The 72,089-nt window shown below is 40.6% G+C and overlaps 2 pseudogenes; both read right to left on the reverse strand.

Annotated features, from left to right (window-relative positions):
- Positions 1-28,939: 28,939 nt before the first annotated feature.
- LOC117708688 (PRAME family member 8-like) lies at positions 28,940-32,704 on the reverse strand (annotated as a pseudogene).
- A 10,647-nt stretch (positions 32,705-43,351) lies between these two features.
- On the reverse strand, positions 43,352-48,027 carry LOC117708261 (PRAME family member 5-like; annotated as a pseudogene).
- Between the last annotated feature and the right edge of the window lie 24,062 nt (positions 48,028-72,089).

A 72,089-nucleotide genomic window follows, 5' to 3' on the forward strand; every position in this document is an offset into this window, starting at 1 on the left:
GATAATGATATAAATTCAGAACCAAGTTAAATCCTCTCTTTGAGGTTGCTGTCAAGGCAGTTATCCTAATGGATCATCTTTGTGAAATATTCTCACCCCAAAGTGAGGTTATCTCTACAAACTTGTGACCCCTTCCCTTATATTGTCTGGGCTTTTATATTTGAATGTCCCAACTCATACTGTATCAAATACAATAAAGCTACCCATGCCTCCACTTTCCATTTAATACATGTATACTGTTTCAGCCCTGAAAGGCTTTCTTTTGGAAACACTATTTAATGTTGTTTCTTTTCACCCTTGCAGTTTTATTTGTGTGAAGCCTGTATTTTTCCCCTCCAGGCCTTAAGCATTTCCATAAGCTCTGGAAAAGCCGATGAGCTTTCAGCTTTAGGAGTGACCTAGAATACATGATGTCTGAGAGTATAGGATTAAAAAAAAAAATCTCTGTTATGTGTACAAGCAACAAGGAGCACCTTTACTGGGTGAAGTGCATGGCCTCTTTGTATCCAGCTATACCTAAGCAATTGCTAGGAAGAATGGGGGAGGGGCTCTTTGGCACTCAGAAACTAATGAGCAGTGGGGACTGTGGGTGACACCAAAACTCTATGAGTGGAGTTGTTACTAATGGTAAGAGTCTGGACCTGTCATTTCTGAGATTTATTCAATAATGAGATAAAGACTTTCACTGATTTGCAAAGTAGTAGGAATACTTTGTTCAAAGCAAAACAGAGCAAAGACATGAAAGGAAGAACACACTACATCCAAAATTTCTGCATAACATGTCTACCTAAATATGTCAATACCAGTTGGCATGCCAATATGGATGCTGATGTCATGTGGTTCCATCCCTAGATGAAGGGCCATAAGCAATTAAGGAATGTTGATTTAAGAAGAATTATAGTCTTCCCCAGGGTTGGGTCCCCTGATTGGTTATCTAATACCAAGTGGCCAGCCCTAAAAGCATATACACATGCAGTGCTAAGTCAACTCAGCAGGTAACATTTAAATATTTCTGATATTTCTCATGTACAATTAGTTCCTAGAGGAACTTCTGACCTCTTCATTCCATAGCTGTTTTCCTATTAAGACAAACTTGATGCTATCTATACTAAGTCCAGTATATATTTCTCATTGTCCTTTTTGGCTTTACACAAAAATTCTGGGTTTCTGCAAAAGTATTTGGTGTGTTTTGAATTCAGAGTGTAGGTCTGAAATCAAAGGCAAGTCTTCTTCATCACAGGTACTAAAAACTTACCAGCCCATGAAACTACATGGAGTGAGGTTTTGCAGATGTGTTTTCCATAGCTAAGTAATGTGGAACATCAGGAGACAGAGGCAGGTAAGTAAAGTAGTGTCATACCAGGTAGTTGTCATTACATGTCTTAGGAGGGTCCACAAGGTTGAGATTTGGCACAGCTATTCACAAAAGCATTCAAGGTGTCGTGCGTGTGTGGCAAATGTGACTAATCCTCAATAATGATAATGATAATGATAATGATAATGATAATAATAATAATAATAATAATAATAATGAAAATGAACATTTCAACTATTACATCTTTCACTGAAAAATGAATCAGGAAAGAAGGTGGGTGTGAACATTCTCTCATGTGCTGATTTATACCTGGCACACATACCTTAGGGGTAAAGAATCTTGTAGAAAATAGAGATTTCTACAATTGACTAGCCAAAGGCTTATATCCATTAGAAATTGAGTTTTAGAAGAAGTGATGAGGTTGTGTAGTTTTAGAAATGAGTGAAGTAGTTTTTACTTGGTGAATATTTAAATAGTAAAAGGGCAAAGTAGTAGAAATAGTGGCCTGGAAACATCTTCAAATATTTCATTGAACTGAAACTGGCTTTGCACACCCTCATAAAAATTGGAAGAGGGGATATGAGATAAAGGGTTGGGGGGGGGGAGAAAGGAAGAGGAGATAACAGTGAAAGGTAAATACGTAAAATATTCGATAAAAAAATAATAACAGATGATGGGTCTGGCAAAAAAAAAAAAAAAGATAGTTTACTTACTTCAAACGATTTTCAAAAGTTTCCAGGAGATGCTTATTGGCTAAGACCTTATTTTAAGCTCTTCACAAAAATAATTTATGTCTCTGTTTAATATTCTTAAGAGAGATGCAAATCTTAATTTCCCTCAACAATTAATTAACAAAAGAGGAGTAATTTTACAAAAAGTAGAAGAAGCTCTCACTAATTGATATATTATATAGATTGATTAATTGTTGGCTGTTTTATAATAGTCCTATGATAAAAGAGATTATTAATAAAGAACTATATTTCTTTAAATAGTGTCTTTATGACTATCTGAGGGTGGAAGGAGTATGTCTTGTTTACTCTTAACTTTCTAAAACTGAGGCTGATTGCCTCTGGCATTGCTGAGACCAATAAAAACTATGCCACAAATATGTGGAAGGACCCTCTTACCCTTAAATGGAATCGCCAGGATATATGGGGCCGAGGATTGATATGACTGTTTGATATCACAGAAGGCACAACTAAATGGCTGCCAAAAAGATTAATGAATTAAATAGATACCTCCACAAACCAGGCCCAATTATAAATAAGATGAATAACAATTGACATCCAGGGAAGAGAAATTCCCCTGAGAATTCCTTTCTTCTTTCTCTTCCAGGTAAAAATTAATCACCCGTAATGTCTGCTATTAGGAGTTCGAATCCTGATGCTGGCCTCCTGACTTATACTACTTAGACATGATGTTTGATGTGCCTTTGACAAGGACATCAAACAGCTATAGATTGACATCACTAATCTGAAGAAATCCCTCATTTCGCTGTCTGATGTGATGCCCCAAAATTGCAAAGGACTTTATTGGACCTGTTTTTCTCTTTTACAATGGAAAAGACTGTGTACAGCTCTAGACTGTGTACAGCCCTTAAAGAAGAATGCTGCTTTTACATAGACAAAACAGGGATGGTTAAAGAGAACATGAAAAGGTCAGAGAAGGTCTTGAGAAAAGACAGAGACAGAAAGAGAAAAAGGAGAGCTTGTACAAGAATTGGTCTTCAACCTCTCCATGATTGTTAACCCTATTTCCTTCCATCTTGGGATTATTGATTGGGTTATTTTTGCTTATTTCCTTTGGTCCCTGGGCCTTAAATAGGCTAACTTTGTGAAACAACAGATAGGTAATCTGATAGCAAAATCTATTCAGATACATTATCATATGTTAACTATGGAGGACCAGGAGACTCTAGATGAGGATGTTACTCTATCCAGGGTGTTCCCAAGTCCCATCTCCACCCAAACTAAAAGAGGGGACTTCTGCCCCTAGACCAAGCAGAGAGGGGCCACCCAGAACCCCCTCTGTCTGGCGATCTGAATTCTTGCATAGGCTGCAAGGCTAAGCACTGCAAGGAAATATAAATAAAAGTTAAAAATATGTTTCTGGGTTTCCTGAGGGACAAGCCTGACTGCATAGGGGTTGATGTCAAAAGTATCCCCTCTCCAGGAAAAAGACATTGAGACGGGTATGGCCCTCATGCCTCACTGAACAACAACAGGAGGACTGGAGCCATTACAAGGTCCCCCTTAATTACTGGAGGTCAGGCCTCTATCCCCGCCTTGGCAAGATTAGAATCGCCATAGCCCTTCTATACTTGGAGAAGGGAGGAGATATCAGGGGCAGCCCTGCTTATACACTGAAGGCCTAAAATCAGCCATAAGCCTAAAATCAGCAATAGGCCTGACTTACATACCTGCTAACACAAAGTCTTGGGTCTCTATGGAAAAAACACTGAAACAGAGGGCTATAAACTATTGTAAACAGGCAGCTTTTGTTGAAATCTACCAGCCTGAGTAGTCATAGACCTTGTAAATAGGCAGCTTTTGGCAGATAGTACCAAATTAGATAAGGACAAGTGAATCATAGGCAGAGTTATAGTGGCCTGACCCTTGAACCTTCACCCGGCTGATACCCTGTTTTGAAAGATATCTGTACTCCCCCTGAACACCTATGCTCCTGTGTCATCCCCTTCCCCACATCTTGCATTTTTGTGTTTATAACCCCCATGTTAAAAAGTAAAAATTATGATTTGATTAAAAACACACACACACACACACACACACACACTGTGTACCCTGGTTCTGCTGACTTAGCTCCTGACAATCTATTTTCTTGTTCTCAGAACTACTTTGAATTATAAAACGTTACTGTGGTTTTTGTTAGTGTGCTGGGTAAAATGATTTTTATGGATCTCATTTTAAACTTCAAAGTTTGCAGTGAGTTAAAATGTCCTTTAACATAATTATAGATCATATTTATTTTCATATTGTAAAATGCTAGTTGATCTGTTGAACATTTTAAAAAACTGGATTCCTTTTTGAGAATTTCATATATGAACACTGTATTTGCATAATTTTCCCCTTTCTCTCCTTCCTCCCACTTTTCCCAACCCCCCCATACTTTTTAAATACATCTTATTATTTAATTATTGTTTGTATATGTATATGTGTATGAGTATATATGTTTATACAAATTTTGATAAATAAAGTGTTTTGAAAAAAACTGGGCCAGGCAGTGGTGGCGCACGCCTTTAATCCCAGCACTTGAGAGGCATAGGCAGGTGGATTTCTGAGTTCAAGGCCAGCCTGGTCTACAGAGTGAGTTCCAGGACAGCCAGGGCTACACAGAGAAACCCTGTCTTGAAAAACCAAAAAAAAAAAAAAAAAAAAACTGGCTTTGCAATTTTTCATACTTTTCATTTTGAAATAGTTCTTCAATGACAAAAGCATAGAAAATAATAAAGTGAAGCCTCAGTACCTAAGAATCTGTTTCAATGGATGTCAATACCTGCCTTAATTTTTCATCTATCCCACCTATTTCTTCCCATCCTCCCATCACTCTTGCAAATGGTTTGTGTAGTAGGCCATATTAAATCAAAGTCAAGAAATAAGAGTGTTTTCTTCCAAGCACCTTCTAGCAGATATAAGGCTGAGAGCTATGGCCTTTGCTTTTCCAACAATGCTGTCATCATACCCAATGGATGCTTTACTCTTAAACACCATAGAACATCCCCAACCTATGTTCAATCTTCCAGGATAACCTAGCTTTTTGTCCATTGCAGCAGCCATCATGGCTCTGGGGATAAGCCTGACCTAGGATAGTGAGGAAATGAAGAAATGACACACACAGAGAACAGATGCACAGAAACAAAAGCTGGGTTCAGGTAGACTGGGGTCTCTGGTGGAGAAATTATAGTACCCTAGAAGGTCAGTATGTTTATTACACATAGTTGACCAGAGACATTACTGAAGGGGAAGTAGGGTTACTACATATAGATAAACAAAGAAAAAAAAAGATTTAGCTAATGCCAATAGAAGTCTTCAGAGATAGCCAGGGTTACACAGAGAAACCCTGTCTCGAAAAACCAAAAAAAAAAAAAAAAAAAAAAAAAAATAATAATAATAATAATAATAATAATAATAATAATAAGAAGAAGAAGAAGAAGAAGACGTCTTCAGAGAAGAAGTCTTCAGGCCATAAGTATCCAGTTGGGTGAAAGCTATGATGAATGTTTTTATACATACTGTCAACACAGAGAAAGCCTTTGACATCCCTCTGATCTTTGCCCCAGGTCAGGGAGAAGAGGCTTTGCCATTTTCCCATGGCACTAAGGCTTTAGAGTCCTTTACATGGCTTTGCCTATGCCAGACAATACACATACACTCAGGACTTCATACACTCAGAGCTTCTCATACTCCCTATACTACATACTGAATTTCTTAATAAAGCCATTAGATATCTTCTTAATATATAGCCATACTTTGTTCTCATATTTTAGGTAGGGGTATATTTTCATACAATTATGTAATATATCATTTATTTTTTTAAATAAAAACAGGTTTATTTTAGGGTTTCTATTTGTCTGATTGCATGTTCATGTAACATTTTATGACTTCCTCTGTGCTCTGCAATCCCTGGTGACTTGAATGTGAATCCAGAGCTGAGGTCACATGCTATACTGTGAGCCAGCCATCCAGTTTCACACATAATACATTTTTGGACCTCAGCCACATTTCTTTACTTATGTATTGTCTAACCCTCTTTTCACAGCACTGTGAGAACAGTTGTGACAGAGACCATATTGCCTAGAAAACACTCACAACCTGGCCCTTTAAGAGTAAGCTTATAAACCCCTCACCCACAAGCTTGAATAGATTCTGTGAGTATAAACATGTTTCATTTCCTCAGTGTGTAGGAGCTATCCAAACTTTTCATAGACCTTTGCTTATTTGTCACATGCCTGGAAAGCACAAAGTGGCCAGGCAGCAGTGCCAGCTTCTGTCTCAGAAAACAGCATGGGGACACCAGGGAGAGGCACTCCCTCTCCTCTAAAAACAAGGATCTCTGACCCAAAAACTTAGGGTTGTAAGGATAGAGACAGATTCCCCAACGGAGTTAGCGACAGTGGTAGATCAGCCCCTCTCTTCTTCTCTTGTTGCATGGAGTCTACAGTTCATGGTTATTTGGTTCCCTGTGTCTGAGCCTATGGTGAGACAGTATACCATGTTAGAATTGTGGCCAGAAAGCAGAAAGAGGTTGGAAAAGAAGAGAAGCATGCCCCAATGACCTGCTTCTGAGCTCCTACCAGGATTCATCCTAGTACCCAATTCAGCAGAAACTGATCAGTGGCTCAACCCATGAATGAAATGCTCGCTTCTAGCCTATTTATCTTCTTAGTTCTATCAGTTGGTAACCAAGCCTCCAACACACGAGCCTTTAGAAGGCAGTGGAAATGGAGGGACTCTTCATAGCCAAATGTCAATGCATAATGAAAGAAAAAGTTGTCAGCAGAATGACCTGGTATCAAATAATGAAATAAGGTAAGATTCAACCAAAACCTTTTTCTGATTTCATGCTACCAAGGACTCATGCTACCTCAAACACCAATAGTCAAGACCATGATATAAATGTAACTCAGGGTCTGATCTAGGAAAAAGAACACTTTAGATTGCTTAAAGAGGGAGTTTTTTTTTTTTTTTTTTCAAGAGACTGGTTATGCATAGCTTTGAAGATTGGAAGAGGAAACCACACCCACTGTAACAATCCAGAGAATAAGCTTCAGCATGGGCATAATGGGACATAGCAGAACTCCAAGAAAGGGGCAGCCAAGTGGAAAAACATGGGGTTTCCAGGACTAAACACCTAAGAATTGGTTTCAGCTAATGTTGGAATTAGAGATCTGAAAGCTGTGATCAGATAACTATGGAAGGACAAGACTCCAGCCAAGGTCTCCATTATCAAGAGACTTCAAGGTCTACCTGGTGATAAATTAAAGCTTCAAAAGCATCCCCTTTCCCCAGTGGTCTTTCTTTCTCTACCTATTCCTTGTGAATCAAGGAGTGAGCTCTCAGCTGGTCCTGCTGCTATGTTTTACTCCACTATCACAAACTCTAACACTTACAATCCTGAAGCACATAAATGATTTTGTTTATAATTTGTCTTGGTCATGGTGTTTTGTCATAGCTTCAGAAAAATAATTATGACTGAGGACAAGACAGTGAGCATGGGTATGCTCAGGGAACATTCAGAAACTACCAGCAAGTAGTTATGGTCTCTCCCTTTTTCATTCCACTCTTGAGGGATTTGGGTTGCCAAATAATCCTCCAACTGCCTGCAAAACTGGGGCATCAATGCTCTTAGAAGACCAATTCTTATTACTAGACAAATAAAAAATGGGAGATCTTATATTAGTAATGAAAGTTCCTGCTTGTAGAGCTTGCTGCTTGCATTTCACAGTAAATTGTGAGCAAACAGAAGATGAAGAGGAAGCAGGCAAACAACTCAAAGAACACAAACCTCAGAGCAAGTACATAAGCACTGTGTTTAAGGGAACCAGGTTTTCAAAGACACTTAGAGACATCATGGGGTCCTCTTGTATATGGGCTGTAGCTGTATGGCCTTTGGTACAATCGTGCTTTACTGAATTTTTACTGTACATGAAATAATTGTAACTATACATGTTCCTCCTTTGTTTTGCTAACAGGTAGTAAAAAATAGTCTTGAATACACTAGCTGAATAGGAAAAAGAAAATTGTGGGACATAAAACCATGCTAGAAAGTTTGATAAAGTCGAGCAGGTTGAGACCAGGAGACTGGGGGGTGGGGGGGGAGGGGTACACATCTGAGACTTAAGAGACTCCAAGCTCCCTGTTAGACTCCTGACTTGGAACACATGTGCCATGTTTCTCACATAAAAGAGACGTGAACCACAAGTCGTGTTGGCCTAAGACAGAAATCTCCAGTCAAATGAGGCACATAGAGTCCAGGAGGGCATAGTCAATAAGCTTTCCTCCCTAGACATTCCTCCCTGAAAAAGGTATCTAATCTCAGGCCCACCTTGAGAAGTAGGGTATGGTTTTATGCATCCACTTTCCACCATGGCAATGAACAAATTCACACCATGTACTGCCCCTTTTTCCTCTGCATCTGCAATAGGGAAGCATGGAGAAGGGCTTCACCTAGAGAGCTGCAGTCTAGTCTCAGTAGAAAGCCTCTCAGCACTCCCAGCCACAACTACTACCAACCCTGTCACCTTCAAGCCAAGGACTCTCTCCCTGAGGGACTATCCAGAGCCCCCTTCCCCCATCCGGCCCCGCCCCAGGCTAGACCCAGCTCTCAAGCCCCCATTCTGGTCTGGTCTCAGCTCTTCCTTGACTCCCAGCTGTGCCAGGATGTTCAAGGGTCTGAGAACCCCAAGGGCCCCACTTCTTTGCTGGCCCGGGGACCCCTGTCTTTTCCATGTATCAGACTGCTCTTTCCTACCCCTGAGCCCTGACTCAGCGCTTCTCTATGGCTCAGCACACACCCATGGAAGAACTCAGTCAAACTCCACCTCATTCAGCCTCCCCAAGGGGCCATGCCTTGTGGTGGAGCTGAAGGGAACCCACAACCCTACAGAAAACTTCAAGGATGATAAACAAGAAAGACTGAGGCAGGCAAGCATAGAGAATAGTTTAGTAACCTGGGACTTTACTTGGTTGGGTTTATATAATCCCCTTGTGATTAGGCAAGTGGAAGCTCAGTTCTTTACATACACATAACACTCCTCTCTGGAACAACACATCCAATGACCTCTGATCCCATTTGCATCATGCTACATATATACCCCTCTCTGAATATTAGGATAAGTTTACCCATTCCCCTCCCCCAATGACAATCATGAGATTTTGATAGATTTTATTTAATCATACTTTCCTTACAGAAGAGAAATGCCTGAACTAGTTTAGGGTACATGAGCAATCCTACACATGTGTGTCTCAAGTAAAATTTCAAGGAGACTGACTCTCCATTGACTATCTTATGCCTATGAGTAATTAGGCATGTATATGATCAAACCCAGATGCATTATGGGAAGAGACCAAAGAATAAAAGCAGAGAACCACCCTCTCTGTATGCCCTTTAGCAATCAAACTCTTCCTTGTCTTGAATCCTGTAAATGAATTATCCATAATATAAATATAAATAATAAATTAATCAGGCTGCTGTATTTCTTTACCTTATGCTTTTCCCCAATAACCACACAGAAAATTAAGATGATCTATCCTTATGTCCTATGCTAATCTGGGTAACTCTGAGCCCCATCCCATGGACCACATGGTAAAAACTATTTGCACAAACTTGAGACAGGAGATCCTTGATATAAGCATTACAATGTGCTGTGTGTCCAGATTGAAACAAGAGATGAGGGCAGAGAATTGAATAACACAAGGGTAAACTTTACACAATGTATAAAAACATTATGCATACAGAGAATCCCCATAAAAGAGAGCTCTACGCAGCAGCCAGGGCCCTTCAGTGTGAGTGTATTCACCCTTGTGGCCCAATGTCAGTGGATTCTGACCTGGTCTATGTCTTTACTACAATGTATAGTTTGAATAAAACTTATTGTTACTTTTGTGAGTCTGTGTGAACTTTGATTTCAGTTCCCTGAATAAGAGGACAAGAACTTGTAAACACCTGTGCCAGACTCCAACCCCCAGAACAGGAACACATTCCAAGGACGGTTGAACAGACAGCTTCTTGCCAGTGTCCTTATGGATGGATTTGGTGTAAGTTTGTAGCAATCTCCAGACTACAGCTCTGCTGATCCTCCATGTTTATTATTAGGAGAAAATTATCACAGCTTTATTCACTTTTGGGGGAGGGTTGAAACCAGAAACTCCATCCTAATTCATTCCTTTTACATTCCTCCTTTCTGAGTATCACTAACCATCACATGTATGTTTGGATTGTTCATGCTTTGATCTGATCTGATCTCAAGTGGAAGTCAAATTGAATGACTAGTGACCACAGATCTCTGAACTCCCTGAAGCCACATTTGAGCAACAAAGATGTTCAAAGAAATATTCATGCTTAGCTTCCTGTATACCACTGCAAAGTTTTAACCTATCTCTTTTGTCTCAAGCCAGCACTGTGTGGTTAGGAGTTGTATTTCTACAAAATCTTTGCAGGCAGTGGGTAAAAAGTTTAAGATCCAAAACTAACAAAAATTAAACAACTCAGTTTTTATAATCAAAATACACTTTGGGGGGGGGGGCAGGTGTGGTGACACACACCTTTGATCCCAGAAGAGGCAAGGAAGGTGCATCTCTGTGAGTTCAAAGCCAGCCTGGTGTAAAAAGCAAGTTTCAGGACAGTCAGGGCTATTATACAGAGAAACCCGGTCTTAAAACACACACACACACTTACTCCAAAGCAAAAGAGAAAAATTATTTATAGTCACATCAATATTTAATGAACAATCAGAAAACAGTTTGAGGGAATTTGTTTCATCCCCTCCATGCACTGGATGATCTGGGTGTAGCTAGTGCTCTAACAATTGACCAAAATTTTTGCCAAAGAGCAGATCCCTGGGAATCTTACACATTAATAATAATGCTAAATTGCATGTGTTTCAAGCTTCCTGGGTCTTCAGTGCATTCTAGATCAAGAAGAAAGAATTTATCGTACACAACAGATGCTTAAGATGCTCAAAACAAAACAACAAACATTTTTGGTTTGGTTTGTTTTTAATTTAAATGTTCAAATCACAGATAGAATAGAATCTTTGTTTTTTAGGTCAGCTACTTAAAGGTGAAGGTAAGCTTCACAATTTACTATTAAAAGCAGGTAAATGATCCAAGAAAATCATCAATTACCAGAGATCAAACACCAGCAAAGCCTTTATCATTTTTTCTATTTTTTGCCAACTTTACCATGATTGTTTTTCAAAGTTCTTTTTGCAGTTCCTCATCCTTTCATTTGTCCAGTCCCTAAGTTTACCTTAAAGTCAGCAGCAATCACATCTTTATATTCTATTATTTCCTCTATTTAAAGGTATGCCATATTCTCTTCCCAATAGTGATCTGAATTGCTTGTGGAAGTTTGACAAATTTTGAAGTTGAGCAAAGTCAACCAGCCATCACTTTAAGTCATTTCCCCACCATTGCCATGTTAAATGGGTGGACAATATTTTGCTCATGGAAAAATACAGCTTTAAAGTCTTGGTGAGGGTGCATACCTTTAATCCCATCACTTGGGAGGCAGAGGCAGGTGGATCTGTGAGTCCAAGGCCAGCCTGGCCTACAGAGAGAGTTTGAGACAATCAAGGTCACACAGAGAAACACTGTCACAAAGGGCTGTGTGATAGACAGAGACAGAGAGAGACAAAGAGACAAATGCAGAGAGAAACAGAGACAGACAGACAAATAGACAGACAGAGGCCGAAATCATCCTGGAAATGATCAAAGACATAATTCAAAAGTAGCCAAGGATCTGGGGAGGGGTTGATAACCCACAGGTACAAACTATGTCTAGACTTGCCACCTCTGTGATTATTAAATTACCAAAACACACTTACCTTTTCTTTAAAGTGTACCAGTCACTGACATGATTTTTTGCAAAAGAGAATTAATTTACCAAGAGGACAAGGAGGAGGTAATAGAAAACTCAACTTTCAAACCTGCCATGCTGACAACTGTGTGAAGGAAGGGGCATGAGAGTCAGTTGAGTAGGAACAGATAAAGTGGATTAAGTTTTGAAAAGCAAGAAACCAAGCAGGTGAGGTGTAGAAGGGCTTGTGGTTTATTCAGGGGTTCAGTAGTCATACTACACAGGAAGTATTCATCTATTTCCTAGATGACCAGCAGATGGCAGCAGTGCCCAATGAATAATTAGAACCTCCTCGGAGCCCTGGGATGGTAACATTAGAGGAACTCAGTTTACCATGTGTCTGTCTGTTAACCATCTTTTACTTTTAACGGTGTGAAAACAATATCATTTAGCAAACTGTGGGTCCCCGTTCCAGAGGGTTTCCCACGAAGATTTCCGGCCTGGCCTGGTGCGGGGGGGGGGGGGGGGGGGGGGTCCGGGCCAAGGGGACAGAGTGCAAGCAGGGAGGAGGAATTGCCTCTGCTGCCTCTGCCAGAGTCTCTGCTGTTGCCAACCCAGATGCTGCACCTGTCTCTCTGCGCTGATCTAGCCTGGGCTGGGCCTGTGAGAAGCTGGCTAGCTAGCGAAGAGGAGAGGGTCCTGAAGGTGCTTTGGGAGAGCAGATCTCTTCCAAAGTGTCACAGCTCTTGTGACAGAAACTCTCAGACAACAGGCTGATTCTTGCACACTTTTACTTCTCCCGAACAGGGCTCTTATATATAGTTTTGGTGTGTGTTATGGTCTGGTAGAAGATAACCCTTATTGGCTTGGTATGAGAGCTTGGGGATAACTCATCTACATGTGGGAGAGCCTGAGGCACTGTTCCCTCATGACAGGTGGCCATAGACCTCTCTGTGGGAGAGACTGTGGAGGGCTGAAGCTAAGTGAAAGGAAATAGGGGCCCAGGAGCAAAGCCAAACACCTACTGTGCCATTAGGGTCCAGGTTTTGAGGCCTGTGCCCGACCAGGCACCCAGGTGCCAGCTGCCTCTCACAGCCCACCGCCCCACAGCAAACTACACTTAAAGTTCTGGATTTCAATCTTCTTCTAAGCTACAGAAATGACATGATATGCTACATGTGATCGCGAGCAAACCTCCGCAGCAGCCTTAATACGAAAGGAAAATAACCCACCTTTACAGTTCAGAATGCTGGGCCTATAGCTTTGGTAATTGCATATTCAGCTTTTTGTATGCCCAACTTCGTAACTTTGGGAGGCATAGCATAACTGACAATGTCATGAGCGTTTTCTAGTTCCCTGGAGATCTGGAGCCATAACCCCTCTGTTCTGTCACTCATTCCCATTTTACAGCCCTAAAGCTCAAGTTGAGAAGCTTTCTGAGAGAACTGTTTGTTTTATAGCCACTTGACACAAACTAGAGTCAACTAAGGGGAAGAAACCTCAACTGAGAAACAGTCACCATCGGATTGGTTTATAGGGCATTGAAAGATATAGAAAACTTATGAAAAATATTGTAAGTTTTTATGACCCTTAGACCTAAACAAAAGAATGCAGGTTCACTAGTTCCAAGAATGCAGAACTAAATATAAGATTTTATGCCTTCAGTGCCTGGGGATGCAGTCTATATTCTGGGAGCGGTACATTATTCCTGAGTCAGAGGACACTTGCTGGATTAACATTCAACAGAGGAAGGGAGGGGCTAATTAACATTCCTCAGACCTCAGGGAAGAGAACACACCTGTGGGTGGGGAAGGCCCAAAGCAGGAAGACACATTCCTGACCACAAAGAAGAAAGATTCAAGTCATCTGGGTGGTTCCAGGAACTAGCTGACTTTTCACTGTTTTATGTTGTTTCTTTGGTTACCCTTTTACCCCCCTCTCCTGTTTGTGGGTTCCCCTATATAAGACTTCCCCTGACCAGGCTGTCTTGTCAATTCCTCTGCCTCTGCATGGGGGGTAGACTGATCCTGAAATGTAACTCTTGCTGTTGCATCAAGAATGGTGTCTTGTGAGTTATTGGGTGGCCGAGAATTCCTGATGCTTGAGGGAGGTCCTCCCTTCGTGGGGATATGTGGGGGGTCTTGCAGCATCACATATGATGGTTAATGTGGGACAGTCTAGTACACTGTGAGTAGTGCTAATGAAGAGCCCCATACTCGGGAGACCCTTCCTCAAGCCTCCGGAATCGCGACCACCCAAAGATCACAAGAAACCATACCTGGATGCAATCAGCAGAGGTTTATTAGGGAAAGAGCTGGCAGCCAGCGGTCTGACCAGGTACTCTCGCTGGAGTCAAGGTCCGACCCCCTCGGCCAGTCCTTGGAGGGTTTTAAAGGGAAAAACCACAAACCAGGGGAGTGGGATGGGGTTGTTAAAGATACAAAACATGAAAACAGTGGAACAATTCAGAGGTATTCACTCTAAATGATTAGTGTCATGTGGAAATCGCCCTGCATTCTTCTCAAAAATGTGGTTTTTACCATGCCATTGTGCCCTATCCGGCCATTTCAGATTGCTATCTTTACTTTTTCCGGCTATAGGGCTAGGGCCCCACCTAGGTGGTAGCATCTTTATCTGTAATCAGGAATGCCTTCCTGCCTTGGGCGAGGCTTGAGGAATGTAATCCAGCAAGTGTCCTTCACCTGGAATGTGAAGGCCTGAAATCTTATTTTCAGTTCTGTAAGGCAAAAAATCTACACATATTTCATAAAATGGCCTTTATAATTTTTCACTCTACACTACCCCCTAAGCTGGTGGCTCTGCATTATTTAAAAATCAAGCTAAGCATCTACAGGGAGCAAGTCAGTAAACAGCAGTCCTCTGTGACTTCTGCTGCTTCATCTTCCCTCCATGGTGGACTGTCATCAGGACATGGAAGTCAAACTCTTTCATCTCTGGTTATTCTCAGTTGTGGTCTTTCCATAGCAATATAAAGCAAAAAGAGGTGACAAGTGAGCATTAGTACTTAAATGTGTTTCAGCCTCTGTCCTCTGGCGCTACTATTTTCCCATTCTGAGTTGTGAGAGAGCTTCTAACCACCATCTCCAGACACAAACATACAAACACACATATATACACATACACACAGGCACACATTTCCCCATTGTGAGGTTTATGACAATTTAGATGAGAGCATACAGTTAATCAGTACAGCACTTGACATGTGGAAAATCAACAAATGTCAATTATCTTGATTGGTCTAAGACAAATGAGGTGGGTAAATAAAATCAGCTCTGACACAGGGTGTAATGACTAATACTTTTATGAAAAGGAGATGGTTCTTAAATTGTAAATTTCCTGTTAACACATTTTAACTACACTGCAGAATGCAAGCAATAACAACAATTCATTGTAGTAGACACTTCCCTCTAATGGATTTTGCTCGTTTTCCTACTTTGTAAGTGGCAGCATCAGACACTGGAGGGACAGATGCCAGTGAGGAACTTGAGCCTCTCTCTGGAAAAGGAAACCAATTCTGAAAAGTAACAGAAGGGACTAAAGACACACAGCTAGACAACCCCTGCTCCCAAGCCCTTAGCACACAGCTCTGTCCTAGTGGAGGCTGGGCTGGGACAAGAAGAACTCTCCCCTGCTACTACTCTGGTCATGGAGCATAGTAAGAAATAGCCTGCCACTCAGAGAGAGGCCATCACGTGAGGACAGAGGCCTCTGTGGTCTGAGTTTGCAGGCAGAGCTGAGAGCTGAATCTGACTTCCAAATAGAAAGCCCCACCCCCACCCCCAGCCCAGCCCTGCATAGTCCAAAGAAGTCCAAGGCAGAGGTTCACAGGACTCAACCTTGTTTATTCTGCTTTTCATAATGAGCTTCATTCTTCCACTCTGAGAAGGCTAGCTCCAATAATTTACACTTTCTAATTTAGTGGATAGTAGTATCCATATAAATGAGTTCCATAAATTCCTAACCCATGTTCCTGTAAGAAGCAAACACACAGCCACAGTACATTTCTAGACAAGTCTCTGTCTTGTTTTTCTGGAGCTCCTGGAAGTATCCTCAAAGCTTTTTACCAAAGCCCTATAAATTATAGCAAATGCAGGGAGAGGAGACTCAGCCTAGCTGCCTGAAAGTAGTGCAGGGAGCCTTGGGCATGGTACTTTCAGGAGTCTTCACCCACACTGGAATGAGCTTCTCAGGGACGCAGCTGCTTTGAGTCATTCTCACTCCAGTAGGTAACCCCAATAAACTCAGCAAAATAGGCTTGAATAAAGATATTTCTTAGGTCTGCCATTGATGTCCTCTCAGGGATAAATAGACTTTTCATATCTCCCCAGGAAAGGGAATTTCTTATGCCTGGTATTAGAGTTTTGTTAGTCAAAAATATGATGAAACAGTAAACCTAATGGCTGGTTCATTGAGAAAATTGACAAACTCCTGGCTCAATTAGCTAAATATAAAGAGATGACTTAAATAGAATCACAATGAACAGAGAAATATTACAATAGGCATGAAAATTCCAAAATATTATAAAAAGAATGTTATAAAAATCTATACTTCATTAAGTTGGTTTTTTTTTGTTGTTGTTGTTTTTTTTTTTGGTTTTTCGAAACAGGGTTCTCTGTGTTGCCCTGGCTGTCCTGGAACTCACTCTGTAGACTAGGCTGGCCTCGAATTTAGAAATCTGCCTGCCTCTGCCTCCCAAGTACTGGGATTAAAGGTGTGTGCCACCAACACCCAGCAAGTTGGAAATTTTTAAAGAAATGGAAAAATTAATAGAAAAAAATGTTTTTTTCTTTTTAATTTTTCAAGACAGAGATGATTTGAAATGAGAGATACACCTGCCTCTGGCTCCTATGTGCTGGGATTAAAAGTGTGTACCACCTCGCCTGTCATGATTTTTTCATACTGTCTTTCTTTTTTTTTTTTTTTTTTTTTTTTTTTTTTTTTGGTTTTTCGAGACAGGATTTCTCTGTATAGCCCTGGCTATCCTGGAACTCACTCTGTAGACCAGGCTGGCCTCAAACTCAGAAATCTGCCTGCCTCTGCCTCCCAAGTGCTGGGATTAAAGGCGTGTGCCACCACCGCCTGGTCATACTGTCTTTCTTAAATTGAAATTTTAGTGTGGTGTCCAATTTATCAAGTTTTCTCTTGTAAATCACGTTTTTGATGCTATATTTAATGTCCTTTGCCAACCCCAACATAGAACAAGTTTGCTTTTATGTGTTTTCTAGTTTCTGGTTTTAGATTTTGCTGTTGGTTTTTAGTCATTTGGGGTTAATTGGGGATTAGAGAGTTGTACAGTCATATATACCAATTTCCAGCATCGGTTTCTGGAACTACCACCATTTCCCCATGTCTTTTAAAAAAAAAAAAAAAAAAAAAAAACTCCCTGTGTGTGTTTGAATTTATTTCAGGCTTTCTGTTTTATTCCACTGATAAGTGGGTCTGTCCTTTGACATGATCATGGTAGTTAGTGTAACCTTAGAATAAGCCTGGAAATCTGCAGTGGATGTCCTTCCTCCACATTCATCTTTCAAAAGTTGTGTTGTTTATTTTAGACCTCTGATATTCTGTATGTATTTCAGAATTAGCGTCTCAAAAGCCATGAGCCAGACTGTGTCTCTGAGTTCAAGACCATCCTCTTCTGCAGACTGGGAAACAGGAGGGCCAGGGCTACTCAGGATTTAAAAAGGCCTGTCTTGAAAAGAAACATAAATAAAGCTATGGGGTGGTGGCACATGCTGTTAATCCCAGTACTTGGGAGGAAGAGGCAGGCAGGAAGGTGTTTTTCTGAGTTCAAGAACAAGCGGCAGTGAGTTCCAGAACTCACTGTGTAAGTGTGTGTGGTGTGTGTGGTGTGGTGCCACATGTAATATAAAGTCCACATCTGTGTTTGGAAAACAGGCCGCAGTGAAGTACATGATAAACATAGCTAAGTGCTACCAGAGATGACTCAGACTCATTATGTATTTCATTTGGAATTAATCTTTGGTTGTTGCATGTTCAGAAACTTCTGGATGCTGTGAACTCTTTTATTTATTTATTTTTTTAGCTCTCACATTCTGTTATGCAGCAACCTGGCACACAGAGGTCAAGAAGTTGACCTCTAAAGTATGGATTTAGGGATTGTTTATTTGCTTATTTTTATTTTCTTTAGAGACAGGGTTCCTTTTCCATAGCCTTGGCTGATCTGGAACTCACTATGTATACAAGGCTAGCCTTGAACTCTGCGATCCACCTGCCTCTGGCTCCCTAGTGCTAGAATTAAAGGTGTGTGCACCACACCTGGCTTAAGGTGTGGATCTTTGAAGGTTATAGTTTCCCATCACCAACAAAACATGGCTCTTTTCAACGAATTTCCTACCTTGCAAAGGACTATTGCTTTGGCCACACTCGTTGGACTGAAGGAGTTAGAGAAAAAACTGAAGGAGCTGAAGGGGTCTGCAACCCCATAGGAAGAACAACAATATCAACCAACCAGACCCCCCAGAGCTCCCAGGGACTAAACTACCTACCAAAAAGTACACATGGAAGGACCCATGGCTCCAGGCTCATATATAGCAGAGGATGGCCTTGTAAAAAAAGCCCTTGGTCCTCTGAAGGCTTGATGCCTCAGAGTAGGGCAGGGAGGCGGGAGTGGGTGGATGGGTGCAGGCCTTGTAAAAAAAGCCCTTGGTCCTCTGAAGGCTTGATGCCTCAGAGTAGGGCAGGGAGGCAGGAGTGGGTGGATGGGTGCAGGAACACCCCCACAGAAGCAGGGAGAGGGGGAATGGGGGAGGGGATTTTCAGGGAGGGGAAAACGGAAAGGGGATAAAATTTGAAATGTAAATAAAGAAAATATTCAATAAAAAAACAAAAAGAAAAAGAAAAGAAATTCTGTGAAGCAAAACTGAACATTGATCTCTTTATCTGAGCTGTGTTTGAGAGACCAGTCTTTTAAATTGAGACTTCATTTAAAAAACTTAAACTCTAGTAAACTAACAGGCCTGTACCCAGCATTAGTTTTTAAGTCAGCCCCCTTTTCCCCAAAACAAAACCAGAACCTAGCTCCAGTTTCTAGGCTAATTCCAAGAGACCAGCATTTCCAGGTTAATTTCCTCCAACAATCCAGTGTTTTCAGGTTAGTTCCCAACAAACCCACCTTCTGCATAACAACTACCAATGTAAATGGAAACAGAAGTTAAGTTTGTGGTTCAACTCCCAGCACCAGACAATTATGCTGAAGGACATAGTAGCTTTCCAATTAGATGCTTGCCAGGCTAGAAATGCTCATCCTCTGTTACCCCCATTCCTACTTGATGCTTTCTATGAAGTCTTTCCTGATAGATGCTGGATACTTCTCTCCACCAAAACTGTCCTGCCTGTCCAGTGATGGGCTGAGGGACCCAAACTAGCTCAAGTAAAGGTCCTGGTGTGATTGCATCAGATAGGCTCCGGTCTGGGTTTTCAGGGTTCACTAACACTTCCCAGTACAACATGTTCACCCTTGCCAGCTCCCTTTTCCACTTATAGCCTTCAAGTTTGTCTTAATAGGAAAATAGCTATGGAATGAAGAGGTCAGGAGTTCCTCCAGGAACTAATTGTACATGAGAAATATCAGAAATATTTAAATGCTACCTGCTGAGTCGACTTAGCACTGCATGTGTATATGCTTTTAGGGTGAACCACTTGGTATTAGATAACCAATCAGGGTACCCAACCCTGGGGAAGACTATAATTCTTCTTAAATCAACATTTCTTAATTGCTTATGGCCCTTCATCTAGGGATGGAACCACATGACATCAGCATCCATATTGGCATGCCAACTGGTATTGACATATTTAGGTAGACATGCAGAAATTTTGGATGTAGCTTACTTTTCATTTCTAGGAGACATGGTATCAAAGCATACTTCCTGATTTCCTCATAATCTTTCTGTCCCTCATTCATGATAGTCCCCTAGGCAAAGGTATAGGAAAAAAATGTGTTACAGATGTATCAACTGGGACTCATCACCCCATGGTCAGATGTTTTCTGACTTTTGACCAGCTGTGGATTTTCTGTAATTGTCTCTATCTCTTGCAAAGAGAAATTTTCTCAAGGGTGAGAGCTATAGTTATCTGTAGGTATAAGGGTAAGTGTGTAGAATGCAGTTAAGAATTAAGCTGTTCTAGTAAAATAGAGGTACTAGGTTCTCTTCTAAGACCCAAGATCTCACTAGCCATGAATAACTAGCTAGGTTCCAGTGCCAGGTATGTCCTTCCTAGTACATAGGCTTTATATCCAATCACTCAGCAATTGATTATCACCAAATGTAAGTGCTACTATTGCACCTTTAGGGATATCTTGCTGTGCTGGTCATTGTCTTGCTTCATCACAGCAGGGGAGAACCATTGGTTGCTTCCCTTCCTTGGATCTTGAAGAGCACATGCCAATACTATGAAAAGAATTCACTGTTGCTTCTGAATGTCTTAATTCTGACAATAGTTTGGAAGAAAGTGATAGCTACTTTATATTTCTTCAGGAAACAGCCCTGAGGCAGAAAGATGAAATACATATACATATATTCCTATATGTGTTTTCCATATTTGTCAATTTTTCAAAATTTCTAGTCACTTATTGACATTAACCTTTTCAGCTCACATTTAAATCTCCAAATTTGGAGAAAGTTTTATATGCAAGATTTTTCCTGCTTATTATTTTAGGTAATTCTTGGAGTTGGGTAGGTATGTTAACTTGATACAAACTAGAGTCATTGGAGGGAGAGGAAGGAGCTTCAGTTGAGGAAATGCCTCTATGAGATTGAGCTGTAGGGCATTTTCTTAATCAGTGATCAATGTGGGAAGGCCCAGCCCATTGTGGGTGATGCCATCCCTGGGCTGGTGGTCCTGGGTTCTACAAGAAAGCAGGCTGAGCAAGCTGTATGAAGCAAGCCAGTAAGCAGCACCTCTCCATTACCTTGCATTAACTCCTGCTTTCAGTGTTCAACATTGCTTGAGTTCCTGTCCTGACTTCCTTTGATGATGAACAGCCAGTACTGTGGAAGTGTAAGCCAATTAAACACTTTGCTTTCCACCCTGCTTTTTGGTCATGGTGTTTAATCACAGCAATAGAAACCCTAAGTAAAATGTGGCAGTTTTACTGCCAGCAAAGGAACAAATCAGGAAAGGTAAAAAGGAAACACTAAATTCCATTTAGTAAGAGCAAGTTCTACAGGCTTTTCCAAACTTCTGGAGACTGACCTCTAGTGGTTTATTTTTGACATATTTAAACACAGTACAACTTTTGAAAAAGGTTTCCTCATGACAGTTATCTAATTAAGCTTAGGGTGTGACCACATCAAAACACCTTTAGAAAGTACATCATTTCTGAAAAGCACCTATGGCCTCTTTCATAGGGATGTGCTCTAGTGACTGAGAATCAGTGCTCAGGAGTCTGAGACATTCACATGGAAATCAGGCTCCACAGAATAGCAAAAGCCACCAGGCTATAAACAACATCCTCTTCAGAATTCTGGGTGGAGCAGGAGTAACTCCCTTCTACTGAAGAGACATGCCTGCATATTTAACATTTCTGGCTTATCTAATGCTTACCTGTGAGCATGTGGATCTCCTGTCCTCTATAGCTCCAACTGGATATAAGATTTTTATTTAATCTCTTCAAAATTTCTCTCCCACAAATAAATAGTTAGACTTTCCATTTAGGCTTTCAAAAATCATTAAGTGTCAAAAATTTCCTTTGATGATAAAAGAGAGCCAGGATGGAGTGTCTGGACTCTTTTTCTTTTCATTTCCTGGTAATGGCTGGTTAGCACCCACCTATCTTGCTGTTTCTTAGTAAGTCACATTCCAACACTGACAAGTTGTTCCAGAATCCTAAAGAAAGTCATTCCACACAAAGCTAAATTTCAGCTTTCACCCAACTCCTGTAAATACAATAGAGACAATGGCAACATATTTCAGTGTGTAGAGTCCTCCATATGTCTTTTCTTCTAGATGCTTCTCTTCAACTGGATTTGATTTTCAAACTCTTGGTTGTAATTTATTGGCATTTAAAATATTATATGTTTATATGGTATTTCTCAAAAACTAATCCTGCATCTGTTTTAGAACTGTCGTCTTTCTAGCTTTACATATGAACATTTCTCATGAAATTAGGGTTGTCCTGATTCTCTTGCCTCTGCTGATACTGGAGAAGAACTCTTTTGTCAATACTTGATGTTTTGAATTTTTCTTTCTTCTAGTGTTCTGCTTCCCAAAGCCATCATACCTCAGCTGCTTCCCTTTGTTTCCATCCCTCTTGGCCACTGGATCTGAGTGCACTTCTGAACCAAGCTGTGCTCTCCTCTGAGAGTGGCTTCCTCACAGTCTTTATGAGCAGAGTGTGCAGGCTGAGAGTCTGTTTCCAGAAAACACTGGACACATATTTCAAAAAGAGGAATTTGGGGGGGCTGATGAGATGGCTCAATGGTAAAGAGCACTGACTGCACTTTCGGAGGTCATGATTTCAAATCCCAGCAGCCACATGGTGGCTTAAAACCATCTGTAATGAGATCTGATGCCCTTTTATAGGGTGTCTGAAGACACAGCTACAGTATACTCACATATAATAAATAAGTAAAAACTTTTTTTTAAAAAAGAGGAATTTGGGGAATTGAAGAAGTGAATTTGTCATGAGGACTCTAATGGGTCAATTGTCCTGGAGAACATAATTAGCATTTTTGTCTTCAAGTACCCTTCAGAGTAGATCAGACACCTCCCAGTTCCAAAAGGATAGCCAGCTCTGGAGAAACTCTCATCCACTTCACTAAGACTTCATTTCCTTTTGGCTTTCTGCTCAGTGTCCTCATTTGTTTGGTAAAAATCATCCCTTGTCCGAAGTCTTAAAGTACAAGACATGTGAAAACAGTGTGTAGGTAGAATGAGGGACCTTGGAGAGGCCCAAAATAACTGAGCCCCAGTACCCAGGCTACACTTCTTTCTACTTGTACCCCAAGGAAGAGGTAATAGATAGTTCTTTACAGAGGTTCAGTGATGGCAACATCTGTGTTGTGCCCATGACCGTGGACAAGGTGGGGCCAAAAATTTCAGGATCTGTAAGAGCAATAAACACAATCACGCTACCTCTTTTTAGACACTGGACTGTGGGGCACCAGTGAAGGGCTTGAATCTTTACAGATTCAGACATAAAATTAAAATAGACACAGCTGGTGGGGCAGAGATCCAGAAATCATCCCTTGAGCTCAAGTATCTGAATAGACTTCCAACTCTAAATCTAGTCTAGATCAGAAGTAGATGGCCAGCTGGGTGGGTATTTATTGATAACTTCTGTGAAATGAAGAGAGAAAAAGCTTTGAGCCTAGACCTTTGTCCATAAACTGCACAATGTGATGATTTACAAAAGAATTTAGACACATTTTCCCAAAGGAAGAAATAAAAGACAAAAAATTAACCCTGAGATATTTTACAAAGCCAGAACCTTCTTTCTGTTAAATAGAACCAGAAAAGAAGTCTGTCCCCCTCCTATATCACTGGATAGGTATAAGTGTTATCCTAATAAATCCACTTATAAGAATACAAGACTGCAATTAAAAATTGCTTTTTTAGGGCAACAGGTAAAACTATGCCAAGAAATTAAGGCTCTATATTAGTTTTGCCCCAAACAGCACAGCTTAGAATATAAAAGTCCACCATAAGGGACAAAATATTCAACTCCAATATCTTAGAATTTCTAAAAACTCACTCAAACAGCAAACATGAATTCAAAATCATTTTAAAGAGAGAGCAAGCCCTTATGAATTAGAGTTAGCAAAAGTGATTATAGATATTGATGACCTAGATATTAAAAAAAAAAATATCGACACTATCAGCTATAGAACCTAAAATAGTATTGACATAGTTCACGAAAATTAGGTTTTGGAGCCAGAAAAGGTGGTGATGTACACTTTTAGTCCAGCACTCTGGAGGCAGAGCTCAAGCCCAGCCTGGTCTACAGAGTTAGTTCTAGGACAGCCAGGGCTACACAGAGAAACACTGCCTCAAAAAAGCAAACAAAACAATAGCAAAAAATATTTTGCCATATTTAAAAAACATTCATGGTGCTGGAGATATGATGCAGTGGTTAAAAGCACTGATTGCTCTTCTAGAAATCCTGAATTTAACTCTCAGCAACCACATGATGACTCACAACCATCTGTAATGAGATCTGATGCGTTCTTCTGGTGTGTGTCTGAAGACAGCTACAGTATACTCATATGCATAAAATAAATAAATCTTAAAAAAATAAAAAATAGAAAACACTCACTAGAAATTATATGAATGACAAGGAAAACAGGAAGAAAATTTAAAATTTATTGTTAGAATTCAAGTTAAATAAATATTTTTATGTGGTAAGAAAAGCTGTTGTACATGCTATTAATGAAGGCCATGTTGATGTACATGGACCTTGTTACTGGTGAAGGCCATGTTGATATATTTGGTATGTGCTGCAGCCTGAGGTCATGTTAATGCATGTGGCCTGGGCTGTTACCTGAGGCCATGTTGATGTCTCTGGTTCATGCTGCCACCAGGGTCCATGTTGGTATGTGTGGCACTGTTGTGCCTGGGGATTGTGTTGATGTTCATGGCCCATGTTATCACCAAAGATCACAAGGATATCCATGGTCTGTGTTGCCATCTGAAGCCATGTTGATGTCCATGGCCAATTCTGTGGCCAGAAACCATGTGGGAGCCCACGATCTGTGCTGCTACTGACTACAAAGAGCAAGGAAGCTTCTTTTGTGGTGGTATCAATGACTGCAGACTCACAGTTGAGAATGAGAGACATAGAAGGCTGCTGTGACAACCTGTCTCTCTACCCCTACTCACCAAAAAGAAACAGTCTAAACAGGAAACCATTGAAAAGAACTCTTGATTGAAATACTGAAGTGTAACTCTTCATAGCTGATGCCTTCTGGAGGAGGAGGGGATGAGGAAGGCTCAATTTTCTATATGTGGTTGTCCACTGGTATTTGATCACAGTCTAGGGGGTATATGAGCAACACAAATTGGACTTGGTGTTGTCTTCTTCCTCTTCTTTCTCTTCCTCCTCCTCCTCCTCCTCCTCCTCTTCCTCCTTTTTTCTTCTTCCTTCTCCTCCTGTCTTCTTCTCCCTCCCTTCTCTTTCTTCTTCTCCTTCCCCCCCTCCTCCTATTTCTTTTGTTTTGGGCAGGTTAAAAGGGTGGGGGGAAGACTGGGAAGTACCTGGTGTAAAATTTCCAAATAATCAATAAAATTATTATGTTATATAAAGAAGGAAAGAAGAAAAAGAATGAAGGAAGGAAGCTAAAAATCAAGAAAGGAGGCCAAGCAGTGGTGGCGCAAGCCTTTAGTCCCAGCACTTGGGAGGCAGAGGCAGGCAGATTTCTGAGTTTGAGGCCATGCTGGTCTACAGAGTGAGTTCCAAGACAGCCAGGGCTACAAAGAGAAACTCTGTCTTGTAAAAACCAAAAAAAAAAAAAAAAAAAAAAAAAAAAAAAAAAAAAAAAAAAAGAAAGGAAAGCAGGAAGTGAAGGAAGAAAGGAAGAAAGGAAAAAGGCTTCTCTAACAAAAAGACCCTACAAGAATTAATTCAGTGGCTTGGATGAGACTGAAGTTCATCCTCTCACATGTTAGTCTGAACAAATGTTCCACACCAATATTGAGCTCTATTTTGTTTGGGCTTATCCCTGTAGAATGTTTCCACCAATAATCCTTATTAAAAGGTTTTGGTTGAACGACACTTGAGATGAATTGCTGGGAGTAAGCAGTTTAGTAGAAAAGTTATTAATACCATGGACAGACAGAAAAATGACAGCATAGCCTGAGTTCTGATGAGAATTCAGACCCCAGCACCAAAGCCAGTGGGGTAGCTCAGAAAAGATTCAGCCTATGTGAAAGAATGGAAAGTCTTTTCATAGAGATTTCTGAGGATGTGGGGAGGTTTCAAGGCAAGAGCTTGCAGCAAGTCTCTCTGATTCTCAAGCAGAAGGCAGGAAGTGGTGTGGAAAAACAAAATACCCCCTGTCCTGGTTAGATTTTTGTTCTGTTTTGTTTTGTTTTGTTTTGTTTTTGACAGAAGCCAGAGTCATAGATTGAAGAACTGCCTCTATTAAATGGGCCTGTAGGCAGGCCTATAGGACATTTATTAAATTAATAGGTGATATGTAAGGGCCCAGCACAGTATGGGCAGTGCTGCCCCTGGGCAGGTGGTCCTGGGCAAACCATGGAGAACAAGACAGCAAGCAGCATTCCTTCATACTGTCCTGTCTTGACTTTCCCTCAGTGATGGATGGTGACTTGTAAGCCTCTCATTCCCATGTTGCTTTTGGTTGTGCTCTTTGGCACAGTAATACCAAGGCACCCAGCATACAACTGTACTGAGATTTGATACCTTGACCTATCAAGAGACTTATACACCATCATCTGAGTGCTGTGTTTACTGACTTGCTGCTGTTTAGAACATTCCCCATTTTCTTTTTGATATCTGTTGAAACTGTTGACATAGCTCCACTCTCTGCCCTGATGTGAGAAAATGTGTCATGATCCTTTCCTTCGCCTTGTTTGTTCTCCCTACATTTTACAACCTTATAAGGCAAACTGGCTTTGGTTTCACTGATTTTATTTTCACTCTCATCTTCAGATTATTTTGTTATTGTGGTTAGTGTTTCCTTCATAGGTATTTATATGGCCTATCTCCATCATACACCTCAATTTGTGTGCTCTTCTCTCAGATCCAAATATGGGAGCCAGTCACGTATTTGACCCCTGTCCCCTCTCTGATTCAATGATTTGGTTGCCGTACAGTTCCTGATAAATGATATCTGTATCTCACTAATTGTAGTTCTCTGTGTTTTTATTTCAGTTCATTTAAAAATATTTCTCATGACTGGCACAATATTTTCCACCATTACATATAAACACACAGTACCCACATATCTGAAAAATAAGTCGTTCTATAAAGGTGATTGGATAATTGTTTTTTAGACAAAGACCATACTTTACATGATAGGAATCCTAATCTAAAAGTTAGTTTAGGATTCCAACTATAGCCAGGCGGTGGTGGCACACGCCTTTAATCCCAGCCCTTGGGAGGCAGAGGCAGGCGGATTTCTGAGTTCGAGGCCAGCCTGGTCTACAGAATGAGTTCCAGGACAGGACAGCCAGGCTACACAGAGAAACCCTGTCTGGAAAAACCAAAAAAAAAAAAAAAAAAAAAAAAAAAAAAAAAAAAAAAGGATTCCAACTATACCTACAATTGGCCCATATTTTCTTGGAAAACTGAAAGAATGTATATTCTGTATTTTGAGTTGAGTGCATCATAACTGTTATTTTAAGAAGCAATTTTTAGTTGCTCTTGGTATATACAGTAGATTGATTCTACCAATCATTAAGGTATTATTGTTGAAACTCCCAAATAGAATTGTGGATTCCCTAAGCAAGAAACAATGCTGAACGTGGAGAGAATAATAGCATGTTACCCTGCAATTATAATCTTTTTGTCATCAAAATAATATTATAGTTGACGTAGTCTTGATGTAGTCTAATGACATTGCCATTTTAATTATGTTTAGTTATGTCCCTTGTATCCATAATCTCTCCAAGACGTTTATCATGAAGGAGTGTTATATTTTGTCAATTTTGTCTTTTTCTCCTACTGGGATAACTCATCCAGCCATAATACAGAGGTGCCTAATCTTATTGCAGTTCATAGGCTATTTTTGCTGATATCCCTGGAATGCCTGCCCTTTTCTGAAAGGACTGGAGAAGTGAATGGGGGAAGGATGTGAAGAGAAATTAAGAGGGGCAGCAGAGGGAGGCAGGGGAAACTCTGGGCAGGATGTACTAGATGAGAATAATTTCTAAAGAGAACAAAGAGAAAGAAAGAAGAGGAGAAAGAGGAAGAAGAGAAAGAATGAAAATAAGGAAGCAATCAAGTTTAGTAATACAGGATAAACAAATCAGTTAGCAGCATTTAACCTTAGTCTTTGCTTCAGGTCCTACTTCCTGATGAATGTCATAAATTCCTTCCTTGGCCTTGTCACTTGATGAACAGTAACTTGAATATTAAAGAAATGTTCTCCCCCCAATAGAAGATTCTCTATGGTCATAGTAGGTCCTTAGTCTGTGATAATCATCTCTGTAAGCATTGATGGAGCTGTAAGTTCTAACAATTCCCATTTCATTTTCTAGAATGTCCTCATGATCAGGGTCTTGTGTAGGAATGCCCTGTGCTCACAGTCACATCCTGTCCCTGGAATGGTTCTGTTCAGAGGATGATGTTCAAGAGTCCTTCACAATTAGTAGATTATATAGATTTAACATGTATCACAACATGTGAGAAAAGGGAGGTCTATGTTTTTGAATGAAGAAGAATACAAATAGAGAGTAATTAAAATTTTATTGTTACCTGATACAGTGATGAAGTGTGTAAAATGGCTGGTTTGCCCACTCTCACAGAGCTCACAACAGAATAGTTAATGGATCTCAGTTCAATCTGTTCTCTAGGCAAGAACTTCTGCTTCAGCCATATTCAAAATGATCACAGCACCTTTTATCTGAGTATCATGAACTGAAATCATCTGCCATTCTCTAAAATGGTATTCATAAAACAAAAGATCTGTACTCCTAACAGTTTGATAACTGTGCACACAGCACTCCTAACAGCCAAAGAGTAGGAAATCAAGAAGGGAAGTGAATGTGATTAATGACTTCAGATCATTTTGATGCCAACAGGTCTTAGACTATAATTTCCTTGATTACACTTCATGAGGTCACCAAACACCTTGATGGTAAATAAAAAATTATGGTCAGTGACTTAGTAGCACACCAGAGATGAGCATTTGGGTTCACAAAATGACCATATATTTATAACATAGGGAAGCCACTGGTGATCCTGTCCTGATTGGCCCTCGTAGAAATGCAGAAATATCTTTCAGATACCTCCATTGTTCCTTTGTTGTCCATGTCATCTCCACTCTTCTGAATACTCTGAATGCCGTTTTGATTCCAATACATCGGACAGTATCTAAAGCCATGTGTTCTGAGACCCCATGATGAATGCCCCTACCCATGACTTCAATTTGTCTGAACCCAGAAGTAACCATCTCCTATGTACTGCCAACACTGACAAAGTCTAATCTTCCTGTCATAGACCCAGTGCCTCCAACACTGAGGGCAGGGGACTGTAGCAAAAGCAATTGCCTTGGGCTGCCTTTTGGCCATGAGAATATCAAGAATCTCAGGATATTCCATGAGGACATGATCTCCATGAGGACACCATCAAATTGGCCATAGCACTCTAGTGGGGGTGTGTAAGGCCTCCCCCCATGAAGAGAGGACCTCCCTCAAGCCTCAGGAATTCGTGGACACCCAATAACTCACAAGACACCATTCTTTATGCAACAACAAGAGTTACATTTCAGGATCAGTCGACTGATGGTCAATTCATAACCCATGCAGGGGCAGAGGAATTGACAAGACAGCCTGGTCAGGGGCAGTCTTATATACGGGAACCCACAAACTGGGGAGGAGTGTGACGGGGTAACCAAAGAAACATAACATAAAAACAGTGGAAAGTCAGCTAGTTCCTGGAACCATCCAGATGACTGGTATCTTTTTTTGTGGTCAGGAATGTGTCCCCCTGCTTTGGGCTTTCCCCACCCACAGGTAAGTTCTCTTCCCTGAGGTCTGAGGAATGTTAATTAGCCCCTCCCTTTCTCTGTTGAATGTTATTCCAGCAAGTGTCTTCTGACTCAGGGATAATGTACCCCTCCAGAAATATAGAATGTATCCCCAGACAGTGAAGGCCTAAAATCTTATATCTAGTTCTGCATTCTTGGAACTAGTGAACCTGCAGTCTTTTGCTCAGGTCTAAGGGTCATAAAAACTTTCTATATTTTTCATAAGTTTTCTATATCTTTCAGGGGCAGGGTACAGCTCTACAGTCAACTTGCTGAGATTGGCTGTGCATTGTAGAAGGTCCTTCAGTATAGGACTGGAGAATTCACTGTCATTGAGATTGATCCTGGTGAGTTGGGAGCACTGGCTCAAGGCAGGAAGGAGTACACTGAGATGATAGTCCTTCATCCTTCAGTGTTCCAACTCTAGGGTCTTCAGAGAGTCTGCTACTTTCTCTAGGAAAATTTGGAGATATATGAAACTTGACATGGAAAACACTACACCTTTGATATGCAGGTGTTTCAGTTGATGAAGCCAGTTACACTGTGACAAATATTTCAAATCTGACTCTGAGAAACAGCAAAGAGTAATAGACAAAGAGGCCCTCAGGCATCTAGAGAAAGAACAAGAAATTAAGTCTGGTTCATGGTGCTAGAGGACACTAGTAATATTGACTCTAACACCAAGGAGATGACATATACAAAATCAATCTATGCTTATACTGAATGTCCACACTCGGTTATAGCATGCTGGTGTCTGTTCATAGCATTGTCTACTGAGGCATGTTACTATCAGATGGGATGGTCCCAGATTACATATCTGCAATTCCCCCATCCTCACTCTGTCAGAGAAAATAGAACTTACCCATGATGCCAGGACAACATACCTACAAGGACCAATGTAGCCACCTCCAGCCACAGATCAACTGGGTTCACCTGAAAGGGGGGCTGGGAATAAAGAAAAGGGACTGGGGGTGAGAAAAGATGAAGCCAAGACAAAGTTCTCAGACAAAGGCTTGAAGCTTTAATGTTCAGCTCTTAATTTAAAAGAAAAGGCCCCACCAAAACCCTTTCTGGTTTAAGTCAGAGACCTGTGAAATAATCCATTCTTGGTCACAGCCAGAGATATCTCAAGGCAAGCCAAGGAGCAGTTCTTCTTCTATATTTTGTGCAGCCAAGGCGAGTAACTCCACCTAGATCCTATCACTTGGTCTGTTGTGGTAATCAAGGTCTTTCAGGCCTGCTCAAGGCTGGGAGAAGGGCACCCACCAACATAGAAATATTCTGACAACATCTTGGTCTCTGTCTTGTAAAGTTCATCCTTGTTTTATTAATCTTTATCTCTGATTTCTGTGATCCACCTTGAAACTTATGACCTCCACCCCAGCATCATCCATTTCTCATCTACTGAGTTTCAACCTGTGCTCAAATCATCCTTCCTTCCAGGGATATTAGAGGTGGACAGAGACTTGGAGAGGAACAAAATGGTTCCTCTATACAGGGATCTGTGTACAGCAATGCCCCAGGATCTTCTGCTGGTGTGTAGCATCCCCAGCTCAGGGCCCTCTGCTCTATTCTGTTTCTTCCAATGGCTTCACAAGGATACCAAAGAGGAATATCCAAAGCACACTCAGTGCATCTGAATCACAATGGACATGCTTACACAGCAGCTTTCCACATACTTTCTACCTCAGTTCAGACTATGCTAGAAAAAATGGTCATCAATGCAAGTGAACTCAGGTAAGAAGGAAACAGTCTTCTTTGATATTACATCATTGTAACATCCTGTGTGGCTGGCACACTTAAGGTGCCCACTAATGCTTCAAGTAAAAAGAAAGGTTTGCTGCCATAGCAGAAATAGGTCAGCATCATTCTTTACCTGAATAAATCTTTCATGTTGTCATTGGAAAAGTAGATATCATTCATGTAGAGATGCCAGAGGTGGTTGAGTTTGGAGAACTGAAAGGAACTTGGTACTACCCTTCTTCTTTTTGTCTGCCAATGTATGTGAAATTATGTCACTGTTTGATTTGATGCAAGTTAGTTTCAATTTGCACAGATTCCACATCTTTCCAAAGTAAAGTGCAAAGTGATCCAGGAAGAACACAAAATGGTTTGTGCATACTTCCAATTCACTGATATAGCTTGGCTTGAAAAATCTGTAAGAACTCCCTGATAATCCATACAGGGAGGTGACAAATCTTCATCTTTAGATAGAATAGCCTCAAAGAGCCTTTTCTCAAAGAGCCTTTTCTTTGATGGGCCCACTGCAGCAAGCATGTTTGGTGTTCGTTCAGAAAGGACCAGAGGCTCAGATCAGTGACCACCTCCAAATACTGCCTCAGTGCTTTTCTAGGAATGTGGTCTGCTACTTGTTTCTTGCTCACAGTCTCTGATGAGTGGACACCATCCTCTGTTCCAGCCCATAAATCCCAGAAATCTTGGTGCACATCTCTCAAGTCCAACACTTGATGCTTCCACCTTCTGTGAGGGAAAAGGGTGAATTTTACATATAATCAGCTTGGATCCCACTTGTCTAATGTCAGCTCCAACATAGCACCTCACACCTGCCAGACAAGGACTCTGCATGAGCTGTATCTGGAATCATGCCCTGCTTCCCTTCATTCAGTTGCTCTTGACCTCTGTCTTTTCCATATCTAGTGTCTTTAGGAAAGCCAGGGAAAGGCTCATCCTTTTAGGGCTACTTGTACTCTGACCTGTCCATTATGACTGTCATTTAGATCAGTATTTCCACAAATCCCCATGTCAATGACATCATTAGCCTCTGCCCTCATGGACCCTACTCTTTTTGCCCTCCTGTGTGTCTTTCTTACCACTAACCCTATGATTCACCTAGCTTCCTTGGGCCTGGCTTGCCAGGACGAATATTCTGTGTCAGCAAATTATCTATACCAACCAGCACAGCTTGCAAGATCTCCACATAAGGGATATTCATCAGTGCCCCAACAGGGAGGCAGGGAAAGGGCCAGGCTGCCACTGTTGCCTTCAGTATCTCTGTGTATCTGCCAGTGAAGGCCTCTATGAAGAGTGGTGGGAAGAGCATAGTGGGGAGGTTTTCCAGATCAGAGAAGTCTATGGCATCATTCTTCAGCAGTGCTTCCAGTGCCAGCTTCAGGAGTCTGGGAGGGTTGTAGGTGTTCATCCTGATAGATATTCAATCAGAAGGAACCTAGTGAAAAATTTAGGAGATATAATTTCAGGCTAATTTTTAAGAATTCCTATTTCTCACACACTGTGGAAAGAACTCACTCATTCTGGATTAAAAATGAGCTTCAACATTTATTGCATACAGAAAAAAAAAGCTTCAACCCTTTTATTGCTAAATGAGTTAAACCTAAGTTTGTAAGAAGAAAGCTTTGTTTCTTTTAATAAGTCTAAGCCTGCCTTGTTATTAAGAAAGACTTATTCTGTTCCACAATAAGGAGAAGCCTCCCTACTCCTTCTGTTCTCTCTACACCTCCTTCTTATTTTCTCCTTCCCTCTGTATTCTGCATATTGCTTTCTTAGTTTATGTTACTTCGTAGTTTCTAAGTTATCCTCTGCATTCTCCTTCTAATCTTGCTCTCTCCTCCTGCTCTGATGTCACAATAATAATCTTACTCTTAATGTTTTTTCTCCCAATGCTATGACTTTACTTCTAAGTTCTTCTTGAGTTCACTTATATCTAAAAAGTTCTCTAGTGTCATGACTAAAAAATTATCCTCAGTTCTGTTCAAAAAAGGTCTGTTCAGATCTGACTAAAAAGTTCTCCTCAGCTCTATTCTATCTCTTCTCTTTGTGCTCAGCACTTACATATCTTTCAGAATACATGATCACATGCTAAAAAAAGTTTATCACAAGCTTACACATAAATTTCAATCACAAATCAAATAATAAGTTTAAAACAATGAATGTTTATATGCATATCCATTATATGAAATTATCTGACTAAACATTCACCACCTGTCAAAACTACACAGGTTCATGGAGAGAGTTAAAATTCATAACTAGGTTATTAGTGAAGTTTTGAATAAATACACCCATCAACGTTTTATCTTCTGCCCCAGCACCTATAATAAATCATTGTTTTTATTTTATGACCTTCGGTTAATGGATTTACAACATTTTGGAATATGCTCTTAGTAGTTGAAGCAATTAACTGGTGACAGATTGTGACAGAGTTCCCACTGCAAGATTAACTATCAAGAAGTACCTAATAGCAGTCCCACTATAAAGAAGCTTAATAAATACTGAAATAATTTTAGGAATACTTATAGGATCATTATTAAAATTAAGACTGAAATAAAATGGAAGTCATCTATTTGTCTATATAGCACCACTGCAAGTCAGTGCATCTTAGTTGTTCTGCAGAAATCTGATAAAAAGGGTCAGCTAATACCTAGTGATTGTTATATATTTAGTAATAACAGGAAAGCAAAACAATAGCAGGAATCTTTCTTCAAATGACTTTCTCCTGGGCCCTGATTATGGGAGCAAATATTTCATGGATTATTTATTAATCCAAAGCAGACTCATTTCAGGAAGATCATCTGCTGGTTATTAGTTTGTCCTATGATGGCTACTGACAGAGCACCTGCACACATGAGTTTTAGAGGAGAAGCCAAGTGTACAGAGGCTAAAGGGAGGAGAGTTTCCCAAGTCCAGTTGGGGTCCAGAGAAAGAAAGATCTGAGACAATGTATCTATCAATACTTCTAAGTTTTTGTTCATACTTCAAAATATGGTATTTTGAGGTATTGCCTGAAAAGGAGGCTTCAGTGAAGTTGGATATTCTTCCAATCCTGAATAGAACTCATTTTGTAGTCCAGGATTGTGCCTACTTACCATGCTCCTGACTGTTATTAGGAGTGTTGTGTTGGGTTCTTTTTTTTTTTTCACCATTCTTGCCTAGTGTACTATGCTGTTAGAACTCTACATAGATACCACACATGCCAGAGGGAGTACATAATTGCAGCTTTTTGGAGGAAGAGTTGGAAGGATTCCAAGTCAGTCTAATCTATATAGAATATTTCCAACTAGTCCCTGTTAGAGTAAATCAGGTAAAATAGGATTTTAAATGTCTTCCTTGAAGATGTTCTTGTTGGGGTGGGGGGACTTGTTCTCACTACACAAGTGTTCGACCATTCAGCCATAACCACAGTTCATCTAAATTATTTTGTTTAATTTCATGCAGAGATGAGGTCTCTTTGTGCAGCCAAGTCTAGTCTGGAATGTGATCTTTTGTGCTCAGGACCTTAATTCTAGTTTCCAGGTGTGGCTGTTAAATGCTACCTTGCCATATACAAACATACATACATACATACATACATACATACAATATATAATCGCTCTTAGACAATGTTTTCTAGTCAAGTAGGCAAGGCTGAAGCCACCACATTCCTACAGTCTTGGTTCCTGGATCTGCTGAAGCTTGTGAATTGTGTCCTTGAAGCCTTCCCAGCAGTTTTTAAGTTAAAATTTTAGTTCATACAACTGCCAAACCATAATCTTTGAAATATAATTTAAGAGACTGTAAAGGGATTAAATTACAAATACCCTCACAAAATTCAAGAATAAATCTAGAAAACTGGAGATAACCAGAAGGATGGAGAGTTCAATGCCAGCCTTCCTTATTCAAGGACCTTTTTCTAAAACCTCAACTGAAGGTTGGTCACATAGAGAGATTTTGTTTCAAAACAACAATAACAAAAGAAAAAACAAGCACAAAACAAACAAACAAACAAAGAAACAAATAAAAACTCCACATGAGTATGCTGCAGATATAAAAGGACTGAAGTGGCAAGATCCTGTAGTTGTAGTTACCAAGAAGTTTGTTTGGGATGATTCTCCATCAAAGAGTTTAGAAACATCGTGAGCACAATGAAAAGTTTGTCATAAAGTAGAAAAACAAACAGCAAATCATTATGAGATAAAATTAAGAAAACCAATAAGGCTTCAATAACACATCTGTGTAATAATAGCATGTGATACACACCTTTGAATTCCAGAAGCAAAGGCAGGAGGATCTGTGTAGAGAGAGGTACACAACTTTAATCAAATCATTCAGGAAGCAAAGGAAGATGGATCTCTATGAGTTTCAGGCCAGATTGATCTACACAGTGAGAACAAATTTCTTTGGGTTCATGGTTAGCCTGCTCTCCAGAGAGAGTTCAAGGACAGCCAGGGATTTATAGTGAGATCCTGTCTCAGGGGAAAGACAAGACAAAACAAAACAAGACAAAACAACAAAACAAGACAAAACAAAACAAAACACACTTTAGTAACACCAAATCCAGGCATACAATCCCAGCATGTGCTACATATCTTTTATTTTTGTATTCAAAAAGTAGAGACAAGAGGATCTCTGCAAGTTTCAGCCCAGCCCAATGCACACAATAAGAACCTGTCCAACACTATGAAATTCCAAACAAATTACAGTGAAAGCTATTTCATGAAGAAAACAGTAGAAACCTCAGTTCATCAAAAGGTCTTTTAGAACTCTCATAGTCAGTGACCCCAGTATGACTCAATAGTTGAAGGCACTTGCACCAAGCCTGAAGACCCCAGTTTGATTTCTGAAACCCAGTAGTATAACAAGCACCTGAGAGGTTTCCTCTGACCTCCATATGTAGACCATGGCAAATGAACCACCCACCAGTAATTAAAATTCAAATAATACCTGGAATTTGGGAAATGCCTTTAATCCCAACACTTGGGAGTCAGAGGCAGGGAAATCTCTATGAGTTGGAGTCCAGCCTGGTCTACATAGTGACTTCCAGGACAGCTAGAGCTACTTAGTAAGTAAGACTCTGTCTCAAAACACAAACAAACAACAACAAAATGAAATAATATTTGTGAATGTGATCTCTTCTTCCAAGTATGTGCCCTGGGGATCAAACTCACATCACCATGCTGTGTGTAGGATTGCCTTTGCCTGCTGAGTTACTTGTTGGCCAGTTCAGTTTCTTTTCAAAACAAAACATTTTTGAAAGTTTCATGTGCATTGCTTTTATATCATTGATACCTCGTCTGCTCACTCCTGTAATTACTCTTTTATATCTCACCACTTCCCTCACAACTTCATCATCTCTTCTATAATTACTGTTACACACGCATTTATCAATGTATGCTGATGAGTTCTTAACGTTGCTCATATACACAGGTTTATGAAAAGCCACGTAGGATTGGATAACCTAAAAGTGGGCTGGTCCTTGGAGATGAGTGATTCTCCCTATTTTAGCAGCCATTTAATCCTTGTAGTTACCTATATCTTTCTCAGAGGACGATGCTCACAGCTAACCACTGATCTGATCAAGAGTTTCCCAATGGAGAAGTTAGAGAGAAGACTGAAGGAGCAGAAAGGGTTTGTGACTCCATGAGGAGAGCAACAACACCAACCAAAAAGACCTCCCCAGGGTCTAAACCTCCAGCCTGGAAGCACATAGGGAAGGACCCATGGCTCCAGCTGTATATGTAGGGGAAGATGGCCTTGTTGGGCATAGGTGGGAGAGGAGTTTCTTGGTCCCATGAAGGACAAACACAGAGTGTGGAGGGGAATATGAGGGTGGGGAGGTGGAAATGGTGGGGGAAGTGTGGGCACAGCCTCATAGAAGCATGAGGAGGGGGTGAGATAGGAGGTTTCTGGGTGGTGGGGGGAAGTGGGGTAAGGGGAAAATTATGAAATGTAAATATAATACCCAATTTTAAAAAGGAAACAAATTAATTATGGATTTAGTATCATTCTGTCAGCAAGCATGTCTCCAGGAAATAATCCTCACTGAGACAGTCTGTCTCTAACAGCTCTTGGGAGATAGAAGCCCAGGCATATTTCCTTTTATCAGATCAGCAACCTAACATGATTTCACCATAACTTTCAATCTTGGAGTTGGATGAGCCTTTTGAATTAGAAAAAAATTTCCTGAAAAAACATCCCAGGAAAAAGTCTGTGTATAATCTAGAAATCACTTAAGCCATCAAAAGAGAAAATGATATGCTTTTGACTGATGAGGCATGAGTATTGTGCCCATTCCTAGCACATGGTCTGTTAATGACATCAGAATTCTCTAGTAGAGTTGCTCACACTTTGTAGAAATAAGTCTGAATTTTGAGACCTCTGGTAAAAACTTTGTATTTCACATGTCCCAATTTCAATCTTTTTCTATGCACAGTCATAAGATAATGGAGAATAAAAAGTGTGACTTAAGTGTGTAATCTCCTCCAAGTAGCCTCCAAGTTCTGTTCCAGTAGAACATGCCTTGTATCATATGTTCTTTTATTGTTGTAGATGTGGGAGACAAATGTCAGAGTCTAGTTTGAAATCTATTGTTTCCAAATTAAGTGTGTCTGTCTTCTTTCCATAATACAGACAAAATATATGAGAAAGCCTTCATGAATCTAGTGATGTAGATGGACTATTTTTGAATATATTTTCAAGATAAGCTTATAGGAAGGGTCGCCTGATTCTAGTTTAAAATAAATCCATGAAGTAGAATCTCTCTAAACATCTGAACACTGTGGAAAAAATAAATTTCAACATTACATTGACAGCTGAAAAAAAAAAAAGACTCCAAACTAAAATTTCTGAGACATAGTACTTTCAAGGGTGTATTTGTCTTACCTTGAATTGTCTTGTGTTGTGCAAATTCACATGCGCATATACAAAGCAAAACTGAATAAGTATCCTTGTGTGTTTTGGAAGTAAGTGACATGTTTGTTGTTTGTGCCTCCTGACTGTTATTTGAGGTATAACTCCATTAAATGTTGAATTTAAGTGGGAAATTGAACCCTAGTTTTAAAAATTATGTTTTTGAAGAGGAATAGGTTAAATAATCTTTTTGAAACAAATTCAGATTTTATGACATCAGATGAAAGCAAAACTAGAATGACAGTTTTATCACCAGCACTTTGATTGCAGCATGAACTCTGAAAGTTGGCCAGCTTTAACTCTTCAGTGCACTAAAGTGATGGCTTCCAGACAGATTGACCCCTGTCACTCCTTACCATTCTAGTCATCATCCCTCCCAATCTGTATTGGATGCCATATAAAATAAGGACAGTACTTAGCAGGTGGGTTACATTAACTTGATTACAGCAATAATTGCACAAGTTACATGCTGAACGCTCCCACTATATTATTTCTCCCCTGTTAAGAAGGAGGTGATTAGGTCATTTGCCCAAAGTTCCAGATTTAGTGGTTGATGGAAGCAGAATTCAGATTTAACTCAAATCTTTTTAATGGTTCTGATTAAATCTTAATCTAAAGCTTACACTGCCATTCTTTTTTGTTTTGTTTTGTTTTGTTTTGTTTTGTTTTTTGTTTTTTTGAGACAGGGTTTCTCTGTGTAGTCCTGGCTGTCCTGGAACTCACTCTGTAGACCAGGCTAGCCTAGAACTCAGAAATTCGCCTGCCTCTGCCTCCTGAGTGCTGGGATTAAAGGCGTGCGCCACCACCGCCTGGCTACACTGCCATTCTTAAAAGCAAAACAACTGATGTTATCAAAGAATACCTAATAGGAGGAAACACAATGATAGGCAAACAATTGAGACTTGTTCTTGGATTTGAGAACTAGTGTGTGTGGGGAGCGGAACTCAAGATGGTGCCTGGCTGGGTGCCAGATGCCCCTGGTGTGTGTGTTGGTTCATCATTTCAGGATGCCTGGGTGGCACATAGGTTAGGCTTTACTGTGCATGCATTTTGCTTGTTCATCTTTAAGTAAGATCGGGCCATGTGATATATGCGCTCAGCACCAATGGAGAATGACTTTGTGGCAGGTTCTGATTGGAGAGGACACAGAGATTTAAGGGCTGGGAGCTAGAGCTCGGGGGCTTTTGTGGCACTTCAAGGTTCCTGAATAAACCATGTTGGGAAGAAGATCCCGTGTCTGCTGTCTTCTGACTGCTGGTCAGTTCAGAAGACAACAAGCGTGGTGATGCATTATTCATTTCAGTGTTTGATATGTTGAGGTGATTCAATGACAGCCTAACAAATTAGAAAGTCAAAACCACTTCATACTCAGAAGTTCAATGGCAAGAAGAATTCCTAGAATATCAGAATCATCAGTGTGAGTGCATCAGTGCTTAGAGTGTGCTTTTGGGTTGCCAAGCATCATCAGCATCTTATACTAACCTGACACTGACTTGCTGATTTTACCATTAACTTATGTAAATCCTGCCATGCCCTCTCTTTTCCAATTACAGTTTTATGGATGAGGAGACCTAATGATAATAGAGATCCCTGAACCTAGTTAGATTTGTTTTCAGGATTTGTGTTGATGTTTCAAGTTCCCCCCATCAGCTGACAACCACTTTGTCATGAGATGGCAGAGGGTTGAAAAATGCTAGTTGGTGTACTACTTAAAGATATGAGAATTTTTTTGTTTCTACTGCTTTTCAGTAACAAATTATTGCATGTTTAAATTGACCTATCACATTTAATATTTGCCTATTAGGTAGAGTATTACTTGAAGCTTGTTAATCTCTAAGTATAGGAGAGATAGAAAATGAAATTGCTCCAGTGTGTAATGTGTAATTGGGGATTAACCACTGAGCATGTCCACTGTGACAGCATTGGCTTAGACTTTTGATAAATATGGAATTTTGCATACGTCTTTTAAAGGCCTTAAATTGAAAAGCAAGAAGTTTATTTAAATTAAAATTTTACAGAAAGAGAATCAATAATTTAGCTATAGCTTCAAGTAAAGACAGCCAAAAAATAAATTCTGTGTTAGGGCTGGCAAAGTCTTGTTTTTATATTAAACACATACTCCCAAGAGCCAAGATGAACAAACAAAATTCACTGTGCATCTCTCATGGAGTCCTGTTCCTATGGCAGTCTTATAGTCCACATACAGATGCTCTGCACTTGAAAAGAGATGCCCCTTTCTCCTTACATTGAGTATTGGACACCAGAAGAATTTGGGTCAAGTTCTCAAGCCAGTGGAAGAGACTGGGCTTGGAGTCATGATCCCTACCTTTAGTCTTGACAGTCTTGTAATTTTTTCTATCTTTTTCCAGTAAAACTAATCCCTTTCTTGCAAATATACAAATGTGTTCACATCCTTCAGTTGTGAAGATATTGACTTTAGAATACTGTACAAAAACAAATATTTTACTGGGAGAATTATGAGTTGTGCATCCAAAAATATATTGACAACATACTGACCAATCAAGACCTACTACAATAAAACCCTATTCTACCTACTAGTGGGTGTCCACAAACCTCTAATTTCCAATGATCTTCAGAAGAAATTTAATCTTTCTTCACCAAGACTCACCTTGATTATTATGTTATTGAGCACTCTGGAATAATTCCTGAGAAAACCTATTCTCTAAGATCAAAGCACAAAATTAATATGGCCTATTGTACAGTGATAAAACTGAGGTGGCTTATGAGATGGCCCACACGTGTAGCTACAAAGCAAATTTATTCTTGAGACTCTAGTTTAGAAGAGTAAAGTGCTTCTGCTCACTTTGAGGCAGCACTCCTGGCATTGGGACTAAGCACTGTCACTCTGAATCAACTCTACACTTACTTCCTCTCACTTGCCTTAAAACACAAGAGAAAAAACAGAACTATGGAGAAAGTAAGAAAGAAAATACTGATCAACAGAAGGAACCAGGAAAGAGGTTGGGCCTAGAAGCTCTCATAGGAAAAGACTTGTGATTCAATTTTTATCTAGTTTCTGTGTCATTAGGTCCCATCTCAAACTAGTTAGAATTTATTGTTGTGGGAGCAGCTTCAGTTGAGGAGGAAGACAGAAATTGCATCCTCCACAGTATTCAGATCTTGTCTTGGAGTACTGCATCTGCCAAATTTAAAACCATTCTAAGGGTTACCTCATAGACAGAGCATGTCTTTTATGTAACAAAGATCTTCTTTTCTTTTCTTATTCATTTATTTAAATTAATTAATTTTTTATTGGATATTATATTTACATTTAAGATTTTATCCCATTCCCCCATTCCATCCACCACCCATGAACCCCCTATCCAATTCCCCCTCCTCCTGCCTCCACGAGGGTGTGACCCCACCTACCCGACACTCTCACCTTCCCACCTTCGAATTTCTCCCTGCTTGGGGATCAGCCTTTATGAGACCAAGAATTTCCTTGCCCATTGCTGCCATCCTTCCCTAAATATACAGTAGGAGTCATGGGTCCCTCTCTTTGTGCTCCCAGTCTGGTGGTTTAGACCCTGGGGAGCTCTGGTCAGTTGACACTGTTGCTCTCCTCTTGGGGCCACCAAGTCTTTCAGCTCCTTTAGTCCTCCAACTTCTCCATTGGGAACCCTTGATCAGATCAATGGTTAGCTGCGAGCATCCACCTCTGGATATGTCAGACTCTGGCAAACTTCTCAGGAGACAGCTACATCAGACTCCTGTCAGCATGCACTTCCTGACATCCATATCAGCCTCTATCTTTGGGGACTGCTCATGGGACAGATACCAAGGTAGAATGGTCTCCAGACTGCCCCTCCTTGAGTTTCTGTCCCACACTTTGTCTCCATATTTGCTCCCTTGAGCATTCTATCACTTCTTCCAAGTAAGACCGAGGCATCCACACATGATCTTCATTCTTCATGAGCTTCATGTGGTCTGTTAGATGAATCTTGGCTATTTTATGCTTTTGGTCTAATATCCGCTTATCAGTGAGTAAATACCATGTGAGTTCTTTTGTGATTGGGTTAACTCACTCAGGATGACATTTTCTAATTCCATCCATTTACCTATGAATTTCAAGAATTCATTATTTTTAATAGCTGAGTAAATACTCCATTGTGTAAATGTACCACATTTTTTTTGTATCCATTACTCTGTTGAGGGACATCTGGGTTTTCCAGCTTCTGGCTATTATAAATAATGCTGCTATGTACATAGTGGAGCATGTGTCCTTGTTATAAAAGATTTCTAGCTGAACTAACTACATTGTCTTAAATAACATTGGCATGGCATGGAGATTAGGAATTCCAGATATGCTTGAGGCATGACATGCCTGCTTATCCTGTTCTACATTTCTGCGAATGACCAGATCAGTAGAGGGTTCAGCACCTAGGAGATTGGCAACAGTGTGCAGTCTACTTGTACTGAATAAGGGGTGTTGTGGGATGACACTTTCACTGATAAAACTGTAATATTTTGATGGACCATGATGCCCCATGGTCATATGAATCCTATATTAGCCCATCTCTGTGAGCATTGATGGAACATAAGTCCTAAAAACAACCCCACACCCTGTTTCTAAAATGTGTTCACTTGCAGTCTTGTGTAGGAAAGCTTCTGTGCTCACAATCACATCACATTCCAAGGATGTTGTGGTACAGAGAGTGGTTTTAAGAGCCTTTCACAATTAGTTTGACAGTACTGTACAAATAAAAAAGGAGACAACAGTGTGAAGTAAAGGGTAGAAGATAATGTCATAATTGACTTTAATCCATTTTTCCATCAAAAAGGCTCCAACGATAATTTCCTTGATCATACATCAGGAGGTCATAGAACAGCACAAATGTAAAACTGAGGTCAATGACATGGGTAGCACAAAAGAGACCTGTCAGTTCATAGATTGGCCTTTTATTTAGAAAATGGGGAAGCCAGTGTGGATTCTGTCCTGATGGAGGCATATTTAAGCATGCAAAACAGTCTGATTCCACAAGATACCTGTTCCTACTATCCTATTGTCCTTCATATACAGTCTCCCCAGGTCTCAATCCACTGAACACCATTTTAATTTTGTTACATCTAAAGCCATGAATTCAGGGACTCTGGTGAATGTACTTCCTCAGATTTCATTTCTCAGCATCCAGAATCAATCTCTTATTTACTGCCAACAATGACAAAGGCTGTTCTTCATGTCATAGACACAGCATCCCCAACATCAAGGGCAGGCAGCTGTAGCAAACATGATTGTCTTGGGCTGCCTTTTGGCCATGGGCATTTGTACCAGCTCCGGACACAGCTGTGGAAAACTCTCCACCACAACATAACCCTCGGTACCATAACACTCTTTTGGGGCAGGGTACACCTCTATAGTCAAGTTGCTTAGATTGGCCATGCATTGCAGAAGGTCCTCGAGTACAGGAGTGGAGAAGTAATTACCATCGAAAATAATACTGTTGAGCTGTGAGCACTGGCTCAGGGCTGGCAAGAGGACTTTGAGCTGAGAGTCCTTCATCCTGCAGTGCTCAAACTGAAGACTCTGCAGATTCAGATACATTCTCTAGGAGAATTTGGAGACTCTTGAAACATGACTCAGAAAACACTACAGCATTGAAGTGTAATTGTTTAAGTTGATAGAGGCTCTGACACTTTGACATGTGTTTCAGGTCTGATGTCAAGAGTTGGCAGAAAGACATAGACAAGGACTCCAAGGGGATCTTCAGGCATCTAGAGTGAAAGCAAGAAATTGGTTCTAACTCACTTTGCTGGAGGACACTAGTAAGATTGACAGAGAAGCCACATATGTAGAGTCAATCTATGCTTCTGTTGAATGTCCACCCTGGGGACACAGCATATTGGTGTCTGCACATAGTATTGTCTATTGAGGCATACTACAATCATGGGGGATTGGCTTAGACCACAGGTCTGCAACTCTCCATACTCACTCTGTCAAAGAACTAGAGCTTGCCTCATCATGCCAGAAGAGCATACCTAGAAAGGACTAGTACAGGAAGGTTCTGGCATCATCTTGACCTGTGTCCCACAGAGTTTATCCTTGTTCCGGCTATCTCCAGTTTTCATCCTTGATTTCAGTGTTCTACCCTTGACTCTGATGACCCCCACCCCAGTGTCACAGATTTCTCACCTACTTAGTCCCAACTTGTGTTCAAACCATCCTTCCATTTAGGGAGAATTAGAGGCTGATTGACTCCAATAGAGGAACAAACTAGTTCCTGTACATGTCTATCTTTTTGGGGGGGGGGGCAAGTGTGGAGCCTCTCTAGCTCAGGGCTCTCTGCTCTGTCCGGTTTCCTTCCATTAGCTTTGCCTGGATCCCAAAGAGAAATGTGCAAAGCACACTTACTGCATCTGACCCACACAATGGACCTTCTTGCAAGACTGCTATCTCAATATCCTCTAACCCAGCTCAGACTCAGCTAAAGGAGTAGGAATTGGACCAAGTGAGTTCAGTTAAGAATCAAACAGTCTACACTTTGACACTGTAATGAGTCTGTCATTGTAACAACCTGTGTGACTGGCACACCACAGGTACTCACTCATGTGTTGCGGTAAATCTCTAGCCCATTGAAGCCCAGTTAAGGAAGACACAATTCAATTAAATACAAATGTATGCTGCAAGCCTAGATTGGGCAGATTTAACATTGAACTACTCTATTCCCCAGCTAAGAGAGCTCTTACAACTTGCAGTTTCCTAGGTCATGATCTTCTCCAACTTCTCTCCTTCCACCAACTGCCCACAACCCCAATGGCTCTTCTGACTCTTATCACTCTTCCCCTGCCTCTGGCTCCTCCCACTCCTGTTCTACTGCCCAATCACTGGCTCTAGCCTTTAACAAATTTGGTTGGACAGAAGGTTCACAAGATTCACTCCTACTTCACAGCCCCTCCCAGGAGTGGAATTACCATGACAACAAGAGGCTAGGGCTATCCACAACACTCATGTTCCTAGTAAAAGGAAAGTTTTTCTGCCAGAACAGAAACAGCTCACCATCTTTCCTTACCTGAACAAAATTTTCATGTTGTCATTGGGAATGTAGGAACCATTCAAATAGAGACTCTGGAGATGGTTGAGTTTGGAGAACTGAGAAAAGAATTCTGCAGAACACTTCTTTACATTTGTCACTGTATCCACAACATTATATTGGAAATTAATTTCATTTAGATGGTATTTCACAATTTCTCATCTTGCCAATGTAATGTGGAAAGAAATGTGGGAAAGACAGGATCTCATAGGTGCATAATTATAGTTTGTCAATATAGCTTTTGTGGAAAATGTTTATCACCTCCCTGATAATCTCCAGGTTATATTGGCAGTCAATTTGATGTAGTTTGAATGTGATAATATTTCTCATCTGGCCAAGGAAATGTGGAAATAAACTTAGGAATGGCAGTACCTCATGTGTGCATATTTCCAATTCCTCAATATAGATTGGGTGGAAAATGTTCAAGACCTCCCTGATAATCTCCAGGGAAATGAGAAAACCTTCATCTTCTGACAGATTAGCTGCAAAAGAGTCACTGCTCTTCTAGGCCCACAAGAGGAAGTATTTTTGGTCTTTCTTCTATTTATTTAATTATTTATTTATTGAATATTCTAATTACATTTCAGATTTTATCCCCTTAACACATTCTCCCCACCACCCAGGAACCTCCTATCCCATCCCCCCTCCTCATTCTTCTGTGAAGATGCGCTCCCTCCTATCCCCTATACACCAATATAAACCGGTTATGCAATGGGTCTCTCTGAATGTGCTCCTACGCTGGAGACAGCGTAGACTGTAGGGAGATCTGTTTCGTTGGTATTTGCAGTGTGTATAAAAAAGGTCATCGTCCTCCTGTGCCCCCTGGCGTAACCATTTTCGGTCTTTTATCAAAGAGAGGTAGAGGCCCAGGATAGTGACCTTCTGTACTCCTTCAGGCAATGGATAACGATCAACAAAACTCTCTGGGCCTTGCTTCTTTCTCAAAATATCTGGTGAGCGCGCTCCATCATCTCTTCTAGCCCATGCATCCCAGAAATCCTGATGCACATCTCTCAAGTCCAACACTTGTAGCTTCCTCCTTCTGTGATGAAAATAGGCCAAGTTTCATAATTTAAAAAAAAAAAAGGAACCAATATGAAGTAAGCTTGTATCTCACAGCAGCTCCAACACTGCACTTCATACCAGGCAGGCAAAGACACTGCACTATATGCATATGTGCGGGGAGCCTTCCAGCCCAGAGAGGGTAGTGGCAAAGGCACAGAGTAGGAAACTTCTTCTGAGGGTAGAAAACTGCAGGCCTAGGTGACTGACACCTGTAGCCTAACAGCAGAGGATAAGGCAATGTGGCCTTTGTTCTGTCTCAGAGGGAACTGCTGGTCTCTAACTTATGCCTGCTAGTCTGAGGTCTCAGGAAGAAAAAGACACTTAGAGCTACTACTACTACTACTACTTTTTGTCTTTGTATTCAGAACTTCTACATCTTTCAGAGCACATGATCACATATTACAAAGTTCATCACAAGTTCACACCAAAAACCAAATCAGAAATTGAAATAGAAGTTTACCACATAGAATGTTTACATACATATCCATTTGGAGTAATTATCTGGCTTAACATCCATCACCTGTCTAGCTCCACAGTTTCACTGAAGGTTTAAAACTATAACTAAGAAGTTAGTGAAGTTTTGTATACATAAACCCAGGCAAAATTATATCTTCTGTCCTAGTACCTATAATAAATTGTGAGTTCCCTATTAGTAACCTTTAGTTAATTGTTTTACAGCATCTTGGAATGTGCTCTGAGTAGGAGAAATTCTGGTTAGCATTTAAAAGCAATTAAGTGATGACACATGGGAGACTGGCAGAGTTCTCATTGCAGTTTGACTATCAGAAAGGGCCCTAATACCAGTCCCACTATAAAAGAGCTTAATAATAATCATTGATATAATTTAGAAATTTTTATAGGACCATCAAGAAGGCTTAAGAAGTAATCTATTTGTCTATATAGCATTAACACAAGACAGTACATCTTCGTGGATCTGCAGATATCTGCCCCAAAGGGGTGTGCTATTGCTTACATATGTTTAGTTCTAATAATATAAAAAGCATATTAATAGCAGGAATTCTTTCTGCAAATAAGTCCCTTATAGCCTTGCTGTATAAGGGCTCACTTGTTGCAGATTATATAATAATCCAAGACAAGCCATTCCAGGATGATCACCTGCTAGTTATTAGCTTGTCCCATTATGGCATCTGACACATCTGGAGATAATGACCCACCTCCCTCCATTCAGTTGCTCTTGACTTATGTCTCTTTTCTATTTAGTGTCTGTAGAAAAGCCAGGGCAAATCTCATCCTACTAGGGCTACTAGTACTCTGAGCTATCCACTATGAGTTTCATTTAGATCAGCTTTCACCTTGAATAATATTTCCACAAATACCCATGTCAATGACATCATTATTCTGTCCTGTTTGATCAGTCTTTCTGCCCTCATGTGTCTTACCACTAACCCAATTCCCCTGTAGCTGTTTTGGCTCTTGCTTACCTGGGAGGAACATTTGGGGTCATCAGTAGATCTATGCCATCCAGCACCACATGCGTCATCTCCACATCAGCAGTTTTCAGTAATGGTCCCACAGGGAGGTAGGAAAAGGGCCAGGCTGCCACCGTTGCCTTCAATAACTCTGTGCGTCTCCTATTGAATGCCTCTAGGAAGAGTGGTGGGAAGAGCATAGTGGGCAGGTATTCCACATCAGAGAAGTTTATGGCATCATTCCTCACCATCACCTCCAGTGCCAGCTGTTCCAGTGTGGGAGGGTTGTAGGTGCTCATCCTAATAGATATTCAGTCAGAAGGAACCTGGAGAAAGATTTAGGGGACATAATTTCAGGCTACATTTTGGAAATCCCTATTTCTCACACATTGTATGAATCAGAAGGCCAGAGCCCATGCTCTGGCAATAATGGAGAATCCAGTCTGCAGTTATCCAATCTCTAGGTCTTCAAGCCAAAAGTTCACTATCAGCATGTAGACTCCCTTGTAAACAACCACAGAGGAAAAAAATTAATCATTTTCTCATATGATACCAATCTCTGTTCCTTTTATTGTGTGCCTAGTCAGAAGGGTTATTCAGACGTATACAGTCTGACCAGAGTTTTGTTTCAGGGAAATGATACTGAATAAGTCTGCAGGCCTTTTATGAAAATATTGAGCCAGTGTCATAGGCCCCACGCAGCCTAATTGTCCTTTCAACAGATTGATCTCTCCTGGGAAGAGCTAAGAAGGACCTGTGAGATCCCTGTCTGTGAGTACTACTCAACCATTTAGAGACAAGAGTAAGCAAGCTGGGCTTATGCTAATTTGGTTAAGGAGATAAAAAGTCTGTCAATTAAGGGACACGTGGCTACACAATCATACCACATCTGAAATGCCAAACATAAGTCAAATTCACAACTTTCCCCAGAGCATTTGGAAAGCCATGCTACTGAATGAGAGCACCTGCCCATGTGAGTCTTAGAGGAGAAGCCAAGTGTACATAGGCTACAGGGAGAAGAGTTTCTCATTACGATTTGGAGTCCAGAGGAATAAAGAGATGAGACAATATATTTATCAGCACTTCTAAGCCTATCCTGCATCATGATCATTTGTGCCCAGGACATTAATTCTAGCTTCCAATTGCGGCAGCTGTATGATTTTCCTCATACATGCATACATATCTTATCCAATGTCTAAAAACTTGAATAAGACTGAAGCAAACACATTCCTATAGCCTTGGTTTCTGGATCATCTGTGTCTTCTGGGACACAAGGCAACAGCTACAAATTTGGGTTTGTGTGCCTGAAGCCTTCCCCAGCACAATTTGTCTATTATAGTTAAAAGAGAAAATTCCAGTACATATAATTGCAAAACCACAATCTGTGAAACATACTTTAAAATACTGCAGAGGATTAAATGATAAAGATGATTCTCACTAAAATTCCAGATTAAATCTAGAAATCTGTACTTTACCAGAAGGATCAAGAGTTCCAGGCCATCCTTGTTCCTTCATATGCTGTCTTTAAAATGAGGAAATTGCCTTTTGGCTGAGGCAGACACTTAGCTGGTCTGCTTCTGTAAAGATACCATAAGCTGATGTATCCTAGGGGAACCACTGCACTCAGAGCAGTGGAGGAACCACTACACTAAGAGCAACAGGATTTCAGGATCCCAGAGGCAGCCTGAGTCCTATGAGCTCTTCCAACTAGGTTCTCAGAATCACTGTAACACAGACACAGCTAGACTCTTGAGGAGTTCTGATAAAAGCAAGATAACTGGGAAGTCAGGCTGCAGTCAGAGACAGTGAATGCAGGTAGCACTAAAGATAACCAGATGGCAAAAGGCAAGCACAAGAACATAAGCAACAGAAACCAAGTTTACCTGGCATCATCAGAACCCAGTTTTTCCAGCATAAGAAGTCCTGGATATACCATAACACTGGAAAAGCAAGACTCAGATTTAAAAATCTCTTCTCATGTTTACGATGGGGGACATTAAGAAGAACATAAAAAACTTGCTTAAAGAAATTTAGGAGCCAGGCAGTGGTGGCGCATGCCTTTAATCCCAGCACTTGGGAGGCAGAGGCAGGTGGATTTCTGAGTTCGAGACCAGCCTGGTCTACAGAGTGAGTCCAGGACAGCCAGGACTACACAGAGAAACCCTGTCTCGAACAAACAAACAAAAACAAACAAAAAACCAAACAAGAAAAGTAATATAGGAGAACACAGGAAAACAGGTAGAAGCCCTTAAAGAGGAAACAAAAAAATCTCTTAAAGAATTGCAAGAAAACACAACAAAACAGGAGAAGGAATTAAACAAAATCAGGATCCAAAAATGGAAGTTCAAACAATAATGAAATCTCAAAGCGAGACTACCATGCAAATAGAAAACCTAGGGGAAAAAATCAGGAGTCATATAGACACAAGTATCATCAACAGAATACAAGAGATAGTAGAGAGAATCTCATGTACAGAAGATACCATGGAAAACATAGACACAACTGTCAAAAAAAAATGGAAAATGCAAAAAACCTTCCAACCCAAAACATCCAGGTAACCCAGGACACAATGAGAAGACCAAACCAAAGGATAAGAGTTATAGATGAGAGTGAAGATTCCCAACTTAAAGGTGTACTAAATATCTTTATCAAAATTAAAGAAAACTTGCCTAACATAAAGAAAGAGATGCCCATAAAAATAGAAGAAAGCTACAGACCTCCAAATAGACTAGAACCAAAAAGAAATCCCTCCTGTCACATAATAATCAAAATATCAAATTCAAAAAACAAAGGAAAAATACTAAAAAGCAGTTAGGGGAAAAGGACAAGTAATATATAAAGGTAGGCCTATAAGAATTATACCAGAGTTCCCCCAGAGACTGTAAAAGCCACAAGTTCCTGGACAGATATCATACAAACCATAAGAGAACAAAAATGCCAGCCCAGACTACTGCACCCTGCAAAACTCTCCATCACTATAAATGTAGAAACCAAGATATTCCAGGCAAAACCTGGAATAAAAATATAAAAATTTATACCATATCTGTCCACAAACCCAGTCCTACAAAAGATAATTGATGAAAAACTCCAACACAAAGAGGGAGACTACAACCTAGAAAAAGCAAGAATGTAGTCTTCAACAGATCTCAAAAGAAGATAGCTAAGCAAACATAATTCCACATCTAATAACAAAAATAACAGGAAGCAACAATCATTTTTTCTTATTGTCTCGTAACATCAATAGACTCAATTTCCTAATAAAAAGACATAGAATAACAAAATGGATATGAAAACTGGGCCAGAGTTTTGCTGCATAAAGAAAAGGCACCTCCATGACAAAGCAGACACAACCTCAGAGTAAAAGGCTGTAAAACAATGTTCCAAGCAAATGGTCCCAATAAACAAGCTGGAGTAGTCATTCTAATACTGAATAAAATGGACTTTCAAATAAAAGTTATCTAAAAGATAAGGAAGGACACTTCATACTCCTCAAAAGAAAAATCTACTAAGATGAACTCTCATTGCTGAACACCTATATTGCAAATGCTAGGGCACACACTTTTATAAATGAAACCTTACTAAAGCTCAAAGCACACATTGCACCTCACACAATAAAAGTGAAGGATTTCAACACCACACTCTCTGCAATGTCCAGATCATGGAAACAGAAAACAGAGAGACACAGTGAAACTAACAGAAGTTATGATCCAAATGGATAACAGATATCTATACAACAGTTCATCCTAAAACAAAAAGAATATACCTTTTTCTCAGCACCACATGGTACCTTGTCCAAAATAGACCATATAATTGGTCACAAAACAGGCCTCAACAGATACAGAGAGATTGAAATAATCCCTTGCATCCTATCAGATCACCACAGACTAAAGGTGGTCTTCAATAATAACAAAAACGATGGAAAGCCCACATACACATGGAAACTGAACAATGATCTACTCAGTGATGACTTGATCAAGGAAGAAATAAAGAAATTAAAGACATTTTTTGAATGTAATGAAAATGAAGTCTTGGACCAAAACTTATGGTACACAATGAAAGCAGTGCTAAGAGGAAAAACCATAGTTCTAAGTGCTAACAAAAAGAAACTGGAGAGAGCATACACTAGCAACTTCACCTGAAAGCTCTTGAAGAAAAGGAAGCATATCCGGCCTTGGACTAGGTAACTCCATTTAACCTGCACTATCAGTCACTTAACACACAGGTAGAGGGCGTGATTAGCAGGTCTCCACCTCCAGAGATTAGAATATTAATGAGTTATGTACAGGCGGGTGGGGGGGTATGCATACTATGCATAGAAGTATGCTAATAAATGTTCAAAATTCTTAGTCATCAAGGAAATGCAAATCAAAACAACCCTGAGACTCCACCTCACAGTAGTCAGAATTGCTAAGGTCAAAAATTTAGGCGACAGCAGATGCTGCAAGGATGTGGTGAAAAAGAAACACTCCTCCAATTTTAGCGGGTTTGCAAACTGGTACTCTGGAAATTAGTCTGGTGGTTCCTCAGAAAATTGGACATAGCATTACCTGAGGACCCAGCTATACTACTCCTGGGCATATACCCAGAAGATGCTCCAACATATAGCAAGGACTGGTCATAGCAGCCTTATTTAAAATAGTCAGAAGCTGGAAAGAACCCAGATGTCCTTTGTGGAAAAAACTCACAAGGTCAGACGGAGGGGTCCCAGGCAGGCTTTCTACACAGCCAGCTGAGGGTCCCAGATTCACAAGAAGGTCTGCTTCCAAAAGTTGGGAACCTGGTGGCAGACCCAGAAGACACATGGAGTCTAGGAGTTTTCCAAAGCTTTTATTGTTCATGGCATGGTGAATGGGTCTAGATGGTTTGTACTCCCTGTAAAAGCCAGGGGAGCTGGCTTTTTCTAGGGAGTGGAAAGAGGGGAGGGAATAACTTAACTAGCAATGCCTCCAGGCCTTTATATATTTAAATCTCCAGGTGGAGTCCTGTTAGTCACGCCCTCAATCTGTGTATTACCTGACTGACCTTGGAAGGTAACAGGAAGTTTAGACTGGGTGTCAGGGCCCTGGGTTCTGGGGGTGTGGCCATGCTGCCCCATGCCAAACAGAGAACCAGGATACCCTTCCTTCCATGGCCTGACTGTCCTTCTGTAAGCCCCACCCCCCCAACCCCATGAAGGGAGGACCTCCCTCAAACTGCAGGAATTCTCGGCCACCCAACTCACAAGACATCATTCTTGTATATTTGGTATATTTGGGTGTCAATCAACTGAGGCCAATACTCATAACCCACTCAGGGGCAGAGGAGTGTGGACCATGTAGGCGGGAAGTGGAGGGATTATATAGGAAAGAACCACAAACAAAAAGGGACTGATGGTGTAACCAAGGAAACATAAAACAGTGGAAAGTCAGCTAGTTTCTGGAACCACCCAGATGACTAATATCTTTGCGGTCAGGAATGTGTCTTACTGCTTTGGGCCTTCCCTGCCCAAAGATGGGTTGTCTTCCCTGAGGTCTGAGGAATGTAATCCAGGAAGTGTCCTTTAACTCAGGAATAATATACCCCTCCTGGAATGTGGAATGTATCCCAGGGCAGTGAAGTCCTAAAATCTTATATCTAGTTCCACATTCTTGGAACTAGTGAATCTGCATTCTTTTGCTCAGGTCTAAGGGTCATAAAAACTTTCTATATTTTTCAATATTTTTCACTTCTAAAGAAATGGATACAAAAAATGTGATACATTTACACAATTGAGTATTACTCCACTATTAAAAACAATGAATTTGTGAAATTCTTAGGCAAATGGATGGAACCAGAAAAGATCATTCTGAGTGAGGTAATCCAATCACAAAAGAACACACATGGTATGCACTCACTGATAATTCTATATTAGCCCAAAAGCTCACCATTCCTCAAGCCTCCCGAATCAAGACCACCCAAAAATCACAAGAAACCATACCTGGATGCAATCAGCAGAGGTTTATTAGGGGAGGAGCCGGCGGTCAAAAACGACAAGCTCTTTAGCTCCAAGAGCAGGGTTTTTGGCCACGTGTGGTGGGTTAAAGGGTCTTTTATAGCATGGGGTGGGGGGAGGAAGGCATTTTCGCGCGCTTACACATGATTGGTTGTTTTACAAATTTTGAACATAGCACTGGGAAGACCAAGGGAGGGGTAACCAAGAACAGTGCAACATTTCAGAGAATCTAGCCCAAATGATCTAGAGTCATGTGAGATCACTCTGCACACTCATTCTTCTCAAAAATGTGGTTTTCACCATGCTATTGTGTCCTATTCTGCCATTTCAGATTACTATCTTTACTTTTTCTGGCTATAGGGCTATGGTCCCACCTAGGTGGTAGCATCTTTATCTGTAATTAGGAATGCCTTCCTGCCTTGGGCGAGGCTTGGGGAATGTAATTCAGCAAGTGTCCTTCACCTGGAATGTGAAGGTCTGAAATCTTATTTTCAGTTCCGAGTTCTGTAAGTCGGAAAAAATCTACACATATTTCGTAAAATGGCCTTTATAATTTTTCACTCTACACTCACAAAATTGAAGATACAACTCACAGACCACATAAAGCTCATGAAGAAGGAAGATCAAAGTAGGTGCTTTGGTCCTTCTTAGAAGTAAAAATATACTCTTAGGTACAAATATGGAGACAAATTGTGGGACAGAAACTGAAGGAAGGGCTGTCTGGAGACAGTTCCACCTGGATATCCATCCCATGTGCAGTCACTAAAGGCAGACACTCATGTGCATGCCAGGAAATGCTTGATGACAGGAGTCTGATACAGCTGTCTCCTTTGAGGTCTGCCAGAGCCTGACACATACAAAGGCAGATGCTCACAGCTAACCATTGAACTAATCATGGGGTTCCCAATGGAGGAGTTACAGAGAAGACTGAAGGAGCTGAAGGGGTTTGTGACCCCATGGGAAGAGCAACAATACCAACCAACCAGAGCTCTCAGGGTTAAACCACCAGCCTGAGAACACATAGGGAAGGACCCATGGCTCCAGCTGTATACTTAGGGGAGTATGGCCTTTTTGGGTATAGGTGGGAGAGGAGGTCCTTTGTCTGGTGAAGGCTGGATGCCCCAGTGTGGGGGAATTCAAGGGTGAGGAGGTGGGAGTAGGTTGGTGGGGGCACATCCTCTTAGGAGCCAGAGGAAGGGGATGGGATAAGTGGTTTCCAGGTGGGGGAAATGTGGAAAGGGTATAGTGTCTGAAATGGAAATAAAATATCCAATAAAAAAAATAAAACAAGGAAATTCCCATACAATCCCATTTCTCATTAAAACGGAAGTCTAAAAGGCAGGCAGATTTCTGAGTTCGAGGCCAGTCCAGTCTACAGAGCGAGTTTCAGGACAGCCAGTGCTACACAGAGAAATCCTGTCTCAAAAAACCAAACCAAACCAAACCATACTAAAACAAAACAAAAACTGAAGTCTATCAGTTTTTATAAAATTATTATAAATAGGAAATGGATTCATACCTGGATGGTGATAAGGCTATCCCAGAAAGCAAGAAGCCTCCTTATGGATGTAAATTCCTTAAGTGATGTGGACACTGGCTACAGGGCTCCTATTCCCAGCACGAACAGGCAGCAATTCCAAGGTTCAGAAATCTGGCAGTCGGCTTGGCTTCCTCAGACTTTTATACACCTTCTGCCTCATCCCTCCCTAAGTAATCCCACCTCCCTTCCACACCTTCTATCTCATTGGTCCATTGAATCTCCAACCACTCATTCCTGCTAAAGATCCATTTTTTCCTGCTGTTGGTTGAATCAGACTATCTAGAGTGAAATGAATCATGCAACTAGAAGTCAGGATGCTGACTTTTGCTTGATTAACTGTTCCTGTGTGTGTATCTATATGCACTTGTTTATGTATGGATACAATTAGTTTGTGGTTTTAATGTCTGTATTTGTGTATTTATTTTAATGTGTTAATTACTGTGATCATGTACTTGAGTGTGACTTCAGTTCTAGATTATCCAAAGATTAAATAGTGAGGTTTTATCTCAAAACAACAAGGACAACAACAATTAAAAGCCAAACAGAAAACAAACAAACAAAAATACACGAGTATGTTGTAAGTGTGAAAGAGGCCTAAGAGGTTTTAGTGGAGAAGAACTTCAGTATGGGGTATAGAGACTATTTTGTACTATTTTGGTGAAAAACATATTTCCTCTTCACTCCATCTGAAGAGTTTGCCTGTGGCTAAGCTGAAGAGACTCAGATTAATTGGATTCATGAAGGAAGTCCCAGAAATGTCTATCATGCCTCTGGAGAGATGGCTAGGAGGTTAAGAGCACTGACTGCTTTTCCAGGGGTCCTGAGTTCATTTCTCAGCAACAACAGGGTGGCTCACAACTATCTGGCATGGGATCTGATGCCCTCTTTCAACATATCAAAGAGAGAGCAACAGTGAACCCATGTACTTAAATAAATAAATAAATAAATCCTTTTCTTAAAAAAAAAAAAGCTAGAGTGATGGCTCATCAGATAAGAGCCCTGACTGCTCTTCCAGAGGTCCTGAGTTCAATTCCCAGCAACCACATGGTGGCTCACAAGCATATGGAATGGGATCTGATGTCCTTTTCTGGTGTGTCTGAAGACTTCTATAGTGTATTCATATAAATATAATAAATCTCTAAAAAAAAAGAAATGTAGGTCATAGTCTTTGATCTCTGGTTAAGTCTTATGAAGCATGTTTTGAATAAGCAAGCTTAGAAAGAAAAATGTAAATTATAGATTATGGGCATTAAATGGGCCTCAGGAAGTCAAATGGAGCTGAAACATGTGTTCAAGAATATTTAATTGAATTAACCTTAGGGCAAGATTTTTACCAACTAAATTTGATCCAGGTATTGTGTTACACACTTTTAATCCCAGGAGATAAAGCCAAGCAGATCTCTGAGTTCAAGGCCAGCCTGAGACAGAGCAAGATCTGGGTCAAGAAAAGATTAAATCCAGGAATGGTGGTACACACCTTTAATACCCAGACACTAGTCTGGAGATCTGTGAGTTCAAGGTCAATCTACAGAGCAAGATCTAGGACATTCAAACTTAGGCAATGAAACAGTTGGAACTACCAAAGCCAGTAATAAAATGACATAAAAAATTCCAGCTCCTGTAAGCAGCAGAACTTGGCAGGTTTGGCCATTTTGTTCTGGCTTTATAGTCAAGAGGAGAAGGAGACTACTAGAACAATTAAAGCTAGTTAGCTAGAGCTAAAGAATTAGTGGTGATGAAGACCTAGGTAATGTGTACAAGGCACCCAATTAATATTGGTTTTGAAAGCCTGAAGAAGCCATAATGAAAAGCTGAGGCTTGGCCCCATGAGAGGCCTTGGAAGGTCATTGGTGAAGGTGCATCTTTAGCTTTTATTGATGTTCCAAGAATGAAGGGATTATGTAAAGACTTTGAGGCTTAGCACCATGAAGAGACCATATAAGAGGCTATTGGTGAAGCCTAATTTCAGGGGAAGACCCCAGTGTATTGGAAATGTCAGTACCACGAGATGCCCATTAAGAAGAGCAGCAGTAGAGTGGATCAATGAGTCCTCCTCCTCCTCCTCCTCCTCCTCCTCCTCCTCCTCCTCCTCCTCCTCCTCTTCTTCTTCTTCTTCTTCTTCTTCTTCCTTTCCTCCTCCTCCTCCTCCTCCCCCTCCCCTCCCTCTGTTCCCATTCCCTCCTCCTCCTCTTCCTACTCCCCCCTTTTCTTCTCTCCTTACTCCTCATCCTCTTCCTCCTCGTCGTCCTCCTCCTCTTCCTTCTCCTCCTCCTCCTCCTCCTTTTTCTTTTATTCTGTAGCAAGAATTGACTAGTTCTGGGTGAGTTTGTTGGGAGACCTTTAATCCCATTACAGAACAGGCAGAGATAGGTGGATCTCTGTGAATTCAAAGTCAACCTGGTCTACAGAGCAAACTCCAAGATACCCAAGGATACACAGAGAAACCCTGTCTCCACACTCTACCACACACCAAAAAAAGATAAGAAAAGAAAAAAAATAAACTCCAAATTGACTATAGAACTGAGACTCCTTTGAGTCTGGTAGAATTCTGCTGTACATCTATCTGGGTTGGATTTCTTTAGCATCAAGAATTTTGATTACTTCATCAGTTTCCTCATGTGTTATTATTCTTTTTAGGCTGCTGACTTCTTTCGTTTTTGTTTGTTAGTATTGGACTGGGTTTCTCTGTGTAGCCCTGGGTATCCTGGAACTCAGTAAGTAGACCAGGCTAGCCTTGAAATTACATAGAAATCTGTCTAGCTGTGCCTCAGGAGTGCTGGGATTAAAGGTATGTGCCCCCACCATTAGCAGGCTGTTGACTTCTAGTTGGCTTAAATTTGTTGGTTCGGGTGAATATCAAAATTTAAGTATTTCCTTATGTTTCCCAAATTCATGGAGTACACGTTTTTAAAGAAGTGATATACAGTCAATCTTAGAATATTATAACACTCTCAATTTCTCTTCTGATTGTTATAATCTTCAATACCTGTCGACCTCATATCTTGTTATTCAGGGTCAACTATTGGTTTCCTTGACATAGTTGGGCCAAGGTTGTGTTAATTTTCTTTATCATTCCTTTGTTGTTGTTGTTGTTGTTGTTTTCGAGACAGGGTTTCTCTGTATAGCCTTGGCTGTCCTGGAACTCACTCTGTAGACCAGGCTGGCCTCAAACTCAGAAATCCACCTGCCTCTGCCTCCCAAGTGCTGGGATTAAAGGTGTGCACCACCACTGCCCTGCTTCTTTATCATTCCTAAAACATACCACTTAGATTTGTTTATTTTTGGTATTGTTTTATTTGTTTTCATTTTATTAATTTCACTTATTTGTTTATTTGATTTTCAAGGCTGAGATTCTCTGTGTATCCTACGTCTTAAAACACATTCTGTAGACCAGGCAGGCCTCAAACTCAGCAATGCATGGCCCACTCTCTACCTAACTATTCTCTATAGCACTTAAAGTTATAGCTAGAGAAGTTGGACAACAAAATTAAATCAAGGGGATACAAATTGGAAAAGAAGTCAAGGTATAACTATGTGTGTATGATAGGATAGTACATACATGCTACTCTAAAAAATTCTACCAGAGAACTCCTACAGCTGATAAACAACTCTAGCAAAGTGGCTGGATATAAAATTAACTCAAATCAGTAGCCTATTTTTATACAAATGATAAATGGGGTAAGAAGGAAATTGGGGAAATAATACACTTTGCAATAGCCAAAAATAATATAAATCATCTTGGTATCACTCCAAGCAAGCAAGTCAATAATCTGTATGACAAGAACTTCAAGTTCCTGGAAAAAAATACAAAAATACACGTGTGTGTGTGTGTGTGTGTGTGTGTGTGTGTGTGTGTGTGTTTGTGTGTGTGTGTAATTTTTAAATGCCAAAACTGAGAGCTACAAATTGCCCGTATCAGACTGCTTTCAGCATCCCAGAAAATGTTGTCTTCTCATTTTTCTTTAGTTTCAGGGATTTTTTCTTTCTTTTTTTGTTCTTTCTTTCTTGACTTTTTCTTAAATCCATTCATCATTCCATACCAAACTGTTTCAGTCTTCATGAGTTTGTCTACTTAGTACTTTCAGTTTTATTGGAATCTGGCTTTGTGCCCAGAACTTGGTTCCAACATATTTGAATCCAAATGTTCTTGGGACCCACTCTCACAGATCAGAAATCTCAGTGATTTTTCCTTCAAATGCAGTATCCAAAGACCCTAAACAGGTGGTCAGGATAATGGCCAACAAGGAAGTCAGGCTACATCACTCAGCAGTTCATACTCTGGAATTAAGAAAAAAAAGGAGAAAGAAAGAGAAAAACACAATTTAATGTGGAGAATTTCACAAACCTGGGTTTTGAGGAGCTTCTTTTAGATAAAGTATATATTGTTTGACTTTTAACTCACGTGATCCCTTGGAATCTCCTCTTTTCCACATTTTGTGTCTGCTTGAGAAGACAACATTCCTGTGGACTTTACATCACAGTGCTTAGGGTAACCCTGTCCCTTCCTTGCCTAAGAACACAAGTCTGGTATCTAGTCATAACACACAATACACGAATCAAGAGGAAAGCAGACAGACTTGCACTGCCTTATGTCCCTGAGAAGATCCAAGAAATGAGGACAAGTCAGGCCAATTTTTTCCCAAGTTCAATACCTATGTCATCATTGCACTCTCAAGAGGTAAAGTACAACTCCAAAGTGAGCTGATTCTATATAAGGTGTGGTGGAAAGTGTTCTGAGAGACAGCTGTGGTGCTCTCATTGTCATAGAAAATGATCTTAGAGAGCAGGATGCTCTGAATAGAGGCAGGCAGGAGAGCACTGTACTGAGAGACTTTCATCCTACAGCCTTCCAAGTCTAGGATCTTCAGAGTGGCTGTAGCTTTCTTCAGAAGAACCTGTGGTGTCCCAGTACTTAAATGGTATATGATCACAAGACTGAGGTTCAAGAGAGTTAGTTGATGGAGGTCCAGGCTCAGGGATATATGACTAAAGTCTTTCTGTGACAGATGGCAGTGAGTGATGGATAGGGACTCCAAGGGGGTGTTCAAGCACCTTGGAAAAGATAGATGTACTTGGAGAGTTTTGGTCACAGGATTGACACCAGTTTAAAAGAGTTACATTGTTCAAGTTCTCAGGATCTGGGACAAGTCCATCATGAGTCTGCTATTGTTTTGTCTTTGTCTTATCCTTTGTCTTAGAGAGAGTACTATGTTTTCACTGCAAGCCATCAAGTTCTGCTACCATGTCCAGGATGGGCCCTTTGCTTCTTCTCTTGCACATAACTCTGTTTTAGTACCCTCTACTCTGCTTCCACTAAGTCCTGCCTGATTCTACTGTGTCTGGAGGAGCTGAGACAGCCTCACTCCTCTGTGGCTAAATATGAACTGTGCTGCCCTCCAAGTCTGACTGACTTTTGCTGAAGGCACTTTAAGCAGTGATGACTCTGCACTGTTCCAAGCTGGATCAGGGAGATAATCACTGTATACATGGGACCCCAGTTTCTCTGTTTCTACTTGTCCTGTCACTTAATCTTTGTGTACCATTAGCTGGGTCTTGCCTACCTGGGTTAAGTCTTCTGTATAAAGGAAACATCCAGTGCATCCAGCACAACCTTCCAAGTCTCCATGTGTGAGGTCCCCAAGTGAGACAGCGAAAGGGCCAGTCTCCCATCATTGTCTCAACAAGAGTATTCTGTCTGCCTGTGAAGGTCTCCTTGAAGAGTGGTAGGAAGACTTAGTTCTCAGGTACTCCAGAGCAGAGATGGTCAAGGTCACTTCAGTCAGGAACCACTGCCTTCCCTCCTGCAGAAGTGAGAGCTGAGCTGAGAAACTCATTCTGATAATCTGTCAGTGTCCAGAATCTTGTATAGGCTCCTAGAAAAGAATGAGATACATGGCTAAGGCTTGGGAGATCTTTTATCACCCAAATCAAAGAAGTCACAATCACCCAAGGGCAGAGTCAGAATTAAGACAATGCCTGGTTCTCTCTTTACCCTATGCCCCTACTATCCATTGGTATCAAATGATCAGTTAAACAAAAATGAAGCCATGAAAGTTTTGGAGGGCAGCCTGGGAAATCTCACAGCCACCAAACAGATCACACATTCCCCTCAGTCCCATCATATTATAGCCACTGCTCTCCACAATCCATTCCCACTGGGAATCTCAAAGTTTTGACCAGACATTTATGAACAACTGATGCTGATCAACTGTCCAAGTCCCCAACACCAGCTCCCAACCACACAAACTGCAGTCTGAAAATGTTTTGGTATTATGTAAATTGATTGAATCATGTTTCAAGGGGAAAGAGAAACTTATCTGACTCTATTGTCAGAGGGACCTTCATGGTGTCTCTCCAGGGACAGAATTCTTGATTTTTTTAAAAACTGAATGATTTTTGATTTTCTTTTTAGAGAGGGTCACAAGTATACTTTATGTCTACCCAGAACTCCAAGAAAGATGACATCCATCTTTTAATCATCCTTCTGCCTTAGCTTTTCACTATGGAGTAGGATTACAAAGGAGATCGTTCACATCCTGTCACTTATCTGGAATTCTGTGTAAGATGCAGCACTATCTGTAGTCTGTTGTTGAAAGAGAGGAACATGAATCCAAATATATTATGACCCATTGTCCTGTGTCCCTGTCAAAACAAAGAGTCTATCAGAATTAAGGGCCTGTTCTGGTGGCTGTGGCAATCATCTGTGGTGACTGATACTAAGGAAGGGACTGGGAACAGGTGCTGGCACACCTTCAATCCAAGTGCTCAGAAAGCAGAGGCAGGAGAATCACTGAATTCATGCTTAGCATGAACAAGAGAGGGAGTTCCAGAATACACAGGACTAAACAGAGAAACTATCTCTTAAAATATCAATACAAAACAAAGAAAGAGAAGAAGAAATGGATGGATGGAAAGAGGACAGAAGGCAATATTTTCCTGGGCTCTATGTCTGCATTACCAATGGGGTACCATGCACTTTAGGCCAAATCTTTTAAGTTCAGACTCTGTTTTAGAAGACCTGACCTAAGTTTCAACTCAGGTAAACAAACAGGCTGGCACTTACTATTACTTTTCAATTTCCCACCCACCCAACAAAACCAGAGTGTAGCTCCAGTCTTTAGGCTAATCTCCAACAGGAAAAGCATATCCAGGTTACAGCCTCAACATGACCAGTGTCTCCATGTTACTCCTCCAACAAACATGCAACCCCCATCTACAAGCTCATCACTTGCCTAATGACCACCAATGCAGAGGGGTTCAGAAATTAATTTTATGTGACACACAGCTCCAGTCAATTATGGTAGCTTTCCAATTAGATGTTTCCATAAGTACTCCCTGCTTGCTTCTTACTATAAAGCTCTTCCCCAGTTGACATTCAGGGCTCCACTCCCATCCAAAAAGGTCCTGACTCCTATTGAGACTCTGTATCAGACAACAGTAAAACATAGGACATAAAGAAAAAAAGAAATGTGAATAAAGTACAGTAAGAGTTAACAATAGTTTTTTTTTTTTTTTTTTTCCTCCCACATATTTCTCCTACACTGCATGCAAGTGCAGGTCCTCTTGGAGACAGATCTCAGCCTGTGTTCCCAGCACAGGAATTGACCTTTCACCCTTGTTGTTTAAAAGATTTTCTTCCTTTCAGTTCTGTTGCTGTGCTTATGCTGGACACTGTCCATGTCCCAATGTACCATCACTTAGGCAATTGTGTTCCTTCATCTTCCTGTGCTCAGGAATGGGACTCAGGCTTTCCATTCCCCTTTATAAAGGTGATGACAGTGAAAGTAACCAACTGTACCCATTTCAAAGTTTGCTCAGAGACATGTCCCATGGATAGAGCACAAAATGTAGGAAGATTTTTCAGGGAGCCTTTCATATTTCTTTGAGAGTGTTTATAGAGAGATGTTCTACCCTAAAAGGATGAGGCTCCACTGTCTCCAGAGTGCCTACTCCTCTGAGAAATAGCATTCATAGCAGAAGGGTTGGTGTTGGCAGAATAATGGTAAGTCACACTTGACAAGAATGATTCACGATCCACCATGCTGCCTTGGGGAGCCCTGGCTGTGAGATGAGCAGAGGAAGTGAAGTTGGAGTATCAGTTTTCTACTGTGTGGACAGTAAACCTACTCCTGAGGTGCCTTCTATAAAATGAAGTGAGAAGCCATCTTAAATTTGTTCTGAGACAATATGCTTCTGGATGCTTCCATGGGATTTCTGTACCTGAATCCCTAAGGATAAGCTTCTAGGCTCTTCCCAGGTGGCAGTCCAGGAGCTGCTGAGTAATGAAGACTTGGCTGTTTCTGCTCTTGAGTACCTCCCCACAGTGTTTTTTCACCAATGTTCAAGGGGGCCTTCATTAAGAGACATAGAAAGATTGTGAAGCACACGATAGCAACATGATCCTACACCAACTTCTATGTTGGGAAGGGAAGTTGAGACAAGGGATCAAGGCAGAGTATATGTTGCATCTCCAACCACCATAATCACTTTCAATTTTAATCCACAGGAGGTACAAACACAAAGAGGTCTATTTCCTTGACACCAACCACCATGATTTCTTGGAAATATGGACTCCAACACGGCATCATCTCTTCATTACACAGCCCCAGCTAGAGTAGGAAGCTAACACACAGTACTGATGCAACCAATAATTTTTCATGCAGATGTTGGCTGCCTGTTGTGCACTCTCAAATATACCAGAAGCTCTTCATGTGGTTGATCATGCAGAACTCATAAATAATGTACTGCAGTTTTTATAATTGGTACAAAAAATGAAATGAAAATTGATGTAGTACAAGGTGTTAGATCTCTTGCCATATCTTGAGATCTGTAGCTACATACAGGTGGTTTTAAGTCACCTGGAATGGAGGCTCATGAAGAGCAACCTGTGCCCTCACTTTTAGGCATCTCTCTAGCCCCAAAACAACCATAATACGACATAGGCTGGCTTGGAACTCCAAATGTAGACAATCCTCATCAGCTTCGGCCTCTGAAGTATCGAAATAAAGCAGTATGCAGCCAAACCTGACTATGTGTTTGTTTCTCTACTTGATGTTTTGTATGGTTTCTCAGGCTAGACTCCAAGTTATGACAACCCTATTTCTATCTCTTGTTGTGGTATGTGTAATCCATCATGCTAGATCATACCCCATTCCTTTATTTTTGAAGTGGGCTTTTATTATTAGGTCTGCCTTTTCAGAACTTGTTATATAGACGAGGCTGCTGCAAACTCACAGATCTTTTAGTATCTATCTCCTAGATGCTGGGATAAAATGTGTGTGGGACCAAGCCTGATTTGGCCCCCAGGCATGATTTAATTCCTCTATTTGGCATGCTGTTATGATCTTCTCTAAAACTGTCTTCTGGCAGAGAGATTTTAGGGCTCACCTTCCTCCTAAACATAGTTTTAAGTTTCTGTGAACAATAGGTGTATGTAGCTCAGGTAGGCTCCACCAAATTATACATCCAATGATGACCTTGCACTTCTGATCTGCTGGCGTTTAACCATCGAATTCTGGGATAGCAGGCATGTTGCATGATGCCTAGTTTATGCAGAAGAGAGAGACCAAGGTTTCTGATTCTTGGCAAGCTCTCTCCCAATTCAGATACATCTCCAAAATTTCTATTTATTATTGAGAGATGCAAGCCATCCTCTTGTCCCAACTAGCTAACACTGCAGAGGACAGGAAATGGAAATCAGTGGTACAGGAAAGGATAAAGATCATCTTTCTTTGTGCTCTGGTCCTTGAGCAAAGCTGTGAGTACCAAAAGGAAGAACACTGTAAGCTGGTGTGTCATGTTCCACACTCAAGTGGTGTATGTGGTAACTCAAGCAGTTACAGGACAGAATAGTACACACACACACACACACACACACACACACACACACACACACACACACATCCAAAGCCAGAGGCTTTATGCAGCAAAGGTTCTGGTGTGTCTACAGCTAAAAAGATGAAGATTGGCAGTGCTGCCTACAGGGTCTGCAGTTGCAGATGATGAGTTCATCATAGCAGCTTTAACTGCTGCTCTGACTCAGAGTTTAAAAATGACTATATGGAGAGACTGCGCAAGTACATTCTAAAACAATGCTTTACTAAACTTCAAATATAATAATAGTCAAAACAACCATTAAAGTGGCCACAGTGTAATTTTATTTCTCCTTCAAACATATTTATTTTAGTTTTTGCATATATGAAAATTTGCCTACAACAAATGCATCTCTGACAATCTCAGGGGCCAGAGAGAATCAGATATCAGATATCCTGACACTGGAGTTATAATGTTTGTCTGGTGCCCTGTGGTCAGTGGGAACTGAACCACAGCCCTCTGTAAGAGCACTAAGATTTGTGCTCTTAGCCCCTGAGCCACCTCTGCAGACCTTCTTTTCTTCTTTTTGAAGTACTATAGACATATGTGGAGTTAGAATGTGTTCTGGACATGATTTTACAGAATAGTTTTGTCTAGATTTCAGATTATATCACGAAGCACCAGAATGACACGTTGTTTTATGTCATTTGTACTCATAATTATTTCCTCTTGTATCCTGCTTCTTGGAACACTGTTGAATCCACACCAGTGTTATCATACCCGGATATATTTTAAGTATATGTAAAAGATGACATAAAGCCTAACTAATAATATTAACAAATATAAATGCATTAGAAAAGTTTTGCATATACTCTATATGCAATTAACATGACAGGAAACAAAGGTGTTTTCAGGAAATCACTTTTCATCTTGATATGAGAGCATATCTACCTGTCTCTACCTCTGCAGTGCTTGGATTAAAAGGAAATCACCATGCCCCACTTTTGTTCAACTTTTTCCTGTTGCATTATTTTGTTTTATCTCAGTCTTCAGCTCTGTCTGGCCTAGAGCTCACTATGTTGAACAGACAGGTCTCATGTTCACAGACATCCACTCTTATTGCCTGCTGAATGATCAGATTTAGGGTGTGTGCATCCACTCCTGAGCCTGCCTTTTCTTTTTTAAGCTTTGTAGCTACCTTCAGATCAATTAGCTCCTAGCTGGGCCTGACTAAATTGACCTATCTCTCTAGCTAGTAAAAATTTAGTTATTGTTATAAGTGGCTTAGCTCTAGAGCTGGCTTACCTGGAACTGTCAGTTTAGACCTGGGTCACCATGACCTCATACTCTGAGTATATCACCCTCTTGCCACAGCTGCCTGTGTACCTTGGTTCAGGGGACTCATGAATGGACCCTTGTCTTTCTCCCTAGTCTGGGTTCACTCTGTCCTGAGTTCAATAAGGATTAACTGGGTGGAGACTCTACCAATGTAGTCAGGTGGCAGCCTGTGTTTGGCCAGTTTGTTTGCAAAGCGAAGGTGAGAAGTTCAGGGAGGATAAAAGGCTCAGGGAGACAGAGAAGACACTGGAAAACTTCGAGGGACCTCCACACCCTACTGGTCTTGGAGACCTGTCACCTTGGTCTGAGTCTGGTAATTCCCTCACCTGGATCAGGCAGGACTCCCAATCTATCTCCCACAGCCCAGCCCCTCCCTACTGGGGCATTACATCACAGGTGACACAAGAATTCCAATTCTCTCTCCTCTCATGAGAAATTGTAGAGTGATTTTGGCTCCAGGGGTCTCTTTTGCACTCATCTAAAATGGTTTTTGTTTGTCAACTCATGGTTTTATTTTCTGAAAATAGAGTCTTTCTTGTGCTTTTGATGATTCTGGCCTGGCACTTGCCATTTAGCACAAGATGGTTGAGCTTTACAGACCTCCTGCTTCTGTATCTGGAATGCTGTATTATAAGAATGTGTCTGCAAGTGCCACCTCTGTCTATTGATTTCTGCTATTTCTGGATAAGCTAACCCTCTATTCTGTGCCTCTCCCTCTCCTCACTTTCCCTCTTTCTTCCCATCTCTTTTCCCCTCTCAGCCTTTCTCCCTATCTTTCTCTCTCTCTCCCACTCCCCTTCCTACCTTTCTCTCTGTTTTGCTACCATACTCTTATTCTCATTCTCTTGCCCTCACTTGCTGTCTCTGGGTCTCATTAATAGTTGTTCAGTTAGTTTGATATTTCCAATGTTTAAATAACAGATTTTAAGGACTTAGATATTTCAGTGGTGTTTTTGCCTGCATTTATGTAATTGTATGCATATGTGTCTTTTGCATTAGGCAATCAGAAGAAATACGGATTCCCTGGTACAGGAGATGAGGTTGGTTTTGTTTATTTTATTTATTTTTTTATGTTATCTTTTTAAATTTTTTTTCTTATTCTATTGGACATTATATTTACATTTCAGATTTTATTCCCTTATTCCATTACCCCACCACCCAAGAACCCCTTATCCCATCCCCCTCCTCCTACTTCTATGAGGGTGTACCCCAACTACCCCCCACTCCCACTTCCCCACCCTCGAATCCCCCCCCCCCACTCAGTGTTCTGCCTTCATGTGACCAAAGATCTCCTCTCTCACCTATGCCTGACAAGGCCATCATCCCATACATATACAGCTGGAGTCATGGGTCCCTCCCTTTGTGCTCCCAGGCTGGTTGGTGGTTTAGACCCTGGGGAGCTCTGGTATGTTGGTATTGTTGGTCTCTTTATGAGGCTATCAACCCTTTCAGCTCCTTCAGTCTTCTCTCTATCTTCTCCATTGGGTACCCTTGATCAGATCAATGGTTAGCTGTGAGCATCAGCCTCTGGATATGTCAGACTCTGGCAAACCTCTGAGGAGACACCCATATCAGGCTTCTGTCAGCATGCACTTCCTGACATCCACATCAGCGTCTTATCTTTGGTGACTGCACATAGGATGGATACCCAGGTGGAATAGTCTCCAGATGGCCTCTCCTTCAGTTTCTGTCCAACGCTTTGTCTCCATATTTGCTCTCATATTTTGTTACACCTTCTAAGTAAGATCTAGGCATCCACACTTGTTCTTCCTTCTTCATGAGCTTCATGTGGTCTGTTAGTTGAATCTTGGCTATTTCAAACTTTTGGGCTAATATCAGCTTATCAGTGAGTAAATATCCTGTGTGTTCTTTTGTGATTGGGTAACCTCACTAGGGATGAGTTTATTATGTGGTGTCTGGGAACTACACATAGATCCATTGTCAGAACCTCTCTCCACCTCTGATTTCTGGATTATTTGTTGGTTAGTTTCTCTGTTTTGAAGCCGGGTCTCTAGTAGCTCAAGGTCATCTAGCATCTATTTGTAGCTGAGATGAACTTGAGGCAGGGATTCTTTCTCATGCCTCTACTGCCTGATGGCTGGAATCTTAGGTGTGAGGTAAGGGGGCCTCTTTGTATGGTTCTAGGCATTGAACAACCAAGGCATCCCTCATTCTAGCCGCATCAAAGTATCTACCCTTAGAAGTTTCCATTCTTATAAGATGAAGAATGAACATGGATTTATTAAGAGAAATGAGATCTAATTCTAAATGAGCAGAGTTCAAAGAGATTCTAGTTAAAACTGAAATGGCCTGTGTAAGAGTACAAGATGGAGGAAACTTTCCATTGTCTTGCCTTGTCACAATATGGTATGGGGGGCTCCCTTCAAGGTACTGGCAGATGAATCCAGTGCTCTAAAAGGATGAGTCCTCACTTCAGCCCTTTGATATAAATTAACACAGGATTGTCTCTGCATTCCACAGCCCCAAGTAGAGCAAAAAGCTCACACAACAGTTCTGATGCAACCAATAATTGTTCATGCAGATGTTGGCTGGTTGATGTGCACTCTCAAATATACCAGAACCTCTTCATGCAGTTGATCATGCAGAAGTCACAAATAATGAACTGCAGTTTTGATAATTGGTATGAAAAACGAAATGAAGGTTGGTATAGTACAAGGTGTTAGATCTGTTGCCATATCTTGGGATCTGTAGCTACCTACAGGTGGTTTTAAGTCACCTGAAATGGATGCTCTGGAAGAGCAACCCGTGCTCTTACTTTTAGGCATCTCTCTAGCCACAGAATAACCATCATGTAACATAGGCTGACTTGGAACTCCCTATGTAGACAACCTTCATCAGCTTCTGTCTATGAAGTATTGAATTAAAGCAGTACACAGCCATGCCTGACTAATTGTTTTTCTTCTTGATGTTTTTGTGTGTTTGCCCAGGCTAGACTCCAAGTTATGACAACCCTGTTTCTTTCTCTTGTGATAAGTGTAATCCACCAGGCTAGATTATATCCCATTCCTTTATTTTTGAAGTGGGTTTTATTACTAGCTCTTCCTGTTTCAGAACTCCTTATATAGACCAGGCTGCTGCAAACTTGCAGATCTTCTTGTATCTCTCTCTCTAGGATGCTGGGGAAAAAAAACATGCATGGGATCAAAACATGCATGGGGGCCTGAGTTGGCCCCCAGGCATGATTTAATTTCTCTGCTTTGGCATGCTGGTATGGTCTTCTCTAAAACTGTCATCTGTCAGATAGATTCTAGGGCTCACCTTCCTTCTAAACATAGTTTTAAGTTTCTGTAAGCAATTGGTATATGTAGCCTCAGTAGGCTCCACCTTGTTATACATCCAATGATGACTTTGCACTCCTGATCTACTGGCCTTAAACCATTGAATTCTGGGATAGCAGGCATGTCACATGATGCCTAGTTCAAAGAGAACAGAAGAGAGAGTCCAGGGGTTGTGATTCTTTTCAAGTTCTCTCCCAACTCAGATATATCTCCAAAATTCCTATTTATGATTAAGGGTTGCAAGCCATCTTCCTGTCCCAACTAGCTAACACTGTATAGGACAGGAAATAGAAATCAATGGTACAGGAAAGTATGAAGATAATCTTTCTTTGGGCTTTGGTGCTTGAGCAAAGCTGTGAGTAGAGAAGGGAAGAACACTGTAAGCTGGTGTTTCACATTCCACATTCAAGTGGTGAATTTGGTAACTGAAGCAGTAACAGGACAGAATTGTTCACAGCATCCCCCCTACACACACACAAACACTCAGAAACAAAAAACAAAAAATGCAGAAGTTTTAAGTAGCAAAATTCTGGTGTGTCTATAGGTAAAAAGATGAAGATTGACAGTGCTAACAACAGGGTCTGCAGTTGCAAATGATGAGTTAATCATAGCAGCTTTAACTGCTGCACTGACTTAGAGTTTAAAAACAACTATATGGAGAGACTGGGCAAGTGCATTCTAAAACAATGTTTTACTAAACTTCAAACATAGAACTAATCAAAACTACTATTAACGTGGCCACAATGTATTTTTATTTCTCCTTCAAAAATATTTATTACAGTTTTTGCAAATATGGGAATTTGCCTATAACAAATGCCTTCTTTATAGTCTAAGGGGCAAGAGGAAATTAGTTATCAGATATACTGTCACTGAAATATCCATGTTTGTATGCTGCCCAGTGGTCACTGGGAACTGAACCACAGTCCTCTGTAAGAGGACTAAGAGCTTGCTTGTGCTCTTAGCCTCTGAGCCACCTCTGCAGACCTTTCTTCTTTATGGAATTTCTTTATGTTTGAAGTACTATAGTTATATGTGGAGTTAGAATGTGTCCTGCACATGATTTTACAGAATAGTTTTGCGTAGCTTTCAGATTATATTGCCAAGCAGCAGAATGACATGTGGCATTTTCATTTGTATCCATAATCATTTCCTCTTGTCCTTCTGCTTGGAACACTGTTAAATTCACACCAGTAGTATTGCACCTGGATACAGGCCTTTGCCATAATGAATTTAACTTAAGTATATTAAAATAGGACATAACACCTAACTCATAATATTAACAAATATAAAGGCATTAGAAGGGTTTTTGCATATATTCCATATGCAATTAACATGACAGGAAAGGAATGTGGTTTTCAGGAAATCACTTTTCATCTTGATATGAAAGCATACACTTAAAAGCAGAACTCAGGTTTAAGTTTTTTTTTCCTGTACCCAAACTGTGGTAGAGGCTCCTGCCTTTAATCCTAGAGGGATTTGGAGGGAGAGGTACCTGGATTTCTGAGTTTGAGGCCAGCCAGTTTGAGTGAATTCCAGGATAGCCAGTGTGACAAAAAGAAAGCCTGTCTCAAAAAACAAACAAACAACAAAAGTTCTGTATACCCCTTCAGGTATTAGCTGACTGATAACAGGTTTGACAAATGGCTCTGAGTTCCCTGGTGGATCTGAAGGCATCACACCACTCGGCTGAGACACCCAGACTCCTGGATGATCCTACACATGCCAGATCTATAGAAGCTTCTGTCCACTATCAAGAAAATGAGGAGGACAAACATTACAAACTTATTTCATGTTTTAGTTAAAAGAGTGGGGTGGGACCATATCATCTGGGCTTATTTCTAATATCCCATGTAATGGGCATTTAAAAATATTTTCTAAGGAAAACCTAGGCAAGGCATTTAGTACAGAACCTGGCATACAGCATAAGAGAGGTTGTTCATAAATCTTTAGTGAACACATTGTGGAGTCTAATGCAAATATGGATCTGGCCCTACTGTGCTTATCCAGTGGACTAATGCTTATCATGTATATTAACTACTAATGTTTTTACATTCTGAGCATTTCTGTAATCATAGTGTTTACTTCTCCTTTGCAGAATGAAAATGTTGTTTTGGGAAGATGTCCCAAAGCCCAAATATTGTTCCTGGGTACAAGAACTTAGTTTCCAAACATAATTTTTTCAATGTGTTTTTAATCCAGATATCCAAGGTTTTAGTTTAGATACCATTAGACTAATATATCTTTAAACATCTCTAAAAGGCTTTATTTTGTTCTGCTCATTATAAAAATCCTCTTCTTCCTTTGTCCTTAACAATATCTGGGTTTGGGATTTGATCAGAGAAAACAAATTTCAGTTCCTTATCCCATGAGAGTTGACAACACATCTATCTTTTTTTCTGG

Source organism: Arvicanthis niloticus, chromosome 5 (genome assembly GCF_011762505.2).
Source record: "Arvicanthis niloticus isolate mArvNil1 chromosome 5, mArvNil1.pat.X, whole genome shotgun sequence".
Lineage (NCBI taxonomy): Eukaryota > Metazoa > Chordata > Mammalia > Rodentia > Muridae > Arvicanthis > Arvicanthis niloticus.